At 33.6% G+C, this 72,089-nt stretch overlaps 1 pseudogene; it reads left to right on the forward strand.

Moving 5' to 3' along the window:
* Nucleotides 1–26,209: 26,209 nt before the first annotated feature.
* Nucleotides 26,210–26,921, forward strand: LOC122241967 (annotated as a pseudogene).
* The last annotated feature ends 45,168 nt before the right edge of the window (nt 26,922–72,089 follow it).

Genomic DNA, 72,089 nt, shown 5'->3' on the forward strand with positions numbered 1-72,089 from the left:
CTTCATAGATGAATTTGGAAGTTTTTCTTCCTTTTCTATTATTTGGAATAGTTTGAAAATAATAGGTCTTCACTCTTTTTTTTAATATTTGATAGAATTCACCTGTGAAACCATCTGATCCTGGATTTTTGTTGGTTGGGAGTTGTGTGATTACTGGTTAAATTTCCTTGCTGGTTATCAGTATGTTCAAATATTCTATTTCTTCCTGTTTAATTTTTGGTAGTTTTTATGTTTCTGGGAATTTATCCCTTTCTTCCAGGGATAGGGAATGTCCAATGTGCTAGCATATGGTTTTTCATAATATTCTCTTATAATTTTTTATATTTCTGTAGTGTTGGTTATTTCTCCTCTCTCATTTGTGATTCTATTTCTTTGAGTCCTTTCTCTTCTTGATAAGACTGTCTAGATGTTTATCAGTTTTATTGATTTTTTTTAAACAAGCAATTCCTTGTGTGATTTATCTGTTCTTTTGTATATTAGTTTCTGTATCATTTACTTCTGCTCTAATTCTTATTATTTCTATCCTCCTGCTGGTTTTAGGGGTTTTGTTGTTGTTGTTGTTCTTTTTCTAGCTCCTTTAGGTATACTGTTAGATTTTTTACTTGAGAATTTTCTTGCTTCTTGCAGTTGGCCTCTATTGCTATAAACTTCCACTTACAACTGTTTTTGCTGCATCCCCAAACCATTGTTTTCATTTTCACTTATTTCCAAGTACTTTTTTATTTCTTCTTTTATTTTGTACTTGACCTATCCATTGTTTAGTAGCATGCTATTTAACCTCCAAGCATTTGTGATCTTTCCAGAATTTTTCTTTTGGTTGACTTCTAGTTTCATAATGTTGTGTTCAGAAAAGATGCATAGTAGGGGCGCCTGGGTGGCTCAGTCGGCTAAGCATCTGACTTCGGCTCAGGTCACGATCTCACCACTCATGAGTTGGAGCTCTGCATCAGGTTCTGTGCTGACAGCTTGGAACCTGGAACCTGCTTCGGATTCTGTATCTCCTTCTCTCTCTGCCCTTCCCCTACTTGCATTCTCTCTCTCTCTCTCAAATAAACGTTAAAAAAATTAACGAAATAAAATAAAATAAAATAAAATATGCATAGTATGACTTCAATCTTTTTTAATTTGTTGAGGTTTGTTTTGTGGCCTAATATGTGATCTATTCTGAATAATGTTCCCTATGCACTTGAAAAGAACATGTATTCTGATACTTTAGGATGGAATTTTCTAAATATACATGTGAAATCCATTTGGTCAAGTGCATTATTCAAAGCCATTTTTTTTTGTTGGTTTTCTGTTTATATGATCTGTCCATTGATGTAGTAGGGTGATATAATCCCCTACTATTATTTGTATTATTATCAATTAGTTCCTTAATGTTCCGTATTAATTGTTTTACGTGTTTTGGTATTCTCAGGTTGGGTGCATAAATATTTACAACTGTTGTATCTTATTTTTCAATTGCTCTTTTGTTATTGTTCACCACGTGAACAAAGGCCTTGCAAAACTCCTGGGCCAAGAGACACAGTGTCAGCAAGTGTCAGCAAGGGTTTGGGCAGGTCTTCTGGGAGATGGAGCCCACCAAGTTGGGACTGAGTCAAACATTACTGGGAAGGGCAAATCCACCAGAGCATAGGGGGTGAGGTGTGGTGGGACTTGATGTAAGCAATTTAGGTGGCAAGTGCCCATGCCATGCTGGCTTTAACAGGTGGTTCTGCATTTATGCTGAAGTTAGACAGGGAAAATGGTTCCTTTCTTCCTGGAGGGGTCTGTGATTGACGCCTCTCTGGGACATGCTCTTAGATGAGCAGCTAACCTCCCCATCACCAGATTGCTGTTTCAATGCTATGTCTTCAGTATGTTTGCCCTGCCTTTTCTCCAAGAGCAGCCTCAATACCTTCTGAGCTTTTTCACAGCCAAGCACTCTGATCTTTAAGACTCCAGACTTGGGGCACCTGGGTGTCTCAGTTGGTTAAGCATCTCTTGATTTTGGCTCAGTTCATGATCTCTGGGTTTCTGAGACTAAGCCCTGCATCAGGCTCGATACTGACAGTTCAGAGCCTGCTGGGGATTCTATCTCCCTCTCTCTATGGCCCTACTCTGTTTGCACGTGCACTCTCTCTCTCAAAATAAACAAATATACTTTAAAAAAGAAAAAAAAAACTATAAAACTCCAGACCTTAAGCCCTGCTGGTTTCAAGAATTTGAAATCAGACTGCTCCCAAGCCAATTGCTATGGGGATTCCTCTTCACTGTGTGGGCACCTCTGCGTGTTAGTCTGTCTCTTGTCCTTCTCTGTGACTGTAGCTCCCTCCCCACAGCTGCCGTGATAGGTTCTATCCCAAACCATATCTCTGCATTTCTTACCTTCTTCAATCTGGTCTCTTCCCTACTTTTAGTTGTGGAGTTTGTTCTGCCAGTCTTCAGGTGAATTTCTGGGATATTTAGGATGATTTCAAAGCTATCTAATTGTATTCATATGACAAGATGAGCCTATGGTCCTCTTACTCTGCTGCCACCTTCCCTCCAAACTCCTTACTTTTCACATTTTAAACATGGCTTGCATTTATTTTTCAAGAAATTTACCTTAGAAGAAAAGTCTAAGCCTAATACTTTTATATACTTTTATATAATGTGAGTATAAAAATGCTTATTGTTTATTAGAAACAATATATTTAAAAATTATGATAAATTATTTTATAATTATACATTAAGTCACAAGAAAGTTAAGGGCAAGTTACATAGACATCTAAACTGATGTAACTTTCAGAATTTATATTTTTAATAATTTTATGCTTAGCCTAGAACTATAATTCAAACACAATATAATATTGATTAGGATGATAATGAATAATTGAATTAAATGATGATAAAGAACTGAATAAATGTCCAGATGCTAGATACTGCACTATTAAACTGAAATCTAATTCGCTTGGACTTTGTTGGGACACAAATAATGGGCTAGATATGTAGTAATCCTGTACATTCTAGGCCAAAGAGGTGAGCCTGAAGTTAAATGACAATGTGGTTCAATTAAAAAACTGCCCCGCTTTCAATTCTACCATCCATATGTCCTGGAATCAATTAGGAATAGAGAGAGACACTCCAGCTATGATAATTTAATTTATAGTTGAGCTACCACTGGACACCTAATGTTTGCTAAGTATGGACACTATCTGTTTCTTTTCATATAAGCATACGAACATCTATTTAAGTGGTAAATTGAGGATAGTCCAAAAAATTTAGAAGTATTAAAGCTGGGATATAATATAGTCAGATTGTTTTAATTTACAATAGACAAAATTGGAAACTCCATTTGTGTCAAAATTTCATGAGATATGGCCCATTGTTGATAGATATACAGCTGGAAATCTCCTAAATTATGTTCTCCTATATTTCATAAATCCAAATCCTTTCCTAAAAATGATCTTCATTAGGGTACCATTTAAATTTATTAAAATTCACCAACTTCTTTAGGGTTGACAAATATATACTTCATACTATATGACAAATATAATACTTCTATAACCTTAGAACGTTCTCTAATGTACCCTGACAGTTAATTTGCCATCTACCAACCAGGGGCATCCATTGATCTGCTTATTGTAATAATATTTTTACATTACGTATATTCTACAGTATAAATTCTTTTTGTTTAACTTCTCTCGCTTGTCATAATTAGAGATTTATTCACACTGATATTATTGTATGTACGGATTTATATTTTTGTTATTTTTGGAAAGCATTTAGCCATTATTTATTTTAATTTTTTGCCTCCTCAGTTTACAATACGAGAGCCTGTATGATATTGTCACATAAGTCACTGAAGCTCTTGTGTTTTCAAACTTACTTCTGTGCTCTCTTTTCAAGTTTACTCTTATTTTCATTTGGCGTGTTCTAATATGTTATTCATTTCAACTATTGTGTTTTTTGCAAATATTTTATTTTTCTTCTCCAGAATTTCAATTTGCTTAAATTTTTTTTTAAAAATTAAAAAACTTATTTTAAAAATAAGTTTTTTAATGCTTATTTATGAGAGAGAGAGACAGAGAGAGAGACAGAGCACGAGCAAGGAAGAGCCAGAGAGACAGGGAGACACAGAATCTGAAGCAGGCTCTAGGTTCTGAGCTGTCAGCACAGAGCCCGACGCAGGGCTCAAACCCATGAACGACGAGATCATGACCTGAGCGGGAAGTCGGACACTCAACTGACTGAGCCACCTAGGAGTCCCCCAATTTGATTTTTAATAAATTTTCTTTATCAAAGCCAGTTTTTCTAACTTATATTAAACATATAAGGAATATTTATAATATCTGCTTTAATATCCTTGTCTTTTATTTATATCATTGCTTCATTTTTAGGTTTCTAATGATTTTTCTTTTTTATTTTTTTCTTGATCATGGGTCATATCCTGTTGCTTTGTGTACCTGATAGTTCTATATTGGATGCCAGGAATTGTCAATTTTATATTGTTCAGATGCTAAATTTTGTTTCATTCCTTCAAACAACATCAGACATACAATACAAAGTCATTTGAATGCTTTTTTGCATGCTTGGCTTTTAGGTTTTATTACAGTGAAGTCTTAGAATTCTTAGCTTAAAGTTTTAGCTTAAAGGTATTTTAGTCCCACTACTAAGCTTAGACACATTTGAGGGTATATACCTAACGCCCTTTGTATTACAAACTCTCTCTGTTTGAACTGTGAAAGCACAGCCTCTTAAAAGACCTGTGAAAATCTAGGAATTATTTGGCTTACTACTTTCCTTTGGTTTTATCCCTGGTCTCAGGTAGTTTCCCCTTACACGTGCCCAGATGCATGCATCCACCTTGGCATTTCTGATGCTAATCTTTTTCCTCTTTCATTTATTGTCACTGTCCCTGCGTGTTGCATGGAATCTACAGCTAGATGCTAAGCTTGAGCAGAGAGATCACATTTGTTTTCTTTTTTTAATAGATTATTGCCATGTACTGTGTGTTGTCTAATATGTGACAACATTGATTTATATTTTTCCCTGCTTAAGAAAAAAAATTAAGGCAAGAGTTTAAATCTTATCTCATTTATTCCATTATGGCTGGAAGTAGAAATCAAGTTAATATTAGGAATCTATTTATTTTCTAATTGCATAGTTCAACAATTCAAAAACAATATGTATAATTGTTATGCATCTAGTATCTTATCAATTTATGAAATGTGATATTTTGGGTTACAGCATTCTTAGTGAACTTAATCTGATTTTTAAAAATCAGCATGTTCTTTAAAAAAGGATTTAAATGAGGCTGTTTTAAACTTTTCTCAGATCTTGCTGGATAGTAAACATTATCTTTACTAATTTTTAATTTGATAAATTCACATGATTTTCTCTTTTAAAAGATAGAATTGCAGTTGCTTACTATTGTTTGTATCACTATTATTTTCAGCAAATATCTAAAAATTAATTGGATAGTGTGCCAATTTTATTTATATTTCCATTCATTATCTAGTAGGAATATTTTCTGCAGGGAACTGTATTAAATTCATATTTAATATGAGTATTTAATTCATATGTATGAATATTCAATTCATATGCATTAGCCATATGTTCTATTTAATCTTGTTATCTGATTTGTACTTAATATATTTCATAGTATTACTTGTTTTACCATATATAGGTCAATAATTATTTTTCTAATGTTTATTTATGTTTGAGAGAGAGACACAGAGAAAGTATGAGCAAGGGAGGGGCAGAGACAAAGGGGAACAGAGGATTGGAAATGGGCTCTATGCTGACAGCAGCAGGTCAGATGCAGAGCTCAAACTCAAGAACCTGTGAGATCATGACCTGAGCCAACCTTTTACCAACTGAGCCCCCCAGGTGCCCCATAGATGCTCTATGAGAGCAAACACAGAATCAACACAATCAAGAGCAAGGTGCTCTTGAGAGCAAACACAGAACCAACACAAACAATGCATAATTCCCTATTCTCAATGTTGTATGCTGCTATAATACCTTTTCCTAAAAGAGGTAATTTCTTTTTTAAAAAAATTATTTTTCTATGAACATATACTTTTTAAAATTTTAATTAAAAAGTTTTTTTAAATTTACATCCAAGTTAGTTAGCATATAGTGCAACAATGATTTCAGGGGTAGATTCCTTAATGCCCCTTACCCATTTAGCCCATCCCCCCTCCCACAACTCCTCCAGTAACCCTCTGTTTGTTCTCCATATTTAAGAGTCTCTTATGTTTTGTCCTCCTCACTGTTTTTATATTATTTTTGCTTCCCTTCCCTTGTGTTCATCTGTTCTGTGTCTTAAAGTCCTCATATGAGTGAAGTCATATGATATTTGTCTTTCTCTGACTGATTTCACTTAACATAATATCCTCTAGTTCCATCCACGTAGTTGCAAATGGCAAGATTCCATTCTGATTGTTGAGTAACACTCCACTATATATATATATCACATCTTCTTTATCATTCATCCAATTTTAGACTACAGATGCAGAGGCTTATTTATCTTACTATTAAGGTCACAATATATCACATTCACAGATTCAGGTAAAACCCTTTATGATTTTAATTTTTTTTTTCCATTTCATTGTTTCCCTTTTTCTTTTAAATGTTTACTTTTTTATTTTTGAGAGAGGGACAGAGCACAAGCAGGGGAAGGGTGGAGAGAGAGACACAGACTCTGAAGCAAGTACCAGGTCCTGAGCTGTCAGAGCAGACCCCAATGCAGGGCTCAGACCCACGAACCATGAAATCATGACCTGGGCCAAAGTTGGACGTTCAACCAACTGAGCCACCCAGGCACTTCATTCTGATTTCCTTTTATTTTCACTCTACCCCTCCAGGGCTTCCATAGACACTTACTCTGACATCTCTGACAAAGTTCCTTAAGTATGCATTTGTCTATGCTAAATACATTAATGGTATTTTTGTTTCATAATTTTACTTTTGCATATTTGGTATTGTGTATTACATTTAAAGATATTTCTATGTTTCTCTATGGACATATATGATATTTTACTGGATGCTGATTATTCCTTAGTGATGGTCACTATGTTACCACTTTGCTAACATAAATAACATGGGACACTGCATACGTATACCTTTTTGGACCAGGATTGGCTCATCAGGTTAAAGGGCACATCATAATTAGCTTAATTAAATATTTCAAAATTGTTTTCCAGATTGACTGTTCCAATTTACTAACTTTCTAAGAGTTTGCTGTCTTCCTAAAAATTCTATATTTGTTAAGTGTTCATATCCAAAGCAACATTTTGATAATGTTTACAACTGTCTATATTTTGTTTGATGGAATTATATATACCGATTTAATTTGCCTTCTGTATTACAGTGATTTGGACCATCTCTAAGTTGCTGCAGTTATTTCAGAGTTCATCTTCTGTGGTGTGAATATACTATTGGATTTCCTGAACTATCCAATTAGAATTCTATTCAATTTATTCACTCAGTTTTCATTTCTATGGTCAATATTTTTATTCAGTAATTCTTCAATCCTATTGTTATTACTTCGTTTCCAATTTTATAGCATCATTCTGGGTTTTAAAATATGATTATGCATTTCTGTTCAATTGGTTTCCTCCATTTTTGTTTCATTGGTATATGTTGTTTTATTTATTTTACCACTTTCATTTTATGTCCTCCCTAATTGTCTTCTAAGTTTTACCATGTGAACTCATCTTGATTTGCTTAATATCCTCCTTCCTGTAGCTATAGGTAGAGATAAAAATCTTAGTAAGACCCTAAAATGTGTTCTTCACATTAGTGGAGGAGGGGTGTAAATTTAAGATTTTAATATGAGTCCCACCATTCCAAGTGAACCCTTCCTTGGATTACTTCCAAATCACTGCATCAAAGACCTTGTTCTTAATTTTAAGTGCTGCTATCCTTTTAATAATTCCCCATATCCTGGGTAGGGTAACTGAATTTAGAGACCTACAGTATAGCCATCCTCAAACTCTTGTTTTTTCAGCCTAGTAATAGTCCAGCATCCCCTTAATATTACCTTACCTATTCACTTTATGGGGTTGCTGCCTTCTTGATATGAATGGATCTGGCAAGATTCTAGGATTATGAGATCTGGGCCAGTGGTGCATAATAATGAAATCATTTTTTATTTATATATTGTGCTATCTCTTAGAGGGTTTAGGGTAGCATGAACATCCCCAGTGACTTGAAAGTGTGAGTACAATCTGGGACAGATGTTCAGCTCTAACCTCATAATGACTCTGTCATACCTTTAGCTTTGGGCTATCAGAGTCACAACATTAGACAGAAGGGAAACAATCCAGACTTTTCTTCCCCCGAATATTCCTAACAATCTGATCTCCTAGTCCTCTGCAGTTGTAAGGTTCCATTTCTTCCAACAACTGTTATTCTGTTTCCCATTATTTGGATCTGAATTTCATCAGAGTTCAAATAGTTGTTTTGTTTTGTTTTGTTTTTTCTCATTTCTAGGTTTTTGGTCAGCAATTGGAACGACTAGCTAGTTCCTATTTGCTATTTCTCTTATTGCACTAAACATTTCCATTCTAAATTAACCAATAAATAACTTAAAACTTTGGCCTTTACCAGCCAATGCTAAGAATTAAATAATAGTCTTAAAAACATAAATCAGGTATACCTGATGGGCCACTACATTGGTCATTAATTTTATTTTCTTCCACTCAAACTCAGGAACTGATGGGCCTTGGAGTTATTATATACTGTCAGGTCATGCTTAAATTTTCTCAGAGATAAATTTCTCACATAGTTCTTGTCTTTTGATTAAATGTGTAGGGCTAAACTTTTATCCTTTTCCTTAAATTCTCTTTTATTTCCCTTGAAAATTGTATTTTACTCAGCACAATATTTTTATCTCAAGTCAACTAGAATGATTTTTTATGGAATATGTTTACATTCTCTCTCTTTAAAAAAATGCCTCAGGGGTGCCTGGGTGGCTCAGTTGGTTAAGCGTCCAACTTCAGCTCAGGTCACTATCTCACGGTTCGTGAGTTCGAGCCCCGCGTCGGGCTCTGGGCTGATGGCTCAGAGCCTGGAGCCTGCTTCCGATTCTGTGTCTCCCTCTCTCTCTGCCCCTCCCCTGTTCGTGCTCTGTCTCTCTCTGTCCCCAAAATAAATAAACGTTAAAAAAATTTTTTTTAAATAAAAAAAAAATAAAATAAAATAAAAAATTAAAAAATGCCTCATATCTGTTATACAATTTACATGGTTAAGAAATCATTTTTTTATTTTTTAAATTTCTTTTATTTTTACCTTTTTTATTTATTTTAGAGAGAGAGAGAGAGAGTAAGAGCATGTGTAGGAGGGGGTAGAGGGAGAGGGAGAGAATCTTATTTTTTTTTAAGCTTTATTTATTTTTGAGAGAGAGTGGGCACATGAGCAGGAGAGGAGCAGAGAGAGAGGGAGAGAGAGAATCCCAGGCTGGTTCCAATCTGTCAGAGCAGAGCCTGATGTAGGGCTCAAAGTCACAAACTGTGAGATCATGACCTGACTAAGATCAAGAGTTGGATGCCTAACTGACAGAGCCACCCAGGAACCCCAAGAGAGGGAATCTTAAGCAGGTTCCATGGCCAGAATGGAGCTTGTCATGGGGCTCAATCCCACAACCCTGGGGTCATGACCCGAGATGAAATCAAGAGTTTGACGCTCAACCCACTGAGCCACCCCGGTGCCCCGGTTAAAAAGTCTTTTTAATTTCCTTCAATATCTTTGTCTTATTTTTACTCTAAGTTTGCATTCCCTTCTGGCTTGAGAGAATTTTTTATTTAAAAAAAAAATTATATTCCATTCAGTAGATTCCATTCAATTGATTCAGTAGGTTAAAGTTACACTTGAGCAACTGACCTATTTCATGGATTTCAAGGAGCAAGGACAATGGAGCATAAGTTATATGTTTGATTCATGGTCCTAAAGGAATATGAGCATCTAGAGTAATCAGTTGGATATAATTTGGCTGGAACAAGGAATAGTTATGATTATACTTCAGTCAGTAAAACAACTAAAATAATGTTACAATAAGTATCATGTGATTTAACATTAGCATGTAAAAAATAAACCTTCTGGCTGATAGAAGGTCCATCAGTGCATTGTAATTCCCAAAAATATATGCAATTTTTACTCTTCACTCAATGTGGAGAATAAGGAAGATTATGGTACAGCTTTAGTTTGTTTCTTTCTGTGAAGAGTTGTCTGCCAAGGATAATGTGTCAAAGGTAGTGAAGATCAAAATATATGTCTAAAAGCAGAAAATTCAAAGAAATGAGATTTAGCACAGGAAAGGAAAAAGTCATGCAAATATAATGCCTGTTTTCAAATATATGAAACATTATTTGGTAACAATAACTTATATTTCCTCAGTAAAAACAGTCTAAAATATATTAAAAAAATATAAGAAAATTAGACAGGATCCCAGAAAAGAAGCAACCAAATCAGGAATTCAATCATATAAATGGGATAACAAGGGATGACATGTTTAGAAATCAGGCACAGAAACTTCAATATGGAATGGATAAAGGGTCTGTTGCCCAAATGCTACTTCTGACTAGGGAAAACAACAACAACAACAACAACAACACAGGTATAAATCTAGAGGTCAGTCATGTGGCATTGTTTTCAGCAAGTCAAAATTTGAAAGGTTTAGATCAATTTGTGTCATCACAAAGGAAAAAATAATCTATGACATGTTGGTCACGATTATATGAAAAGAGACATAAGATCAATGTAAAAGAATGCTTTTTTTTTCCTCTCCATTGGAACAGTCAGAAAATTATATGGATGTCTTTGGAGTCTGTGAATTCTTCCTGCCTAACTGAAGGAGGAGAAAAGGAGAACTAGAGTTTCAGTAATACTTTGCTTTGTGTCTACACTGCCTTAAGAACTAGAGGGGAGAGAGCCTGCAGTAGGAACTTCCGTGAATCCACTTCTTTGAAAAAGAGGTAAGGAAAATGACAGGAATTTGAAAACGTGTTGATTTTAAGTAAAATTTAGTAAAAATACATTGTATTTGGTAAATGTATTAGTATTTAGTAAATGTATTTTTTTTTTAAGTTTTTAATGTTTATTTATTTTTGAGACAGAGAGAGACAGAGCATGAATGGGGGAGGGTCAGAGAGATAGGGAGACACAGAATCTGAAGCAGCTCCAGGCTCCGAGCTGTCAGCACAGAGTCCGACACGGGGCTCGAACTCACAGACCATGAGATCATGACCTGAGCCCAAGTTGGAAGCTCAACCGACTGAGCCACCCAGGCGCCCCGGTGTTTAGTAAATTTATTAGTACATATACTAAACACAACGTATTTAGTAAAAAATACATTGATTTAGTAAAAATACATTGCAGAATTTCAGTATCTTTGTATCTGTAGTAATCTGATGACTCTACCACACTCAAGGTTACTTTTCCAAATTAGTTTGGGCTCCTGTGTGACACTTTTATTCCAATTGACTAACCTGCAATCATCCTTCCTGATGTCAAGAGCTGTAGGCAGCCTATTAAACCTGGCCTCACAAATCCTTAAATTAATTCACTGAAGCAATTTTCATTGCAGTCCACTTTAACTTCATATCTCATTGCCATACCAATACATTATCATAATCAGAAATATACAATCTTTGAACACTTAAACTGCAATATGCTAAGTAGTTTAATATTAATCCATTCTCATCTAAGCCCCTTAACTTATTTCCCTTTCTATGCTTACTTCTTCAATGCTTTTAGTGGACTATACCATATATAAAAATATGTATAATGTAAATTAACAATTTAAAGAGTAATAATATGAAAACTCAAGCACACAAGAACAAGTGTGCATGTATGTGAGTAATCAGTATTTTATGCATACATGTATAGCATTTTGTATTTAAAAAGTGTATTTTGTACACTTAATATAGAGTAATATGTAAATAGAAATAAAATATATAATGTGTATATATATATGTATGTGTGTTTGTGTATGTATGTTTATATATATGTATATGTACATGTACATACACACATATGTGTATCTCCAACATTCTGGAAAAAACTTATACTTTACCTAATCACATAACTTTCTCCACTGATAATTGCTAATTTACACAGTACTTTCTATATTCCAAGCTCTATTCTAGACCTAAAAGGAAAGAAAAAATAATCAGTAGAAAAACTGAAGAAATACTTTGCCTTTGTTGATCTTACATTCAAATGTGTACCTTTCAGAGCATGGGAAGCATACAACAGTTACACAAGAACACTGTTTCCTAAATGTCAATAAATACTATGCAGAAAATAAAGCTAACAGTGCCATAAAGATGGCTGACTGGGAAGGACTTGTAATTTTAAATGTATTATTCAGAGACATTTCACTGAATGTGAAATGTACACTTCCACTTTTCATTCATTAGTCAGAGAGAAAAACTTGCCCACTCAGTTAACAAAAAGACTACGAAGAAAAGTATTTGTAATATAAAATGCTAAACACTAAATTAAATACAATAGAATAGATTATTTGCCTATAGGATATAAAAATTGAAATTGAAAGAGAGACAACACAAAATCATTTGCTGTAAATTGGTATTTGACCCAACCAAACATTCCCATGTGCTCTGTTTATACTTATCCTATTTAATTATCTGGTTTTTAGTTTCGCTTAATGGGATGTTACAAAATGATTTTTAGGGACAGAACCTAGTATCATTTCTGAAATGTAGCAAAGAATAAAAAGAAGTTACTAAATCGATAGACAAACAGATGAACAAATTTATATTAGTGATATATGAAACTAGGGTTTTGAGGAATCTTCCTCACATTTCATTGTGAAATCGTGAAATAATGAAAAGTTGTTCCTTTTGAATTCTGTGTATATGTGAAAGAGAAAACATCAAAACTATTTTTTTTATTTTCTCTAGACTTCAATTCTGGAAAAAAAAAAACAAGTCTACCCCTTACATATGTGTCATGTAAATTCTTAAGTGGATTATTAAAGTAGGTTAATAATTTCTATTTAGAATTCAAACTTTCTTTAGCTACAGTCAAACACCTTTGAGTCTTCAGGAGTTTTAGATGAAGATATCTGCCACAATTCACCACCCAAAAAAAAAAAAAAAAGGTAAAGAAAAAGAGGATAACTGACTGGCTTTGACTTGTGAGTGGAAATTGCTCTGACCACTCAGTGACACAGAATGCAATTGCTGAAATATTAACAATAAGAAAGGCAGCTGGGAAAATTACTAGAGTGGACAGTCACAAAATGCTTTTCCAGTCCATTAGACCACAGCATATTCAGCTAGATTTTAACAGATGTTCTGAGATTCCTGTAAAATATTAAAATGTTCTTTAATTCAATCATAGCATTCCAACTGAGGAAACAGCCGGATTTATTGCACCTTTTTAAGCTAATACCAAAGATCCATTGAAGAAGTAGTGAAAGCACAAGGAAGCTCAGGGCAGCTCAGCCCCTTTGGCTCCAGGCCAGAGCCTACTAGCTTGCCACTTGGAGTTATTGCGATGCAAATGCCTGGAAGCCAGGCACTCACTGAATCTGAATTAATACTGAAGGAGAGAGGGGAAGCAACAACAACAACAGCAAACAAAAACATAAGCAGAATCACTGTGTGGAAAAAAAAAATCTTCACATGTGCAATGGCATTTTGAGCCTATAGTAAGAATCTAAATTGATTCATCCGGCAGAACTAAAGAAAAACAGGGCATATCAAATCTACCTGGAGGGATTCTTGAGGTGATGCTGACTTGAAAAATGTCTGAAAGAATAAAAGGAATATTTATTTCTCCTTTACTTCAAATAGCTCATATAACAGACTTTTTAAAACATTAAGAGTGCTAAAAAGTCTATTGGTGGGATATATCTCAAAATACAAGAACTATGCAAATGAAAATGGAAACATATCAATGATTTCAAAGGAAACTTGATTACTGTATTCCAAGTAAATCAAAATATAATTTTTTAAAAATTGTATTGACCTGGTTTAACTTTATATCCCAGGAGAAAATATTTAATTATTTGTGTTTTTAAAATTTGTAAGAATATGTGTTCTAAACATTATGGATGTGATAAAATGAAACTCCTGCAAATTTATAAATCTTATTCCTCACTTTTTGACTAAATACTCAAAATAATATCACAAAATTAAAATATTTGAAAAGCTTTATTAAAAACATTCTCAGTGAAAAAGAATATCTATTGTCAAAAAACGATGCTGAATAAATTCTAGACATTATTTTTTATGTATAGATCTTCATACTTTCCTTTGTGCCATTTGTATATAAACAATGTGTTAGACATTAGTGCCGTTCACCAAAATTTCTGGATCATCACTTCATCGAAACATATGATAGTGTTTCTCTGTCCTTTTAAAGTTAGGAATCGACCTGTGACTTGTTTTGGCCAATGGTATAGTAGTTTAGATGGGAGACAATTCTGGACAGAAGCATCAATAGCCTTAGCAAAGCACTATTTTTTTTTTTTAACATTTATTTATTTTTGAGACAGAGAGAGACAGAGCATGAACGGGGGAGGGGCAGAGAGAGAGGGAGACACAGAATTGGAAGCAGGCTCGAGGCTCTGAACCATCAGTCCAGAGCCTGACGCGGGGCTCGAACTCACGGACCGCGAGATCATGACCTGAGCCGAAGTCGGACGCTTAACCAACTGAGGCCACCCAGGCGCCCCAGCAAAGAACTATTTATCTTGTCCCTTTCTCCTGCCTTGGTGATCTTTGAAGCATCGTCAAGATGAAAATGGGAATTGGTTTATGTCCCCTCATAAGGCTAATATTGAATAAAGCAACTCGTTTTGGAAAAATGGGTGTGAATATGTAATAACTTGTTTTACTAAGTCACTGAAATGTGGAAGCAGTTTGCTAACTCAGTGAAAGTAACCCCATCCTGATATGGAACAGAAATAGGTGGTAACAGAAGGAGATGCTGGTGTTATAGATAAGTACAATGTGGGACATATTCTAAAAGTCCTACAGTGAGCAAAATGGGAGAAATTGTTATTGCAGCATGAAAAAATAGTGATTCAAGCAATACAGTGACAAAGAAACATATAGCTATTATCTTGGGTGCTATCTATAATCAAAAAATAAACATAAATTCAAATAAGTTTTAAGGAAAGTTATACTGATCAGTCTGTATTAATGAAGAGGTTAAGAATTTTTGAGATTTGAAGCTGCCTAGGGCCCCCCATAATCTAGTGGCAGGAAACAGGATCAATATGGCTTTTTCCTTATCAAGATACTAAGGCCAAAACTATAAGTGAAGGATATCACAGTAAGTGGAAACAGTGATTCTGGAGAATAATAGACATGTGAGCTTCTTTCAGAAAGCAGAACTAAGTTTTTATCAAGCGTCCCTCTTCTCTCATGAAGACACAAAGCATCATTCAGAGATTCTGGACTCTGAGTTCAGTCTCAAAACTGAATAGGAAATTTGTCTTACTTGGGAAATTTGTGGGTAAATTGTTTACAGGGAAAGCAGATTAATGAGTGTTCACCAGCCTAGATCTTGGACTGACTACTATGAACAGAGGCTCTTGCTAATATATACACAGCAGTAGTGTGAATAATATGCCCTTAGTTATGTTACATTACTGTAATTTTGGAGTTTCTTTATTTAATCCTAGTAAATTTACAAATCTAGCCTTTAGTATGTGATACAGAACAAATATTTTTTTAGTTTTCTATTTAAGAAATAAAATAATAATAAAGAATTGTGCTCTATACAAATGGTTATTGTATAAATGGGCTAATGACCAAAGCTAAAGCATAAAATATAATATTGGGCACTTTAAATTGACCCTTTAGTTCTACTCATTAATTCTTGTAACAAATTGCATTATACAGTTTTCTCTCTTTCACTATAGATCGGGACAAAACGAGTGCACAATATAGTTAATAATAGAATACATCATAAAAAAATGCAAAGTGCTATTGAGAGTATGAGGGGCTCTGGTTCTAACACCATAACAAAGTAGCTAATCTGAAATTCCTCTTTCAAGAACCTAAAATCTGGGGGTTGAGTAACCAAGCAGTCTTTAAATATCCAGGTTAGTTTGCAAGAAAATAAGTACAAGCTTCAAATGCATAATTTTATGATGTGGCACTTAGGAGAGTTTGCCCATCTTATTAACAAAAAAAGCTTGTATTGAATACCTATGTGTGCCAGGGGTGAGGATGCAAGGCAAGACACAAAGCCTTGGGACAATCTATTATAGGGAATTGTGTAACAAGGGTGGGAATTATAAGAAATAATAACAAAATATATATCCCTCAATTAAGGAGTCATCTAGGGAAAGGAAACTTGCCTGTCTGCCTTGATTCCATGGGAGAAAACAAGAAATCATGACTAAGCAGGCATGCCTATTCAGAACCTTGTAATGGAGCAATTAACATACAAAGTAGTGATACCCTAGTGATACACTAGATGTTGCAAGTGATGAATTTGACAGCAGAAGCTGTCACAAATGCACTTAAGTAAAATGTTAAGCATCTCATGATACAAGAATCCATCTGTCAGCCTGACAAATACATACATACATAGGTGTTGGGTATTAAGGAGGGCACTTGTGATGAGAACCAGATGTTATATGTTAGGGATGAATCACTAAATTCTATACTTAAAACTAATATCACACTGTATGTTAACTAACTTAAATTAAATAAAAACTTGGAAAAAAACTTTACATACATATGTAAAAATAAACAAAATAAAGGAAACAAAGTACACAGGTTTAGACATCCAAGAAATAAAGTATGTATTTCTAAAATATTTAAATTAATTTAAAAACTAGAATATAAACAAAAAAAGTGCCTCAGTAAATAAATAAGTAAATAAATAAATAAATAAATAAGTAAATAAAAATAAATAAATAATATGGATTTGAAAAAGACCAAATCAAAATTAAATGTGCAATAGTGCACTAAATAGCAAATCAGGTATAATTCAATAGAGAATTGGTCAAATGCAGAAACCTCACAGAAACATTATGAAATAGTATAAGAAAATATTATGAGAAATGTAGTATGTAATAGAAGTTCCATCGAAAGAATGAGTAAAACGATCTTTAAACTGAGCTAAGCATATTCTAGATATAATGAAAGCATGTATTTTCAGATTCAGGAAGCACAGTTAAGTATGAGCATCTTAAAAATAAACTAGCACCTAGACATCCTCATAATTAAATTACAGAAACACAAATGGAATAAAAGACCAAATGGTATGCAAGTAAAAAAATAATAATAATACATATTATCTCCAAAGAATGACAGCTTGGCTGACAACTTTCTTGAACAAGCAAAATAAGCAGCTAAAATACAATAAAAAAATCTCTTAAAATTCCTGGAAGATAATCAATGCTATCTCACATTTCTATATAAATATCAACTCTAATTAAGAGGAAATTAATACCAAAATAGAAGGTTTAGCACTGACAGAATCTTATTTTAAGAACTAGCAAGAAGTGTGCAGGCAGAGAAAGAAAAGACAGCATACAGAACTACTAAGTAATAAATGCTCCCTTTACAAGTAACAGTTGAGGGGTGTATGAATAAAAGATCAGATTAGTCAGGTGGAAAGACAATGAGGAATAGAGAAGGCATGAAAAAAATCATATTTCAGATATACGAAAGGTTTATCCTGAGGTTGAGAAATGGGATCATAGGGCAGACCTAGAGGATATATGTAGATTCAGGATCAAGAGCAACATAGCAGCCATATTACAATGTCTTACATGTTGTTCAGGAAGGTGTACTATTATTAACCAGGTGATGGACAGGTAGGAAAAGCTCTTAAATAGAATTCTGACATCCAGGTTGTTAACAAAATATAATATTACAGCAGGTACTGTAGCAATTTTATGGATAGATTGTAAGGGGAAGCAAATACCCATGCAAAGGAAACTTTCAAAAAAAAAAAAAAATCCTGATCAAGAATAATGGAAGTGGGCATGAAAACTTTATAAAGTTGAAAAAGTAAAGTTCTGTGAATCAATTTGTAAAGAAAAAAAAGGAGGAAAATATAATGTCATTCATTTGGCTTGAGTGTCTGAGAGGATATTAATCAAATTTATTGTGGTAGGAATTAACCAAAAGGAAAAACAATGTGGGATGGTTGAATAGGAATGGGGGAAATGCTTTACTGTTTTAAGGGGTGAGCATATAAAAAGAAATGATATGATCCCTGTGTTTTGCGGTAAAAATGACAAGCACCAAATGTATATATCATAGAGCATAAAAGGCTAATTGTTTTATGCAAAAAGCGCAATGACAGCAAGAGTCTGAATAACAGTAATTTGACAAAGTAAAGCCTCATTAGGTTTGTATTCTTATTAAAACCCCTGAGAGCTCAAAGTTTCCTTTTCTGCTATACATACATACAATCTTGGCAAAATCTAAACATAGTAATGATATTTTTTTATGTTTTTATTTTTAACATTTTAATGATGGCATGATATAAGATAGAATATTTCATATAAAGAAAACAATCAAATAATTAAAAATTATTTTCTTCTCTACAGATGTCCTGTGACAAATATAGCTTTAAAATTTTTTATTTAGCATCATTTCAAATAACTCACTCACACAGAAACCACCAAGGAAAATGATTTAGGGTTTTGGAGGCTGTGTATACACCTTGGTTACCACTTCTTTGCAAAGTTTAGCAGTACTAATTCCATGTTCTAGGCAGTGACAACAGAAATGAAACTCTTTGAGTCTCTTATCTTCCTAAAATGTAATCTCTATCTTACATGCACTGAGGGATGCTCAAGTGTAACGGAGGTCTCTCGGGACCTGTTGGGACTTAATTTGGCTGAGCTCACTTTTACTGAGGTATACTGACTGCTAAGCAACAAACAAACAAACAAAATGGTGGGCCATGTCCAAAATAAAAAAAAAAAACTGGGAGAAAAGCATCTCTTTGTAGGGAAATTGACACATATATAAGCTAGTAAGTATCAGCTCTAAAAGGAGATGCTAGTGTGATTTCCCTCCTCCCACTATTAATGTTGCCTAATACATACTTAGGTTTCCTACTTAAGAATGGAGCATGGTCAAATGGGAGCTACCTTACCCAGACCTTCCCTAATGCCTGATTGACAGAGGGATCCCAAAGGGCAGTCCCTTGCCTCAAGGTGGGAAAAATGTTACAATTTGTGTTCCAGAATTTGTATGTTTCTATAGCTAAAAACACATTCTTGTTCAACTTTTTTCTTGTATCCTTTCTTGCTTTTTCAATTCCCCTTCTCCTGAAAGCATTCCCCAAATAATATTTGAACTAGAACCCCTGCCTCAGGATCTACTTCTAGAAAATAACTGACTTAACAAAGTTTTTTTCCCCCCTCTAAAGTGAGCAGTCTTATTTAACATTATCACATTTAAATAAAATCCTTCTAGTCAATTAGGACAGCTTCCTGGGTTAAAGCTCTTTGGGTTTTCTCATTCACTTCCTTACATAAGCAATTATATTTCTCCAGACTGCTGTCATTTCCTTTAGGACTGAATAGACATTGGTGCACATGCTTCAGAGCTATGGCAATGTCTGAATATCTCTGAGAGAGCAAATATTTCAGGGAAGTAACATCTATGCACCAACTCAAGTAACCCCAAATTTATATATACAATTATTCATCTGAAGCTAAGGAAGTCTTTCGGTATATCCCGTGCAGTGAAAGATTGAGTGTTAACTATCGCATTTTTTTGTGTGTTTAGAAGAAACATCTCTTGAGTTAATTTTATGACTGTAATAAAATCCATTATGTTTTAGAAACCTAAGTATTAGTCAATAATGTAAAAATAGCATTTGACAATATCCAACACCTATCCATAAGAAAAAACTGTCAGTAAACTCTTTTCTCAACTTGATAAATAATATTTCTAAAAACCTTCAGCTAATACCAAATGTAATTGTGAAAACTTGAAGCTTTCCCACTAAAATCAGGAAGAAGGCAAAAATGTTCCCTCTTACCCCTGCTTTTCAACATCATATTAGAAGTCCTAGCTAATATAGTAAGAAAGATTTGGGAAGGAAGAAATACAACAGTATTTCTAGATAACATAATGCTCAGTGTGTAAAATCCAAAAGAATCTACAAAAAATCTCCTGGAACTAATTGATTATAACAAGGTTGCAGGATACAAGGCTAATCCAAAAAGTTAATTGCTTTCCTATATATCAGCAGTAAGCTGGTGGAATTTGAAATGAAAAACACAATACCATTTACATTAATAGCCTAAAAAACCAAAGCACTTAGGTATAAATCTAACAACATTTGGGCATAATTTATATGAGAAAAAAGATATAACTTTAATAAAAGTGATCAAAGAAGAACTATATAAATGAAGAGGTATTGCACATTCATGTATAGAAAGATTTAATGCTGTCAATATGTCAGTCCTTTCAGCTTGATGTATTAATTCAATGCAATTCCGATAAAAATCTCAGCAAGTTATTTTGAGGATATAAAAAAAATGATTCTAAAGTTTACATGTAGAGGCAAAAAACCAGAGTATCCAAAACAATACTAAAGAACAAAGTTGGAGGGCTGACAATGCCCAACTTCAGGTTATACTATAAATACACAGTAATCAAGACCAAGTGGTACTGGCAAGAGAATAGACAAAAAGATCAATAGAACATAATAGAGAGCCCAGAAATAGGTCCACATCAATAGGGTCAACTGATCTTTGACAAAGCAACATACAGTGGATCAAAGATCATCTTTTCAACAAAAGTCACTGACACAACTCGACATCTACATGCAAAGAAAAAAAAAAAAAAGAAAGGAAAGGAAAGGAAAGGAAGAAAGAAAGAAACAAACAAACAAACAAACTAGACACAGACTTAACATCCTTCATAAAATTAACTCCAAATCAATCAACAGACCTAAATGAAAAATATCAAACTATAAAAGTCCTAGAAGATAACAAAGGAGAAAACCTGGATGACATTGGGTATATAACATTAAAGACATAATCCATGAAAGAAACAATTGATAAGCTGGAATTTATTAAAATTAAAACCTCTAGTCTACAAAAGAAAATATCAAGAGATTTGGGAGACAAGCTAAAGACTAGAAGAAAATATTTGTAAGAGACAAATCTTATAAAGGACTGTTATTCAAAATATACAGTGAACCCATAAAACACCACAAAAAGAAAACAACCTGATTAAAAATGGACCAAAGACCTTAACAGACACTTACCAAAGAAGATATAGAGATGGTAAATAAGTATATGAAAAGATATTCCACATCATATACTACCAAGAAATATAAATTAAAATAACTATGAAATAACCTATTAGAATGGCCAAAATCCAAAATAATGACAATATCAAATGCTGGCAAGGATGTAGAACAACAGGAACTCTCATTCATTAGTAACAGGAAAACAAAATGGTATAGCCACTTTGGAAAACTGTTTGGAGGTTTCCTACCAAACTAAACATACTCTTACCATAAGATCCATCTATTGATCTCTTGATATTTACCCAAAGAATTAAAAACTTATGCTCACACAAGAACATCAAGATGTCCTTCAGTAGGTGAGTAGATAAGCTGTGGTATATCCAGACAATGGAATATTATCCAGAATTAAAAAGAAATGAGCTATCAAGCCTTGAAGTGATATGTAGAAAACTTAAATGCACATTAGTGATTGGGAGAAGCTTATGTAGAAAGGCTACATACTGTATGATTCCAACTATGTAACACATAGAGACAATAAAAAGATCAGTGATTGCTAGGGACTGGGTGGGGTTTAAGAGGTAAATAGCTGTGGTGCAGAAAAATTTTACAGCAATGAAATTACTCTGTATGATATTGTAATAAAGAATGTTGAAAAAAATATATAGCTCCATATCTATATCCATAGCCTATACCAAACCCAGAGGTAGTCTGAAGTGATAATGATGTATCAATGTAGATTCGTTAATTGTAACAAATGTACTACACTGGTGGGGGGATGTTGATAATGGAGAAGACTATGCGTGTAAGGGCAGGGGATATGTGGGAAAACTCTATAACTTCCTTTTAATTTTATAATGAACCTAAAACTACTTTAAAAATAAAGTTTATTAAAATAAATAGGAAGAGAATATATATAAACAGGAGGCTAATCTTCTTGGTTTATTGTAAAATTTAGATTTGCAGAAGGCATAAAAATATATTAAACTATTTAAAATGATCAGTGTAGTAATATGGCAGCAAAGAGAAAGTGGTTATCACAGAAAACCAATATGTGTTAAATGCAGATAATATATTGAATGAACTGTAGAGTGAAACTTGTTATTAAATTAGCATAGTGGAGATCACTGGGCTTCTTTCTACTGTATGATAAACTCAAGGATCTGGCCTGGATTCAATACATTTCAATAGAAGAAAAAGAAAGACTACATGAGTAGAGCATTCTTTTTGATGATGTACTACAACATAGAATCACAGAAAAGGATACAGTGGTAACTGGAGGAAGATGTTGAGTTAAAAGTGACATTTGTTCATTTGTTTTGTGTGATATATAATACAGTGTTTCCTAATGTTGATATGAATTGCTGTTCAGGAAGAAAGGGAAACTTGAAAATGGGAATTTTTTGTATAGATGCACCAGTGGGATTCAATGCACATGTGGAGAGCCTAACCTTGGATGGAAACATTTATGATTCATCCACTGTAATAGGGAAAAAGATAGAAAAAAGAAGTTTAATGCATTTGGCACTGGGTAGATGTGGGAAAGTTCTTGATTGCTTGAATTAGCTCACTGGTAAAAGAAACAAAATTGTCAACTGATTTATGACTGGGAAGTAGATTTGGAGAATTAGTTTCACAGAAAAGTAGAAAAATGAATTCATAGGACAAGTATAGGAGTGCCCATTTGAGAGTTACATCGGTTAAAAAAAGGGGTGTGTGTGTGTGTGTGTGTGCTCCCAGTTATATCTACATGCTGCTTTACAGAGAATGTTTAATTCAAGTGTAGTTGTAGTCCACATACCCCAGTTTGAAGAGTTTAATCAAGAGAGATAGAGCAAACTGGAGGATATATGCAAGGGTATAATTAAACACGTGGACAATTGGTTCTAGGACCTCTCTGCAGAGAAGTGAGGATGTGAGAGGTTGATGAAAAGTGAAAAAGTCAGTAGTTTGTAGGTCATGGAAAAGTCTATAAAGATTTTAGAGTCAAGGTATTTGAATGATTAAACTATAAAAAGAGAAGGTGACAGGGAGATAACTGAAATCGAGATTCAGCAGGTGGTTCTATTGTTGTTAATTAAAAATCTAGGTATGACAATTAGAATGTCTGAGGTAAGACAGAAGAAAAGTTTGTTAGAAGACAGGAAGTCAAGGGTTGCCTATGTGGCTCAGTCAGTTGAGCATCTGACTTTGGCTCAGGTCATGATCTCATAGCTTATGAGTTTGAGCCCTGCATCAGGCTCTGTGCTGACAGATCAGCCTGGAGCCTGCTTTGGATTCTGTGCCCCCCTATTATTTACCTATTAATATATTTACCTATTTAACATTGAATGATCATAAATGATAAAATATACAATTGGTGAAATACAATGAAATGCACTAAAATCCTCACTGAATGAAGAGAAATATGAAGGAAGTAGATGACTGCAGATAGGGATAGATCACGTTATATTACGTGAAGGCATAGAGATCAACGTGTTGGGTCATTTTAAGTGCCCAGATATTAAGGAATTTGGGGACGTTGAGGTGTTTGTGGGAACTCAGATAACCTAGAATGTAGGGCATAATGAGTCTAACTCTCTTGCTAAATTAGAGACTTAGTCATGTTGATCATGTTCATATGGGTAACACTGCCCTTTATAGTTTCCTTTATGGCAGTGGCTCTTAGGCAGAACATTTAAGTGGAAGTAAAGGAAAGTGTAAGTCTCAGCAGGAACATAAGGAGTTCTCTGGGTCTTAGTTCAACCATGCTATCTTACTATATGAAGGAAGGCAAGAAATGAAGAGGCTTAGAGTAAATGCTAGAACTTGAATGAAAGCAATGACAACTCATGCCACCCCATCAATTATTTAACAGAACAAAGCGTAATGACAAGTCTTTCTTAAGCTAGTATTATATATGACATGGTGTTATGTCATGGCTGCATGTTATTTTTATTAATATTTTTGAATGTAAAAATAACCTTGAATACTCACTGATCCATTATTTCAGAGATATCCCGATGGTATAGACATGTCGTCCTTTGGGGGAACCAAACAACTAAAAATGCAAAACAAAAATTTCAAAATTATTGAACATTCATAAGTGAAGGATTGAACTTATCAAATATCTTTCATTGCCTAGGAAAGTATTTTTTTGCACTAACTTTTTACTCTTCTCAATCACCTGGACAATTTTTAAAACAAGTATGTATTCCTTTTACTTCTTTTTTTTTTTCAGAAACTCAAAATTTTATGATTATTACTTTAGTATAAATAAATCAAAGAAGTTTGTGTTTATCTAGTAAGAATTCAGATTTTTTTTTAAAAAAAGTGGTTGAAAAGTTTCAATATTTAGGAAAAGAGAAATGTGTGGAAGGATATCAAATGGAAAAGCAATAGAAGTTGGACCAAATTTAAAATTTATCTGAAAGCCATTCAAATGAAATGTTTTACAAATAATTGATTTGGAAATACTACAGCAAACTGTTCTTGGTAGAATAAAAACAGTTACTAGCTCGGCCAAGCTAGGAATGTGACAGGTTAATTTATTTTCAAATATTATAGCTTTTCTGTTCCCAGTTCCTCTTGTAAACAAGAGTAGGGATGCGTGAAAATTTTATAGAGCATGAAATAGAAGATAAAGGATATTTTTGAGGATATGAGTCTAAATAAAATTTCAATTTAAGTGAAATAGTATTAAAATAATTATTTATTAAATTAGCATCATAGCTTTTGCCACATAAATAACTTATAAAAGAGAAGGATTTAATATGACTGGTGAAAGTGCAACAAGGGTCAAGTAAGTATGAAACAATATTATAAGAAAAATGAATAGAACCATGTGTTCCTGTTTAAAATATTTTTGATTCTATACCTTTTCATAAATATTGCAGTATTGGGGTATAGGAACCAAGCATACTCACTGTATCTTAATTCAATTTAGGGGGTTCACTTCAGTTATTTTTTTAAATGTTTATTTATTTATTTTGAGAGAGAGAGAGAGAGCGCGTAAGCCCTGGAGGAGCAGAGAGAGAGATGGTGAAAGAGAATCCAAGCAGGCTCCACACTGTCATCATAGAGCCTGACACAGGGCTTGAACACATGAACCATGAGATCAGGGCCTGAGCTGAAATCAAGAGTCGCACCCATAACTGACTGAGCCACCTAAGCACCCTATCAGCTATTCTGAATATAGGAAAGTTGATTGGCCAAGAAAATAAGTTTGTTACCAAACAGTTATTTTTACTCTTTTTTAAATATTACATCATAAAAAGTATGTAAAATACCTTATAGTACATACATAAAGTACATAAAAATACTTTACTGTTACTAGAATAAAAAAAAAAAATCCAGAAACTGAAAAATAAAACCTTTGGTTACTGTGTAGATTAGTTTCATAAAATATAGGGGTAATTTAGTTTCAAAAAAACATTTGAGAGGCTGGCCTTATAGTCTTAAAACTCCATGTACTGGGGAGTTTAGGGGCTTTAGAAACAACACACATGTGCATACACGCACATACTTCTTGGGTAGAATTTTATACTGTACAGCATGTATCACTAATGCATTTATTATTACATGGGCTTTATTAGTACAAACATACCAAATTATAACTCGGGAGACTTGGGTCCTATTTCCCACTCTTGCTAGTTCAGTTATAACCTTGAACTGACCATTACCCTTTGAATATTCTTTTCTATAGCAGAGATAATAACGATGCCCTCATCACATGCATATTGTGATAACTTGAGCTTGGGAATTGTCTACAGTATAAAAATACAAGACAATATTTTAGTAATTATGAAAGGCAATAGAAGTTCCAAAAGAAGGCCTTTGCCTTCTCCTGAATCGCCAGCATTCCTCTGGAAGGCTTTATTAAATGCCAAGACTTTAGGCATTTAAGTTTTATGTAAGCTTTGTGGTAACCACAAAGCAATAACCTATCATCGATACGCACAAGGTCCGTATGGAGTTGTTTTGGGTTCCCGTCCTAACTTAAAGAGAAACATTTACAATATCTGGAGTCCTTAATATCCTGCAAATGGAGGAGGATGTCCTCAAATTCCTTGCAGCAGACACCCACTTACGTAGCACCAACCTTGACTCCGAAAGAGAACAATAATCTACAAAAGTAAACGTAAAGGCGTCTATATTTTAAGTCTGAAGAGAACCTGAGAGCAGCTCACGGTGGCAACTGGTGCCATCGCTGTCGCTGAAAACTGGGCTGATGTTAGTGTCACATTCTCAAGAAATACTTGCCAGCGAGGTGAGCTGGAGTTTGCTGCGACCACTCGAGCCAGTCGTATCATTTGGCCGCTTCACTTCTGGAAACGTCAGTAACCAGTTCCAGGGAGCCTCCTGTGCTGCGACTTCTGATGGTTACATATCTAAGGGCTGACCGCTATCCTCTGAGAGAGGCTTCTTACGTTAATCTGCCTATCACTGTTCTGGGTAACAGGGACTCTCCTCTGCATTATTTGAACAGAGCTCTCCCGCGCAACAAGGGAGCTCCCCAGGCGGGTCTGTTGTGATGGATGCCACCTCGGAAGTTGTGCACATGCGCAACACCGTCTCCCGTGAGCACCCACGGGAGGTCACGCCTTCTCTTTCGTTCGCCAGAAATTCTGAGAGGATTGCAAAAGGAAAAGCAGGACCCAGGTGATGGGGCTGTGACAAAGGAGGAATTTCAGGGTAAGTGGACTGCTTCAGCTCCCGAGTTTACTGCAACTAAATCTGTTACACAGAGTTTTTAAAACAGATATTTGTCTGTTTGTTTTTGTTTATTTTTAAAGTTGGCTTCACGCCCAGCTCCCGGCTTAAACTCACGACCCTGAGATCAAGACCTGAGCTGAGGTAAAGAGTCAGTTAGAGGCTTAAATGACTAAGCCTCCTTTCGCCCCCACAGACTTTAAAGACTTTTTTTCTGGGGGGTGGGGGGGGGGTAATTTTTTTATTTTGAGAGAGAGAGAGAGGTGGGGAGGGCCAGAGAGAGAGAGAGGGAGAGAGAGAAACCTAAGCAGACTCTGTACTGGTAGGTAGCACGGAGCTCAACATGGGGCTCCAGCTCCGGACCGTGAGATCATGACCTGACCCAAGCCAAGAGTCAGATGCCTAAGGGACTGAGTCACCCAGGTGCCACCCCTCACCCGCAGCCAGACTTTTAAACAGAAAGGAGAAAAAAGGTTGCTAGAAAATACTTTCTAAAAAAAAAACCCACAAACAAAACCTGTTTCCTTGATAGGTATAGTGCTGTGCAACTCGTCAAATGCCAGCCATGTTGGCTTTCACAGCGTGGCATTTTGGGGTCTCATCCCTCAAATAAGTCTTACAAATTGGGGCACTAGCTGTGTGGTTCAAACATTTTGCTTCCCAGGAAGAAGCTGGGAGTTGGGACCTCCCTACCGGTTTTATGACACTGTGTCCAGGTGGAGTTTGTGGTAAACCTTTCCTACCTGTTGCCAAGTGGGTATGTTCGCACTTGCCTGATGTGAAGGGCTCATTCATCTAGTTCCTGGATTTCAGATGCTCCCTGTGTAGCTGTACATTCAGTTTATTCTTGGAGTAGAGGGGAAGTTCAAGAGTCTTTGATGTCACCCTCTTGGTCCCTCCCTCTTACTCTTTTTTTAAAAATAGATAATTCATCAATCCTGGATTTTATGTCCAAGATTTTATTTTATTCTTAAAAATATTTTTAAGTGATCTCTAAACCCAACATGGGGCTCAAATTTACAACCCCGAGATAAGAGTTGCATGCTGTATCAACTGAGCCAGCTAGGCGCCCCTCCAAGATTTGAGATGTTGGCTTATTTGTGAAAATATTTTGCTGGCCAAGGGCACCTGGGTGGCTCAGTCAATTGAGCTTCGTCTTTGGCTCAGCTCATGATCTCCCTGTTCATGAGTTAAAGCCCCTGACAGCTCAGAGCCTGGAGCCTGCTTTGCATTCTGTGTCTCCCTCTTTCTCTCTGCCCTTCCCCTGCTCGTGTTCTGTCTCTCTCAAAAATACGTGAAAACATTAAAAAAAATATTATGCTGGCCAATAAACAGACATCTGGCAAACCTGTAATTCTTGGATCCCCTTAGATCTCTTAGAATAAAATCTGCTTGGAAAAGTAATACTAAGTCTAAAGGTTGCAGGAATAATAAACATTTTGTTCAGGGTGTGATCTTCTGTCCTAGGACTACAGTTACTTTTTGGTGTTATATTTTGTCCTTGATAATTAAGATTCCCTAAAAGTTCATAACTTCCTTGCTTAGCAAGCTCTTATCTACAAATCAAATTATTTTAGACCATTCTCCTTTTTCATAATTTCCAAGGATAAAAGATCAAAGATGTGAGCTAAGTAAGCATTTGATGCATAAAAGTAGTTAACTTCTTAGATATAAAGTAGAAACATATTACTTATAAACTAATCAGTCAAGTAGCAAGTCACCTGAAAAGTGATGCTTGAACTCAAATACCTCACTGACCCCCAAGAAATTCAAGTTTTTCATACTTCTTACGGTTTTTAAAAATAATGTCAATCATACTTTATATTAGAAATTGCTGTTTTAAGCTTCCACATGGGTGCAAGGTGATGAAGAAATAAGGAAGACTGCTAATTTGAAATTTTCTCCAAAAAACCTTACATATACTTAAGTGCACTTAAGAGAAAATCCAAGCATCCATCAAATTCTTTATTATCCTGAAAAGGGAAATATAGAACTAGAACTCCTTGAGGAATTAAGTAACCTTCCAAGACTTGGCAAGAGTACCAAAATGTTAAAAAAAAAAAAAAATAGAACTGGGATGGTCTACTGGAAATCAAAACAAAATATACACATACTGACTTTAAAGTTAAGAAAACCTGTGGTAAATATCTACTTTGAAATTAAATAGCTGTATACTTATCTTCATTTTTTTGAAACTTTATTTTTTATTACTGAATTGAGTAAAATAGTAAACAAATCAAATAATTATTCTATTAATTTATATTACATTATTGAAACAATCATCATCCTTTAGGATAACTCATTTGTAAAACTTTATTGTTGAAGAAATCTTGACTGAGATAAATATGCTATTTCAGGTCATTCTATTGACTTTTAAAGCCTGAAGGAAAGCATATTGTAAGAATTTGTGTGTGTGTGTGTGTGTGTGTGTGTGTGCGTGCGCGCATGTATGAAGTTGCTTACTAATATTTCACTTAACTGCAAGTTTTGGAACTTAACATCATTCAGTTAGTATATAAATAGATTGGATTGTTTCATTACATGTATTATTCATGTTCAAAACAATTACATATGTATTGATACCAAGCTAAGTATCATCTTCATTTTACAGAGGAGAAAACAGTGGCTCAGAGATTCAAGCTTAATATCCTGCTTTTCATAAAGTCAAAATAGCACCAAAACAGAACTCAAAGAACACTGGACTGAACTCCAAAAAAAACCATACAACTCTTCCCAGACCATTACCTATTCACACAGCAGACTTGATAAGAAGAAAAAAAATGACACACTATCAAATTTCCATTTATGTAAGTATGAGATTTAACTACTTCAGATGTAAAGAAATTTGAGTAAGAAAATATAGTTCTTTTTTCTTATAAAGCATTTAAAAAAACTTCATTGTTCACAGTGCTTGAATTTAAATTTGATGTGGACTCTTGACTTTTGTTCACTGAAGCATTTCCTATTAGCATTCTAATTACATCAAACACACATACTGGAACTGTTATTCTGTGCTTATTATTTCTATATAGACTTCATTGAAAATTAAGCTCTAACTTACGTTATCTCAGTGGAGTTCCAGAACATGACATTTAGTACTTGAGAAATCAAAGTTGCATTATTTTTTTTTATGTTGTAACCATAGCAGTTATATGTATGCTTCTTGTTTTTCAAGCCTGAAATTAACTACTTGAAATGTGCATTTTAACTATATGATAAGCATTGAGTTCCAAAAAAGAGTTTGCTTCAGTGAAGAATAACTAAGCTATGGGCATTGCTTTCAATCTTTAATAAAATGCAGATTACCCATTAAAAAGCAAAGCCTTCATTTCATAAATTGAATAGAAAGATGATTAACTGGTTAAAGTAGGTCACTTTGAAAAGTCAAATATAAGTATCTCTCTAGAGGGCTTGTAGTGTTTTTATTTAATTTTGAATAGAAAATATTTTCACTTATTTTAAACATTGAGTGTTTTGTTTTCTTCCCTTAAAACTAGAATTGACTGGTATGAATATTTCAACATAAAGTCTTTATTTAAAAATAAATTCTGAATTTTTTATTAATTTTAGATAAACACATCTTCAGTATCCATTGAGATTAAAATTCTTACAGAAGATATTTATTCTTCTACTTTGCTAGCAACTCAACCTTATGATAAATAGTATGGTCTAATAGTCACTCTTGAAATAAGATAAAAGTCTAGTGAAATATGTTAAATGTTAAAAGGAAAAGAAACAAAGGCCAACCTAAAAGTCTGTATCTAGTGAAATTATCATTTAAATAATGAGTAAATATTAAGACAAATAAAAATTGAGGACATTATTTCCCAGTAGACCTGTCTTAAAAGAAATTTTAAAAGAAGTTCTTTATAGAAAAGGAAAATGATACAGTTCAGAAATATGGGTCTATGTAAAGAAAACAGTAGTGTTATAAAGGGAATATTATAGGTAAAATAAAATATTTTATTTTCTCCTTTTTAATTTATCAGCTAAAATTTTATTTAAAATAATGTATTAGGTGGTTATAGTGTGTAGATAAAGTAAATGACAGATATGTTAGACAGGTGGGAAAATTTGGGAATATTCTGTTATAAGGTGTGTGCACTACACATCAAGTGGTACAGTGCAATATGAAGGAAGATTTACATTAATTGTAAATTATATTTCCAACTCTCAAGCAAACACTAACAACAAAAAAGGAAGTATAATTAACATGCTGAGAGAATAGAAAATGAAGTCATGAAAAACTATACTTCCAGCTGTTCAGAATTTGTTGTCTATTGTTTGTTTTGTTTTGTATTATTGCCAGCTCTTTTTTGCGGTGTTCAACAAATGAGGACAGTTTTATTCATTATTTTATATCTTTGTGCATTTTTAAAAAATTTTATTTGACTAGCTAGACCCTTCTAGTACTATGTTGAATAGAGGTTGTTAAGAAGAGGTATCATGGTCTTTTTCCCAATGTGGGGAGGAGAGACACTCACTTATTATTAACTATGACGTTAGCTGTAGGTGTTTTGTAACTGTCTATTACTAGTTTGAGAAAATTCAATTCTGTTGGTAGTTTCCTAAACGCTTATAACAGGAATGGATGTTGCATTTTGTCAAATGCTTTTCCTGCATTTATTGATATTATCATGTGTAAATTTTAGATTTGTTTGCTTGTTTTGTCTTTCCTATCCTAGTATATGTAGAAGTAGGTAATGTTATATTTATGTTCATTGATTTATGGTTTTTAAACTACCAAATTTTCCTTAGATAAACCCCACTTGGTCATGGTGTATAAAGGTTTCTATGTTTACAGATTCAGTTTGTTAATATTAAAAAAAATTGTGTGTATATTCATGAAAGATATTTTTCTGTGGTTTTCTTTTTTTTTTCTTCCTTCCTTCCTTTCTCTCTCTCTTTCTTTCTTTCTTTCTTTCTTTCTTTCTTTCTTTCTTTCTTAGTCTTCATCCTATATCCATGTTGGGGTAATATAAAGAGTTGGAAAGTTAGGGTAGGATTAGGATATCTTTACCTTAGGTGTTTGATAAAGTTAACTCAGTTTCATTTATGGGAAGATTTTTTAATTAGTTCACCTTTACTACATGATCTATTTACAAATTTGATTGATTCTTAATTCAATTTTGGTGATTTTTGTCTTTCTAGGAATTTGTTGATTTCATCTCATTTGTCTTATTCTGTAGCATACAGCTATTCATAATATTTCTTTATAATTATTTTAACATCTTAGGATCTATAGAGGTGCTCTCTTTAATTTCTATAAATTGAATTGTAATGACCATCTACACTGAATATATGTTTCCCTTACACAGCTATTAGAAAAATTCATAATGAGTGCATGATATGAAAAGGAGATGCTTTTAATACCATACAGAGAAGTTCTTTATCTTCATGTAATTCAAGGGAGATTTCTATTTTTAAAATTTTATCTCACTGTTTATATTTCTGAAGGTATACTAATAACCTATTTACTCATTCAGTTACACTTAACCTTTCATTCTGCTTTAAAATAAATTAGGTAAATGATACAGAAAAAAATAGAAAAAACAACTCTGATATTTAAGAGTATCTCACTACAGGGTACCTGGGGGGCTCAGTCATTAAGCATCTGACTTCAGCTCAGGTCATGCTCTCACAGTTCTTGAGTTCAAGTCCCACATCAGGTGTGCTTGGGCCCTGCTTCAGGTGAACATGCTTATCACTTCAGATGAGCCCCAGTTCTCTCTTCCTTTCCCTCTCTTTCTCTCTCCCTCTGCCAATCCTGGGATTCTGTCTCTCTTTCTCTGCCCTCACTCAATTGCACACACTCTCTCTCAAAAAAAAAAAATTTTCTTACTACATAAAGGATTCTTAGAATTTTAGCAGCCATCTTAATTTTAATGGCAATTCACACTTCAACCCTAACATTGTCCTACTATCCCGTATGTTATATGTAATGTATAGCATATGACATATTCTCATATGTGGCATAAGATAATGTTTCTTGGGGTGCCTGGGTGGCTCAGTAGGTTAAGTGTCCAACTCTTGGTTTCGGCTCAGGGCATGTTATTACAGTTCTTGAGTTCAAGCCCCACATCGGGCTCTGTGCTGATAGGATGGAGCCTGCTTGGGATTCTTTCTCTCTGACCCTCCATGCCTTCTCTCTCATAAATAAAAATAAATAAATAAATAAATAAAATAAATGAATAAAACTAAAAAAAAAAAGGTAATGTTTCTCAAACTGCAGATTTTTAAGAACCATGGGGTCTGCACAAATTCTGATTCAGCTCCTATCAGTAATTTCAGGTGATTCTGATGTAGTGGTCTTAAATACTCTTAGTGAACACTGTTCTAAGAGGACCGTATAACACTGATATCTGTGCAGATTAGTATAGTTTCTTTTTATTATTGTTCCAAGTAAAAACTATGTGTTAACCCATACTTTGTACAGTCAAGCAAATGTTTGATAAATACCATTTGGCATAACATCAAAATCTGGTTGAATTTAATTTTTATCTTCCTATTTGTTATGCAGTTTATTGTTTTATAATTCTTGAAAAAATACTGAATTTTATAGAAAAATAAAGAAGTTTCCAATGTAATCTGATCTTTAAAAGTCTGTAGTGGTATAGCACAATTTTCAAGATAAAAAGGCATACCTGGCTTGTTGTATGCATTTTTCTTCATGTGTAAACTTTATTGACTGACATACCCCCCCCCCACAGACCTCAAAGCAGACTTTGTTTCATTCCATCTTTGAACTGTGTTATTACACAAATACGTGTTTCAAACTTAAATTGTCATTTGTGTAAGTTAATATTCAAAATTCTGTTTTTGTTTGGTGTATTTGCAGCTTGATTGTTGATCAAGAAATAGAAAATAAATTTCTAATAACATTTTCACTAAAAATTAATTTCAGAAGTAATGATTAAGACTGTAATGTGATTTCTATAAAAATGATGACTCAACATTTCAAAATTGTGAAATACATGTCAAAACAAAATATTGTTTTAAAAAACAAAACTGCCAAACCACTTGATACCACTGATAGATATGATAGAATCATGTCTCCAAATAAATGTATGTCCTAATTCCTAGGATTTATGAATGTTACTTTACATAGTAGAAGAGACTTTGCAGATTTGATTAATTTAAGGGGATTATGTGGGTGTGTCCTGTGACATCATTAGGATTCATAGAAGTGGAAGAAGACACAGGCAAGTGAGAGAGACAGGGAACTGTGACCACAAAAGAATGGTCAGAGAGATGCAATGGTGTTGATTTTGAAGATAGAGAGGCTGCAAGTGAGGGATCAAGCTGCCTATGGAAGCTGGCAAAAAAAAAAAAAAAAAGAAAAGAAAAAAAGGATTTTATTTTAAAGCCTCCAGGGATAAAGGCAGTCCTGCAAACAGCCTGCTTTTACTGATTTTAAGCCAGAGAGACTTACATCAGATTTCTAGCCTATACAACTACAAGATAATTAATGTGTGTGTATTAAGCAACTACGTTTATGGTAATTTATTACACCAGCAGTGGAGGACTAAATAACATGAGGAAATATTGTAAACATGAACCACTAGTGAGTGACCTATAGACCAAACTTTGCAGAACACTGGAAAGGTCTTAAATTTTGACAGCAATCAGAACCATTAGAGACGGTCATTTTAGCAAGGTCTAATGAAATAGAAGTAGGACAATCATTAAAATTAAAAAATACTTGAGTTCATCCACTCAAGTCGACAAAAACATCATGCTTTTATTTACCGTCATCATTACTGCAGTGTAAGCAAAAGTAAGCCTTACTTACAAGCTGGGTTAATGTATCTATTAAACCTGATTTTAAGTGATTTTTATTAGTGATGCATTCTAATCAGAATATTAAAAGCTTATATGACTTCAGATATAAATATGTGTCAACCAAGAAGTCCACAGCTGATTGTGGGGTTATTATTTTTAAAGCATTATAAAACTTGTGAAATGTTTTTACTGTACAGAAAATCTTATTGCTAGATATTATTTTTTGATGACTAATGTATGCAAGTACTCTTCAGATATTACTTAATTTAATCCTTGCAAAAGTCCTGTGATATAAATTATATTATTCCCTTTTTAAATAGAATCTGAGATAAAATGCTTTACTTAAGTTTCAAAATTCACCTTTGCTAAGCTTCAGAGTTGTAATAAAATCTAGATGAAGCCTACACCTCTGTCCTAAATTAATATACTATATGCAAACCCCAACCCCATTTTCCATGTTGAATCACTTTATTATTTTCTTCCTCCTGCACACTCCTTTTTGACTGTACAGGTGTGGTTAAATATTGTCTTTTGTTTTAATGAATTTAAATATTTAATAACTTTATGTATTGATTTTTAACATCAAATTTTCATTTCCTGAATGGGTATGCTTCTACAAAATAAAACTAGAGTTGGGCCATAGTGAGGATAAGAAGACATAAAACAAGTTTAATTACAACTAAAGAAATTTTAACAGATATTGACGCACACCTTTGTACATCGTGGATATTCTTTTAATAGAAAAATTCTCCAAATGTCATGGGAGTGTTCTTACTTAATGTGGTATAAACATCACTGAAGTACGTTTAAAACAGATAATTTCCCATATCTTCCATTGGGTGGCAGCATAGGGTCACTATTTGAATCTCCATTTGCACTTTTAAGTAGCCAACCTAAATGGTAAAAACACAAGAACATAGAATATTTTAGAAACATTTTCTGGGGGGTGTAAAATATCTTTCTTCATGAGGAGTATTATAACAAAAGCTCATTGTTATTTATGACTGTAAATTATATTTAAGTTTAGGAAAGATAAAATTCAAAATTTGTGGTTAGTTACCCTTCAAATTATAACTTTTCCCAGAATCATCTTCAGCATATAATAATTTTCTTTGAGAGAATATTATTACTGTTTAATAAATTATTACTATTTAATAAATTTTTTAATGTTTATTTATTTATTTTTGAGAGAGACCGAGTGCAAGCGGGGGAGGGGCAGAGAGAGGGAGACACAAATCCTGATATGGGGCTCAAACTCATGAACTGTGAGCTCAGAACCTTACAAGGGGCTCATGTTCGGTGAGGTCATGACCTGAGCTGAAGTCAGACGCTTAACCGACTGAGCCACCCAGATGTCCCTACTGTTTAATAAAAAATAAAATATGCTCTAGAAATCTGTCTTAATTAATTAGTGAGACATAGATTATTTATTGAATATAATTCTAAAAACTATATGAACATTTAAAGAATTTAAAGAATGAAACATGGCATTAGAACTCTCTCTAGAATGTCTATTTCTGTGCAGCATAAGGGCAAAGAAAATATTCCTATCATCCAAACTGGCTGTTCTCTGTTTTCTAACTTAATGTCATCACTGTCCAACTGAGTTTATCAATCCAGTAAAGTCAATTTTTTCAAGCTGGCCATCTCATTTTACCTTATTCCATGCATCAACTCTTATTCTGTCTTACCAATTTACCACTTAAATATTTATGGGATCTGTCCAATCCTCTCAGTTCCTATCATTTCCCTGGTCTGAGCCACCATTCACCTAGATAACCCCACAAGCCTTATAAAATACCTACCAGACTCAAGATCCACGGTTACTAGGTATCAGCGTGAGAAAAATCTCTTAGACACAAATTGCAATATACCATAACTTTTTAATATTCATTTAAAGGTTTCTCCTTCCTCCGATATGTATAATACAACAAATGAAGAGAAACCCGTTAGGTGGTTGAGATTAAGTACTAAATAAAAGAGAAATTATCTTTCAAATATGGAGTTTGAATATTTCAGAGAAAATAAATAGAAAATAAATAACATTAAAATCATGACTTGAGGGGTGTCTGGGTGGCTCAGTCAGTTAAGCATCCTACTTCCACTCAGGTCATGACCTCACCACTCATGAGCCCCGTGTAAGGCTCTGTGCTGACAGCTCAGAGCCTGGAGCCTGCTTCCGATTCTGTGTCTCCCTCTCTCTCTGTTCCTCCCCTGTTTGTGCGCGCTCTCTCTCTCTCTCTCTGTTTCAAAAATAAAGAAACATTAAAAAAATTAAAAAATAAAATCGTGATTTGAAAAAATTGTGTTTTGATAGTGTTAGAAAAATACAGGATATTATGGGAACATAAAATATAAGGATATGACCACAGAAATTTTCCCTCAGAAATGACATTTGTTTTTAGGTAGATGATAAGATCAAGGTGGAAGAGAAGAAAGAATGAGAAAGTAGAGTGTTTGGAGACCATGGAACTGTCTGGGGGTTCTCTGTTATCCCATACACACTGAGGAGATTCTAGACTGTATTTGAACAGAGATAGGAGAATAAAAGATAAACATGGAGGTAAGTGAATAGTGATTTTTAAGGCCTGATTCAATCTCCTTAATCATTACTGGTTGAACCAATTTTCTGTTTCTTCATGATTCAGTCTTAGTAGGTTGTATGTTTCCAGGAATTTGTCGAAATATTTCATCAGGGTTACCAATTTGTTGGCATATAGTTGTTCATGGTAGTCTCCTATGAGCCTTTGTATTTCTGTGACATCAGTTGTAAGATCTCCTCTTGCATTTATGCTTTTTATTTGAGTTCTTTCTAGCATCATATAAAAATATGAAAATTCCTGGTATTTTCTATTTTAATCTCCTTTCCATATACAGCGAGGTCCATGATCTAGACTTCACTGGTCAAGAACACCTACCATAGACTTGAGTTAGTGTCTAATAATATGAGGAATCAAGGACTGCAATAGGACATCAATAGTTATATCTAGGTCCTGTAACTGCAGTTATTAGAGTTGTAGCTGTTTGTAATGACAGCATCAGCGCTCATTGTGGATTCAGTGATGCAATCTGTATTGTCTGTTTCAGTAGAAATGAGAAGGAAAATAATTTAAACACAAGAGAACACCAAAGTGTAGCATGCAGTGGCAATACCTAACCCATACCTCTTGGACCTTTTATATGCTCCAGGTGATTTCCACCAGGTAGTATCTATATCCCTGACACTGAAGGTCCTTTTATCTTGGGTTTTGGAAAGGCTAGCTTTCTACACAGTGCTGGCAGCAGGCTGGACATGCCAAGTGATTATAGCACCCTGGAGCAGCACTCAACCAATGATGCTTATCCCATGAGTAGAATAAATAAGATGGAAATGTGCATTTGCACTCTTTCCCAGAATTTTCCCAGAAGATTAAGCCTGAATAGCATTTTATGGTAGCTGGCTTAATACCACACTCATTATTGATAATTATTCCTTGTCTTATCAATCTCCTACTTCTTGAATAATTTAATTTTACAACTAAAGGATTTCACTTGAAAGACTCTGAGTCTTGTTCTTAGTTAATGCAAATGGAGACACTTGTGATGTTATATCAAAGGGTATACTTTAAGGAAAAACATGGCCATTTTATACAGGTAGGACCAGCAAAGACTCAGATCCCCTAAAAATGAAGATATGGGTTACTTTACAGGGCAGGAACTCTTAACACTTAAGTTGCTTGCTGAAATTACCAGACACATGATATGATTAATGAAGTAGAGGATTTGTCAAAACCAACTGTGATTTGTTGACACGTTAAAAAATGGGTACTCTAGCATCTACCCATGTTCCCTTACTTGCTCTGGCATATGCATATGTGTACAATGTAAATAATTTCCTTTCATTATATATTTCTTTTTTTCTGTTATTGATAAAGGGTGTGTGTAATTGGCAATATCAAAATGAGAATTTTGACAGAATAAAATTTTAATGCATATGATTGATTGTGGTCTTAAATTTGTATGCCATAGTTCATGATAATTTGGTTTAAGCTTTTTGATGGGAATGTTTAAATGTATTTGAGGGGCGCCTGGGTGGCGCAGTCGGTTAAGCGTCCGACTTCAGCCAGGTCACGATCTCGCAGTCCGTGAGTTCGAGCCCCGCGTCAGGCTCTGGGCTGAAGGCTCGGAGCCTGGAGCCTGTTTCCGATTCTGTGTCTCCCTCTCTCTCTGCCCCTCCCCCGTTCATGCTCTGTCTCTCTCTGTCCCAAAAATAAATTTAAAAAGTTGGAAAAAAAAATTAAAAAAAAAATAAATAAATGTATTTGATTGTATAAAATATAATTATATTATGTTGGGAAAATGGATAATTTGGGGGGGTTACTTTAGAAATGAAGATAAGGGAAGAGATAATTATACTGATATTGGACAACCGAAGGTGTTGTTGTTGAAGGTTTTTGTAATTACTTTTTGTTCCTCAGTAAATTAATGGCATATATATGTTTGAAGAATCTTTTATGCTACAAAGAAGTCCCTGCTTTAAACAGCAGAATTTGATATTTTCAGATTCTTGCTTTCCAAATCTGTCTTGTAGGTAGCATGTGCACTTACTTGGAAACCAGACCGATCAATCCCATGCACCTATTCCGGACACTGAAGCAAAACCAAATAAAATAAAGAGCAGTGTCACGTGGGATTTATGGTGAGGGTCATGGAATCAGTAGAATCCATATCCAGTTTACGGGATTAGCAGTGACAACAGGTTCATATGGGGGCATCTTGGGTCAAGAGAATGATGAGGTCAGCATAGTCTACAGTGTCTGTGCCTGGTAGCAGTGGCAGTGAGATTTTCACTAACCAGTCCTTTACTTGACTGAGATTACTCTTCTGGACTATAAGGTATTCAAGCCAACTTCTCTTGTCTTCCTGGAGGTCCTGTGAGCTGTCCAATAAACCCTTAGGTAACACCGTTACTCACTTATATTTAGCAGGCAGAATTATGTTTCATTTAACAAGTAATTTAGGACAATTTTTCATTATCATGAGCTTAATCTGCTACTTCACTCAAAGGATAGTTATATTTTACAGGAAATCCATTGAAGATGTGGTCAAATATAATAACATATCCTGATTTCTAATGAAACTCTAACATTTGCTTACGTGACAGAATTCAGAAATATTTTCACCACAGTTCAATTCCCAGTTTCTTCAAACCACATTACGCAGACAGTAGTCTTCCATGGCTACATATAAATGTTTTTATAGGTACTGAAAAAATGTATATATTATAACTGGTGTATATATATATATATGTATATATATATATATATATAATAACATAACAATAATATAGGTAATATATAGATATTAACAGATACAGATAACCAATTTTTTTCTAATGGTACAGTTTATCAAAAGTATTTGCATTTATTAGTTTTTCAGATGAAAATATAAATTAACAATCCTCCATGTTTATATTCTATTATTTTATATATTACACAAGCCTAAAATAGCTGAAATAATAATAATCTAGGTTTTCAAAAGTAATTCAACAACTGGAATTTTCAATTGCTACGCTATGTGAAAAACTACAGTTCTAGATGTTGCCATTTTTTTTTTTTTTTAGAATGAGTTGACAAGGCCAACTTATCATCTGTCAAATAGCAATAGAAATTTAGGAGGAAGTGAGTAAGGTTTTCATTTTAATAATAATTTATTGTTTTAGGACAACTCTGTTTTTGCCTGACTGTTCACCCCACCAGTACCCTGTCAGAATTATCTATCTGAAGCCAAAACAAGGGGGTTGGGGGGAGATGTGAACCTAACATATAATATACATAACATACAGTTTTTATTAGATAATTTTGAAACAGTTCAAATTATATCTCTCTTAGTAAGCGTGGTTTACCCATATTGAAAATTGATATTGTAGCCATCAGTCTTCCTTCTTCTATCTTTACCTCAAATATTGATATTGATGAAATTAATCTCTACTGAATCTTAAAGATAGCTTCCACAACTTTCTCTGATTTGAAAGTATGTGAAAATGGGCTCAGGATAACCTAGGTGAGAACAGACATTTTTACACAATCCGCATATCCTGGAGTACTTTAGATTCAGGCCGTTCTAGACAAAAATCTATTGGTATTTTGTATCTTTATCTATACCCTTCATAATGGGAAGAATAAAAATGTTTCTATTATAACTTTTTTAAGTCAGTTCCCATAGATCTATCCCATTTACTGATACTTTACAAAAATTATTTTGGTTTTGACTGGAGTACTTATCTTTCCTCAGCAGAGAAGGATCTCTGTACTACTATTCATATTTATGTTTTGCTGTGTTTCATGAGTATCTTTTTTCAAAAACCATAACTTAGAGAAGCAGTTTGTTTATTAGAAATTCATCTTTAGGGGCACCTGGGTGGCTCAGTCAGTTAAGCATCCAACTCTTGATTTTGGCTCAGGTCATGATCTCATGGTTCATGAGATCGAGCCCCGTGAAGGGCTCTTGGCTGACATTGTGGAGCCTGCTTGGGATTCTCTGTCTCCCTCTCTCCCTGCCCCTCCATCGCTCACATTCTCTCTCTCTTTCTCTTTAATAAATAAATAAATTTGAAAAAAATGCATCTTTAAAAATCATATCCACGTCTTAACAATGTATCACATGAAATTTTCAAGCTATTGAAAATGAAACATTTAAATATATAATCAAGTATACTAATTGATGACAGATCCATGGGGTTATGCTTTTAAAAATCATAAATATAAAATAAGCAAATATAAACATGTTAAATAAGATGCTTATTTTCAAAGCACATTATGCTATTCTGTTCTTTCATCAAACCACCTAATGTTTATATGGTATGTTCCTCATTTCATGCCATGCATGGTAATTGAAAAGAGGTTAAGTAACTTGTCCTAAGTCACAGGAGTAATAAAAGGAGTGAGAGCCTAATTACTGAATTTTTTTATTCATATTTGCATTTCTTGGCCATTTTGTCAGTGAGTCCAACATAGTGCATTAAACCTGAGTTTAGATATCAAGCTTCATGTTATTAAAAGTTTAGTGAATCTATTAGAGCCCTAAATAATAAAAACTATTGGGGTTATGTACATGTATATACACATATTATTCATTTCTAAGTAAAATTCCAAACAAAATTAAAAATAATACAGTGGTAAATCTCAAAACCAAAGAAGAAAAAATAGAGAAAAGGTAAGAAAAAGGAAAGAAAAATTCTTACTCAGGGAAAAATTGCCACAGATATACTTAATTAATCAACAAATAGCCAATCATTGGATTAAAAGTCAGTAGAAAACAGTTATTTGTATTTCACTCGTGGATATGTATTTTATAACCATTAGCTTCTGAAATCATTTATAGCATTCTGTGTTTTAAATCTGGTAGGCAAAAAGTGACACGAAACAAAGTACTCTTGCTGCCTCCTAACCAAAGGATTTGCCACCTTTTATGGATGCTGCTGTATAATTAAAGGCTCCTAATATTTTGGTTACTAATATGTACTCACACCAAATGCTGGTGAGGATGTGGAACTGCGGGAACTCTCGTTCATTGCTGGTGGAATGTAAAATGGCATAGACACTTTGCAAGACAGTGGCAGTTTCTTACAAAGCTAAATATATTCTTCATGTTCAATCCAGAAGTTGTGCCCCATGGCAATTACTAAAATGAGTTGAAACATATGTATGCTAAAATGTGCACACCAATATTTATGTCAATTTTATTCATAATTACCAAAATTTGTAACCAATCAAGATGTCCTTCAGGAAGTGAGTGGATAAACAAACTACAGCACACCTATACAAAGGAATGTTCTTCAGTGATAAAAAGAAATGAGCTCCAAAAGCACAGAAACACCTGTAGGAACCTTAAATGCATATCTCTTAGTATAAAAAGCCAGTATGAAAATGCTGTATGTTGTATAATTCTATCTATATGGCATTCTGGAATAGGCAACACTTTGGAGACAGTAAAAACATTGGTGGTTGGGAGGTTCTGTGAGGAAGGTATGATGAATAGATGGGGCAAAGAGGAATTTTAGGACAATGAAACTTTTTCGTATAATACTGTAATGGTGAATATATGTCATTAGTCATTTGCTAAAACACATAGAATGTACAAAACAAAGAGTAAACCAAAGGTAACCTATGGATTTTATTTAATGATAATCAAGTCAGTCATAAAAAAAATGAAATCTTGTTATTTGTGACAAGGATGGACTTTGAGGGCATAATGCTAAAGTGAAGCGAGTCAGGGAAAGGTAAATACTATATGATCTCACTTATACATGGAATCTGTAAACAAAACAAACAGCAAACAAAAATAGAAGTTCATGGATGCAGAGAACAGAGTTGCTAGTTGCCAGCAGTGGGGACTGGATGGCAGGGTAGGAAAAATGGATGAAGGGGAGCAAAAGGTTCAAATTTCCAATTATAAAATAAATAATTCATGGGGATGGAACGTACAGCATGGTAACTATAGTTAGTGATGCTAAGAGAGTTGATTTTAAAAGTTCTTAATCACAATAATTTGTTTTGTTACTATTTACGGTGATGGATGTTAACCATACTTATTGTGGTGATTATTTTACAGTGTGTACAGATATCAAATCATTATGCTGTACACCTGAACCTAATATAAAATTGTATGTCAATTATACTTCGATTTTTAAAAAATGCTAAAATTTAAAAAAATAATGTATCAAAATTGGTTTATTAATCAAAACAAATGTACTACATGAAGGAAAGTTATGATAACAGGGGAAATTCCGAATGGGGAGGAGCATGTATATGGGAACTCATGGTACTCCTCATTGATTTTTTTCTGTAAATTTGTAAGTGACCTAAAACATAACCTCTGTGAAGTAAAAAAATAACATAATATAGTACTCTGTTGAATATAGTACCAAATACATATAATTGAAATTGTAGGCTGGATGCAGTGTCAGTTTCTGGCTGTCTCTAATCTCTGCATAGAGCTAAAAGGCAAGGTTTAATTAAATATTTAAGTTAGTGTGAAATTTTATCAAATTGGTACTTAAACATATTTTAAGACCTCAAATGGCACTAACAGGTATTAGGAAGGGAAAAAAGCATTTGTCTGTCCCAAATCTAGTTGTTCCTGAGACTAATACACCAGAAACAGCAACTCTCCAGTCACTTAGTATTTAACTCTATAATTGTAAATACAATTTTATTTTGCTATTTAAAAAAAATAATGTTTATTTATTTTTGAGAGAGAGAGACAGAGTGTGGGGGGGAAGGGACAGAGAAAGAGAGAGAGAGAGAGAGAGAGAGAGAGAGAGAGAGAGAGAGAGAGTCTGAACCAGGCTCCAGGCTCTGAGCTGTCAGCACAGAGCCCAACGCAGGGCTCAAACTCAATAACTGCGAGATCATGACCTCAACCAAAGTCAGATGCTTAACTGACTGAGCTACTCGGGCACCCCAATCTTGCTATTTTTTTTAATTTAAAAAGTAAGCACTACTTATTTTCATATCATAGAAAATAATGGTTTATCTTTTTAACACTTTTTAGCATTTCAAACAAATAGACACATATGTGCACCTGCACAGATATACACAATGCTCTTTCCCAATCATTTCATGAAATTGTTATTTATTTTCACATTTACAAATACATAATAGTTGGCAGAATTAATTCTTTATAGTTACATCTCCTTTTTTTCTTTTTTTTAAGTTAATTTTAATTTCCAAACTTATGTATTTCTCCACTTGCTTAATTTATTAGGTAACAGATCGTTTTCTTCTAAAATTTCTAAAATAATGTCAATACATATAAATATGTTTAAATATAAAATCATCTAGATGTTTTATTTCTTGGAGTTATCTTTCATAGATAAGGTAACTTAGATTTAGCAAATAAAAATAAAAGATACTCAGTTGAACTTGTATGTCAAATGAGTAGCTATTTTTCAGTATAAATATGTCCAATGAATTATTTGGGACATTTTATACTAAAAAAGTAGTTTATCTGAAATTGAAATCTCACTGGAATCCTCTGTTATTTATCAACTGTACCCCCTGGGTGTTTTTGTTTACCTGCTTTGATATGAACTTTTTGTTACTGGTACTGCTCACTTAAGTGGTATCTTTCAATTTTGTTTTACTGTCTTCTTGGTGATTATCTTTATGTGTCTTTTGTCATGAACTCTCTAACTTCTGCATTCAATATTTTCATTTTTCATGATTTCATTGAAAACATCCTCTGGTAGTTCCATGGCATGGCAAATGGGAGTCATTTCTGAGAGTGCATATTTAATCTGTATTTGATTAATAGTTTGGCCATATACAGAGTTCTAACTGTATATGTTCTCACACACACACACACACACACACACACACACACACACACATCCCCTATAGAATTTTAATGTTTTCAATATAGCTTCCAGTTCTGCTGTTGAAAATTTCTTTACCATTCTGATATTTGATCATTTATTGAACTTTTCCCGAGTTTTTTTTTCTTTTAAATGTTTTAGAAATGTCTCTTAATACCTAATAAATTTTGTATCAATGTTTCTTGATGAGAGTATGCTTTATTCATTGTGTCTGGCCCTCAGTCTGAAAACTAGAGGGAAATAAAATCCACGTTAGTGAATGACCACAATCAAGAGAGAAATTGTATAGTATAAAATCTGATTACATGAAATTAAAAATTGGGATAATTATGGAGAAATAATGGAATTTATTTTAAAATATAGAATGAGGGGCCAAAAAGTGTGTGCAGAATAATTATGGGCCTATTTGTATAAGGGCTGGGAGAAAAAAAAAGAAAGAAACTCTGCCACATAATAAAAATTTAGAGGTATCATTCACTGTCTTTGGGGGAGACTTGGGAATGTTCAGAAATGAGGTTAATGATTTAGGAATTTTTTTGATAATGAATGTTGAATTCTAGATTGCATATTGGAAGAATTTTCAAAGTTAGGGAGCATAATACATGAGGAAATAAAATCTATGCAGAGAAGGAGACAATGATGAGGAATAATTGCAAATGGGAGATGTGTTGAGACCTGGAATTCTGGGACCTGTAGGGGTGATTTACATAAACAGGGATAATGAATATAATGATATCAGGCATGATGTCCTTAAGAATTTTAATAGTGACAACACTATTATTTTCTGTATTTTCTTTTGTCTTATATTTCGTTTATGTCAATAAAAATGTACTATTATAATGGAGAAAAAAAGCAACTTTTACTAAACTATTTTCTGTAATACATAAAAATATATACCTGTTTATTTTTATTTTTAAATTTTTTTTACATTTTTCTTACATATTTTCCCTCAAGATAAAAATTGTACCAGGCACTGTACCCCTGGGTGCCCTTTAGGGAGGCATTGGAATTTTAAAAAGTTAGTAAAATAATCTCAGCCTATTTTCAATGGTCTTAGAATTGTGTAAGGGAGAACTTTAAATAAAACGCAAAACTTGTCAGTAATGAATAATGTGTCTTATTTTATATCGCAGACTGCATGAATTTACTAGAGTCAAAAGTAAAAAAATAAAGCTCAAGGGTATGTTAATATAGAAAGGGTATGTCTCCAAATACATATTGAAGAAATTTTTCTGCATGCCTTTCCTAGAAATAGACTCATAATTCAAAATACTAGTGGTATGGATATCCCAGGTTCCTTCTTTTGTGTTGCAATAAGAGATCACACAAATGAACTTTCTAGGAAAGTATATCTGGATCTACATTCCTAGGTGTGGTGATAGGCTAATGGAAAGGCTATTTTAATATGAGAAACACAACTTTCTCCTTCTTTAGGTCACCTATAAAAACAGAACAAAATATACATTCATAATCCCCAACTGTCTAAATTACCATACAGATAAAAGGATTTTAGTGGCTGGTTTTTGGCACCCTCTCTCATGATGAAAGTGGTAGACAATAGATACCAAAGTCATACTTTCTCTTGACTGTGACAAGACTTCTTTAGTGCCCAATTTTAAAGCTTATGTTTGTCTGCCAAAGGTTAGTGAAAAGTAGAATCAGATATGTAGTTATAAGCCAAATAAAAAGATTGAATATCTCAGCTTGTGAATGGAGACTGTCTAGATATATGGTTTTATTCACATCAATTTTTAGTACAAGGAGGTTGTTTATTTCTACTTCATTATCCCCAAAATAAAATCCCTGACATCACCAGAGGGGACATATTCTGGCAGTACCAGTACATTTCTCTATATTGCATAAATATCTCCCGAGATCTGTTTGTCATGTAAATCATTCCTTGTTCTGCATCATTGCTACCCTTCTTTATTACTTCCTGAGGTCTTGTACCTGACTTCATGTTTCTAACCATGAAAAATAGAGGCACATGATCCTCTCTTAAGTTCCTGAAACATTACAACTATTAGTGTTCCACAGACCAGCGCAAGGACACTCATTCTGCTCTTTCCTCTCTTCGAGGGTCAATCACCATATTGCAGAAAGCAACTAGCCTAACTTCTATTGTGCATGTACTTATAACCACATACCCCTTGTGCAGTCCAGCTTCCATCACACCTAAGGAGATCCTCCTATGCAGCACCCCTGTGCAGTATAAACTGAATGTATTTTAACTTACTGTTTTAGATTTTGCCAAGAACAATAATTAGAAACTTCCCCTATTTATCTATGTTTAAACTATGCACAAAAATGTACCATACCAAAGAGAATGCCCTAAGCAGAAATTGTGATTTCTACCTTAAAATAACAGTTTGATTGCTTCAGAATTTAGTATCCAGAGCTTTTATAGGAATACACTATTCATAAATATTTTGCAAAGAAATGAGGACAGGCTGTGTTACAAAACTCTGTCCGGATGATATTTTAAATGGTGGCCAGTATATAATTTTCTCTTATTCACAAGGATTTAAACATAAATAATGCGATTTATTTATGTGGTCACTGGCCCTTTCTGAGCAGAATCTCCTAATATGAACTTCTTTTGAGCTTCTTTCCATGTTTCTTTGAGCTGTGATTTGGGAAACAGACTTTCTATTCTATTTTGCCTGTCTTATGTCCTATAACAGAATTGTTTGTTTTCTTTTTTCTTTTTACCTCATTTTTACCTTCTATTTTTATTTTAGCCTTCCTAAATGCAGGGAGAATTTTAATTCAAAGATGGGAAGAATTTTTTTTCCTACTAAGTTACTGGCTGTGGATCAGCAAAAGCGTCAATTTAGTATATTTAGTAATTCCTAACCTGGAGCATAACTTAGTGTTGAGCTGCTTATCTTTGCACTGTCAGAATTAAACATTCATAAATTTTATTAGAGAAAATTCCTGAAATGTGCCATGAGAGAAACTGGGCAGGAGGCTGGTATAGCTGGAAGATCCACTATGCTGCCATGCAAATTTGATTCCAGATGATGGAGAGAGACTAGGAATGTGTGTGAAAGACTCCTAGAATGTTTTTCAGTCTTAGAAATGTTGGGCACAGTGACTGGAGAGTTCTGGAGCCAAATTGGGCAATCCAATGAGTCCTATCTTCCAGGAATAGGCCAGCTTTAGGATCCTTGCCATTCTCAGTCATTAGCTGGGAGCAGATAGTGAAAACCTTGGCTTCGATGCAAACACAGTTGATGAATTTCAGTGCACAGAAGCTAGGGCTCTTGGTCAATTGTGCTCCCATTCTCATGCCCACAAGAGTATACCTCTTGTGCTAAACAGATCAGCTTCTCCACATAGGATCAGGGTAGCTCTTTGGTGGTTTTCTGTAGCCTGTTTTTTTTTAAAGGAAAAATTTAGAAAAGTGTTACTGCTATGAATTTTAGCACCCATTGATGCAATTGATCTTGAAATTACAACTGATATCCTCCCCAAACACCATCATCCATTCTAAACCCCTCCCACTCTCAGTTATCTCTTCAGAGTCATGCTGGCTTACTTAGTAGTATGACCCAAAACTTCATTCCAGATGGGCCTGATCCCTTGATAATCTAAACTTCCTTCTCAGCTCAAGGTTTCTGCATTTGTCTATTCACAGTTAAAATGGGGCATGGGAATACAGATGGAACAGAGGTTATCCAAGTAGATCAACTGGGTTCTATACATCTTCCTCCCTATTCTATTGTCTAAGAACAGAATTCTTTCTCCTACTCATCAAGGTCAATTACATCTGACATTATAGTTCTTTGTGCTTGACTTGCAATCCCCAAGTACATGGATTCTGAAGTGACCTGCTGGTGGGCATAACTGATAGTTAAATTTTACCCTTCTGTCCCCTACCCAGTGCTACTCTGTGTGGGATTCCAAGCCTCTGGATTAAGTATTGTTAGTTTCTGTGTTGTTGTCCTGGCCAAAGCTTTGTGTGTAACAAAAGCAAACCAGTATCTGGAGTAAATATCTATCACTCTGAGGAAAAAAAAATCTGGTCTTCCAGGATCCCACTTTGGAATTCTCCTAGAAGTAAAGGCAAATGAAATTAAATGTAATTAAGTGTGCAAGAATTTTATTAGGGGAAATACCCATGAGAAAAGTATGGGGTAAGATCTGGGAGCTGGAACAATCAAGGAGAACCATTGAATTGCAGTGCAGGTCTGATCCCAGTAAAAGAGAGGGGGAAAGAAGGTTGGTGGAAGCTTTACAGACAGTAACAATTTACAGGAAGCTCATCCAGGCTGTGGAGTTCCTAATTCAAAGATGACTGTCATTAGAGTCCCATGTCGCCCAGAACGGGTCTGCCTTTTTATCTATGTCTTACTTAGTCACTGGTTGGGAGGAGACTGTGGAAAAGCATAGCCTTTAAGCACACATGGAAACGCATTTCAGAGCATAGCACCTAGGGCTTCTGGTCAATTATCCTCTCATAGTTGGAAAATCAGACAGTATGTTCTCATCACTGATGTACTTCTTATTCATTAAGTTGATAGTTCATGATAGTTAGTCAATACTTAATAGCTAAATAATACAATTGATTTAGTTAAAATTGTTACAAAGGTCATTTGAATTTATCTCTTTAGAATTGCCTTTAAAGTCCAGTTATGAAATGCAAAAGAAATCTACACTTGATTGCATTATAACTTATCCTTTTTAGTTAAAAAGTATTATTAAGTCCTGATACAACTTTTATTGCCAGAGTGTTTTTAAAACATTGTTGTTATTTCAAAACAATGTATTCACCTGCAAAAAAGGTAAATTAGTCCTACTGTTTTCATAAAATTTCTCTTATTTTGAAAAATGTTTTTCATAACATAAGTAACATAAAAAATGTTACTTAACATGTAATGGGTTTGTTATTGTAATTTTTAAATGAATCATTAAACACTTAAAATTTTAAGAATAATTTATTCACAAAGGATGATACATTCTTATCATTGAAGATCAAATTTATGTGTAAACTATGTGTATAGAAATGTAAATGCTACGCATAGATGAACTCTATGTTAAAATGGCAAGAAATCAACACAAGGAGTAAGATATGATGTTCATGTAATTCTATACATATTATTTTAATAAACTGATATTTCAGTATTTAATATGTAAAACAAGCCAGAGTATATTTTGTGAACAAACACGTTAAATTTATTATGACAACTGGGGCACCTGGGTAGCTTAGTTGGTTAAGCGTCCGACTCTTGATCGCAGCTCAGTCTTATTAGGATCATGAGTTCAAGCCCCACATTTTTTTTTATTTAAAAAATAATAAAAAATGAATTACAATGTAAAAAAATGACAATTTAGTATCAAAAATAAATAAATTTATTACAACAACTTTCATAAACTTTCAGCCTGCATTTTATAAAAAAAAAATACCATCAAATGGTATCATGAAAAGTTATTAGGGACATTCTTTGAAGAAAAGAAAATTGAAGTTGGGATGCCTGGGTGGCTCAGCTGGTTGACTGTCCAACTCTTTTGTTTTTAATGTTTGTTTATTTATTTTGAGAGAGAGAGACAGAAGGCAAGCAGAGGAGAGGCAGAGAGAGAGGGAGACAGAATATCAAGCAAGTTCTGCACTGCCGGCATGGACCCCCACACGGGGCACCAACTGTAAGATCATGACTAGAGTCAATATCAAGAGTCAGATGTTTAACTGACTGAGCTATACAGGTGCCCCCAGCATCCAACTCTTGATCTCAGCTCAGGTCATGATCTCAGGATTGTGGGGTCAAGCCTTGTGTCAGGCTCTGTGCTGACAGCCTGACAGCTAGACCTGCCTGAGGTTCTCTCTCTCCCTCTCTCTCTTTGCCCCTCTCCTGTGTGGGAAGACTTTCTCTCTCCCTTTCTCTCAAAATAAATAAATTAAAAAATTGAAGTACATTTGTGGATACCCTGATTACTCTCCTTTTACAGAGAGGAGTTACAGACTTTTGAATAGTTTTGAGAGACAACACATACTACATGTATCATTTTACTTTCATATATTCTAGTTGACTTATTTTAGGTTGTATTTTCTTAATTTTGAAGGAATACCCACTTAAATAATAAATTCTTGCATAGGATTGCTTGTATGTTTGAGTAGAAGATCATTTTCCTGGTTGTATAAACATTAATATAAAAAAACATACATTTACAAATGTGATATATATAAATGTGTGTGATATAACATTTTATTTATTCTTAAGGAAATTTCTTGGAGAAAATTAAATGTATACCTAGTGCACAAGGACTAATCTCTAATATTTGCAAAGTTGTTTTGCATCATATTAAATATATTACACATTCCCCTCAAATTTCACTAGATGGTGCTATGTATTAAATATAATAAATTTTATGTTCAGTAAAGGATAGTTCATTTTAATGAACTATCTTTTATTATCATTTTATTATATTTATGACTATTAAACAGGAAACTGGCATTAGATGACTCTGTTTTTAATGGCATTTATGGACCTCATTTATGGAGAGACATAATTGGAACAGGTGATGAGAAGGCAAAATGAAAAAGTGCAGAAGTCTTCCCCCTAACATGACTATTGAGGCTGTTTAATGGTGTGTGAGAGCTTATCCAATTTGTCATGGTTCACACTCACCTTCTGTGTTTTCATATCTCTATTTTTGATGGATAATTGAGTTATAATTTATAAATTCCATATAAATCTTCTTTTCTAGAATGTGTAGTAATTATTGATGTACACTAATTGACCATTCAGAGTGGATCTGATGAGCCATAAAAAAATGCAGGCAATTCCTTTTAAATTACATATCACAGGTGTTATCAGGCAAAACTTATTGAGATCTCTGTCAAAGAGGTCAAACGGAACTCTGAAAATGACAGAAACATAATAGTTACCTTGTAAAAATAAGTAAGTACATTTTAAGCCTGTGTCAGTAAACCATTCTTTTCTGATATATCCAAATTAGAAAACTTCTAGGATGCTGGCTAATATGACATTGCATAGCAAAAAATTTAATTACTGTACTCAGTATTTAAACACCATTATTAAATGAGATGCAATATCCCCTAAAAAGAAAAAAAGGCAAATGTTTATAATTGGTATGGAAGAAAATCAGGCCTTTTAGATCAAAGAGGATCTTGTTTTTGTTGTTCTTGTTTTGTTTTGTTTTAATTTTCCTTAGGATTTAGCTGTAGAAGTTATTTTAAAAATAATGTATGAAGGAAAATGGCTTTGTCCTTTATTTTACACTTTTTATGATTCACTGACCATAAACTTTTCCCTCTTTCCTAAGATGGCTCTGTTCTTCCTGGACCTGCCAACCGCCCTGAACTAATGTGCTATCATCTTTCTGTGTTCACACTGAGTCCACTGCACACTGGCCCAATTTTGGAGAGTTCTAGAATCATATCAGTGTCATATGTACTTTTATTCATTTGTACCAGTTGTTCTTTCTGCCCAGGAAACTTTTACTTCAAATAACTCCATAACTTTGCTATTTATTATCTGTCATATCCTACTAGAATTTAAGCTTCAGAAGAGGAAGACCTTTTGTGTCTTGTCCAAATACATGTTTCCTGAACCCAGGATATACAGAGAACTGAATAGTAATTTGTATTTGAAAGAATCAATATATTAGCTGAAACCAAAGGATGTTGGTCCATATGTATTTTAATTATAGCAAGAGAGTTCGAATGAGGAAACACTGTTGAAAGTGCGTTTGTGTCTGCATATAGAGTGTCGTTTTTGTTTTTGTTTTTCCAAGCAGGTTTTGAGAAGAATTTTTTTTTTTCTTTAGAACCAAGATATTGAACTACTCTTTCATACTCATCTGGGTGTCAATAGAAGCCTTACTTTAATAACCTTTTTTTTAGAGATGTGTGTGTGTGTGTGTGTGTGTATGTGCATGTGTGTATGTGTGTGAGAGACATTACAAGTTTTAATTTCATATTTTTAAAAAATTACATAACTTCACAATCTTCTGTGGGTTTTTTAGAGTATGTTTTATTCTTATTACGAGTAACTTTTTTTAAGCACATCTAGTTTAAACTATGGTATCTACAGACAGAGATAATTTTTTTTAATTTAGATTAAGTTGTTTTCGTATGAGTACTGCTATTGATGATAGGGCATAAGATGTCTTTTTAAAAGTATAAATAGACAAAGGATTATGAGAATGCCAGTATCTGAAGGGGAAATACCACATTTCTTGGGTCTACCGATTTAGGTGTGATTATAATCATGAATATAAATGCACTCTAATTCACATCTAACCTGATTAGAGCTGAATAAACTTTCAGAAGCTAATCAATCAAGTGAAGTGTAAAACAACTGTATGTGTAGGTCATTACCCTTAGCAGGTTTTGGATATAATACGTGATTGCACTTCTTTTTTTTTTTTTTTTCCTAAAATGAAATTGTTAATGCATGAGCTGTTGTCAGTCCACTTATCAGTAGTTAGTTCTACTTGAAGTGTCTGCTACATGTCCTTTTGCAAATGACATTGATAAATTTGACCTCTGATTAGAGTAGTTATAATCCTGTTGTATATATACATAACTTGCCAAATAACATCCTGACCTTGGGAAGGTTCTCATTCTTCTCAGTGTTCACCAGTGATAACATATTTTGAAATCACCCTTTGGAATTGTTAAGTAATTACAATTTCTGCCTTGAGTCTTCACTGCTACAATTCATTCTGGCCCTATTGATACTATGGAGAATGTTGCTGACATTGCTGTTACTAACATAGAGAAAGTATTGACATTACAGTTGTTGTTTTTTCTATAGTCTATCTCTATATGAACAGCTATAACATCTCCACCTATACATCTCCAGCTATAGCTATCTCTACATGAATATCTCCAGCTATAGGTATCTCTACATGAACAGCTATAACATCTCCACCTACTATCATTGATATCAAAATAATCATTGAAGCCTCCTTACTTATCAGAATCAGGTCCCCAGAGAAGGAAGGATATTCTTCCTTGTCACTAATATTTCCTTACTGGCCTTTTTTTTTTTGGATGTAGGAAAGTACATTTTTACCATGCGATAATCAGTAACAAAATGGTATACAGTGTATGTAGGTATACATATATATGTGTATATATGAGTATATTATATATATATATATATTTCTCAAATATTTAGAAATTAAACAAAATATTTCTAAATAACTCATAGGTCAAAGAGAAAGTCTCAAGAGAAATAGAAGATATTTTTAGATAAATGAAAATGCAATATATGAAAAATTTCTTCAATGCTTAAACAGAAACTTATAACATTAAATGTGTTTATTACACTGTAAGGCAAATCTGAAATAGATCTAAGGTACATCTTAGGAAAATAGATAAAAAAGAATAAGTTGAGCTCATACCTCACAGAATAAAAGAAAGCAAGAGAAAAGTGGTGAAACAAAATTTGGTTCTTTGAAAAAAGTATTAAACCTTTAGCAAAATTCACCACAGAATAACCCCCAAACACAAATTACTCATATCAGGAATGAAAGAGAGAATATCCCTGCATACTACATAGAAACTAGAGGATAATAAGTAAATGCTCTGAAAAACTCTATGATTGTAAAGTTGGTAATTTAAATGAAAAAGAGAAAGCCCTTGAAATTCTCATACTACCAAAATATACTCAGGAAGAAATATATAACATGATAATATAATATCAACTTGAATTCTCAGCCAAAATCTTCCAATAAAGAAAGATGCCCAGGGGCGCCTGGGTGGCTCAGTGGGTTAAGCGTCCGACTTCGGCTCAGGTCACGATCTCGCGGTATGTGAGTTCGAGCCCCGCGTCGGGCTCTGTGCTGACTGCTCAGAGCCTGGAGCCTGTTTCAGATTCTGTGTCTCCCTCTCTCTCTGACCCTCGTCCGTTCATGCTCTGTCTCTCTCTGTCTCAGAAATGAATAAATGTTAAAAAAAAAATTTAAAAAAAAAAAGATGCCCAGAAAGTTTCACTGTTAAATTTTATAAATATTTAAGGATTAAATAATATCATTTATTAATCTTTAAAAAACGAGGAGAGGAGGAAACATTTTCCAACTCATTTTATGCAATCAGCATTTCTTGATACCTAAACCCAACAAATTGTATGTAAACCACAAAACAATGTTCTTTATGAGTAGAGTTGCACAAGTTCTTTGTAACAATAAAATAACACACACACACACACACACACACACACACACGCAAGGCATCTTAGATAGGTAGAGTATATGTAAGTTATGAAAGAGCAATTCAATATATAAAATTCATTGTAATTCACTGTATTTACAAAAGACAGAATAGTCATGTGATCACTTTAACAGATTTAGAAAAGCCTTTGCCCAACATCTGATCATAAGAAACTCTTAGCACATTAAGAATAGAGGGTAAATTCTTTAACCTGGTAATGCAAATTTGCAAAAACCCTACAGATAACATCATTATAAATAGTGAAAGGCTGAAACAGTTTCCCTGAGAAATCAGGAGCAAGGCAAACATGTCTAGTCTCACCCATCCATAGACCATTATACTGGAAGTCGCAGTCATTGTAGTAAGTAAAGAAAAAAAAAAAAAACACAGATTAGAAAGTGAAAATTTTTCTAATATTTGTTTATGTTAAAATTCCAATGAGAGCAACACAAAATATTCTAGACATAAAGTGATTTCAGCAAGATTTCTGGATACAAGGTCAATGTATAGCTATCAATTGTATTTCTAATTACTGGCAATGAACAATTCTAAAATTTATATGAAAAGGCAAAAGAACTAGAATAGCGAAAGTAATTTTAAAAAGAATAAAACCCTCATGATTGATTTCTGTCTTATACACATTTTATCTCAAAAGTTAATAGAGGATACCAGTTAACTCATGCTTAATAAAAGCTTTTCCGGACCTTTGGTAAATAATTACAAAAATAGTTTAAAATGATTAAATAGTTTGCCTTCATATTTTGTTATTGTTATGATTTATTTTGAGAATCAGTCTGAACTTAAAACATAACAAGTAACAGAGCACACATGGATATATTTATCTATCATGGGAAAATAATCATGAGAAGATTAAAAAATATATACTATTTTAAGATTCTGAAGTTCTCATTTCAGTAAAGATCAAGTAATCCAGGAATAGAAGAGATCTAGTTATCAATGTTGTCCAATAGATATTTACCTTAGCTAAGGATGATAATTATTGATTATATGATGCAAAATGGCAGGTTGTTATAAAAGATTTATAAATCATCCCTAGAAACAAAGAATTTGCAGGGATCTTAATAATTTCTTACAATTCCCTAGCATATTTATTCCAAAGATAAAGCAGTCAAGCCTGAACCATTCCGTCATGAGCCCCACTTTTGCTCATCAACACATACCACAAAATTACATATCACGGAGCCCCAGTGGCTAATGCTATATCTTAGTCTACAACCCAGAAGCCATAAATTAAATTGCAACTTTCAAAAGGGCAAGAAAATAGTCAATGTATATATTACAAATACCATGGATTTAGTACTTCCTGTTTTTTTTTTAATACACTGCTGATCTAATACATTGTTTATAAACCTCTCTGAAAACATCTTGTTCTGTTTTGGAAAAACTGGACAAAACTGAAATTTTCCTAAAATGCTAGATATAAAATGAATAGATTTATAACAGAAGTGCTTTCAGAACTTTCATAAAAGTCCAGGGATATGGTGAAAAATAAAAATTTCTTCATTTAAATATGAATAATAATTGCCTGGGAAGAATATATTAATGACATTATTTGTTAATATGGATGTTAATGCAAAATTCTCAATCTCAAATTCAAATGGCATTGTGGTATAATGATATGCCAGGTGGTGTTCCATAATAAATACCTAGATTTATCATCATTTTTTATCACAAAACAACAAATGTCAATTTACTTTTTTTGTTTCCCTTTTGGTTATCAGTTTCTTGAAACAGGGACTGTGTCTTTACATATTTGGTGCCTAGCTGTTATTATATATCTCGCATAAAATGGATAATAAATAATATGAGAAGAGCCATCATAGGTAGACATTCACAACTTCCGTTGGAAAGTGAATAATTTCAAGAAAATGTAACTGGCACAATGTGCGTAATTTAACTGAGTTTAGTAACTTAGACTTATTGGATTGAAGTTCTTCTAGTTGCTCTTATCTGAGTATCTGATATTTTTGATACTTATTTCCTCATTTGAATTCAAATATTACTGAGCACCAATATGTTAACTATGTAATACTGGACTTACATTATCAGAGTAGAAATGACTGCTCTTAAAAAAGTAAAACTGAACTTGGTAATGCAAGAGGGTTAAGGAGAGTTGTCTATTACTCACAAAAATGTACTTGGCTCACTTTTTTTTTTCCTGAAGTGTTGATTAAATTATAAATTTATGAAGATTGGCATAAAGCCATTTCTGACTTTTTATAAATGGCTGAACTCATATTTTTCTTTCTAGTTCTATCATTGGTATAAAGCAAGATAATTTCCATTACTTTTATTAACTCCTAGTGTCCTGACTCACAGTGACATCCATTTAGCATATATGATGAAGGTTTAAAAATAGTTTAAGGGGCCCCTGGGTGGCTTAGTTGGTTGAGCTTCCGACTCTGGATTTCTGCTTAGGTCATGATCTCCATGATCATGAGATCAAACACTGTGGCCAGCTCCACATTTAAGATTCTATCCCTCTCTCCCTCTACTCCCTCTCCCCCACTTGCACTCTTTGTCTCTCTTTCAAAAAATAATACATATATTTATATTATATATTTTAAAGTAGTTTAATATTCTAGATTATAATCTTAAAATTATAGAAGGCAAGACCATCAAATTTAGTCAGTTGATACTTGCTGTGCCCTCTTGACATTAATTTGTCTTAATGCATAAAACAGTTCTATGTTTATGTTAACTTATAAAATCTACAATGAATGCGTTTGAAACAGTTTTAGTGATTTGTATGTTATTTCGCAGTCTTTTTCTCTATTTTAAAAGTCAGTCACTATTACCAGTTAGGAAGATCATTAAAAAAAGCCGTTTGGCATTAGAGAAATTAACACACACACACACACACACACACACACACACACACACACACAGAGTTTTATTCTATGGTAGCCATCTTTATTAGGAAGTGACATTTCTAACAAAATTAAAACTTTGTACATATGTAAGCAAAAATCATTGATGCTGCATCTGAGTTATTTAATGGATTTAATGCCATGTTGTTAAGGTACATCTACTTGAAAGAATTGTTTCTAATTTCAAAAACTAGAGTTTTCTGCATGAATTGCTTATTCCTCTTTAGATTTTGTTAATTGGGTCTGAGCAAGTGTTGAGAGACTTGACCCATAGGACTAAAATCTTATTCTTCAAATCTTCTCAACTTTGAAAATGGTTGAGATTCATCAGTTATTATTATTTTTCAATCAATGGAGTTACACTGAGATTTATTGTTCATTACCACAGAAAATTGGAATTACAGTGGTCTCTGATAACCTTTATTGTGGTAACAAAAGTATAGAAATAAATTCTAAGAAGAACAAACTGAGAAGTTGAATAATAGTATTAATCAACTACTTGATCCCACCCATTTAGAAGTGAGGGCACACAAATGTCTGATAAACAGCTGAAGAGACACTCAGAAAAGTGCTTTCCCTTGTCAGTGTCGGTTACAAAGCAAACATAAGAACCACTTGTAATTGGTGAATTACAATTTTAAAAAGTTTGATTTTAAAAGCTTCTTGAATATATGGTATGTGAGTCACCACTTGCATGACTTTATGGTTGAAGGTTCTGTATACAGCAGCCTGAAAACATACTCACTCAATGAATCATCAGTGGATGGTAGGGATGGCTTATAAATCTATCCCATTCACATTACAGAAAGATAAATCACACTGAGGTTTATAGGCTTATAAACTATTGTATCACATACTTCTTATTCTAAAAGCTTTTTGTTGACATCACTCCTACAAAATATGCCATGCCAGCTATTCTCTTTTATCAGTTGGAGTGAGCACCATTGCTTTTCTGTGGAATTTACTTTTAATAGAATACCTTACCTCTGATTGCAATAACAGTTATTATTTTTTTTTGGTTAAAGAAACAATTGATTTGTTCTTAAAATCTTGACAAAATAATATACTGCTGCTGATGAGCTGGCAGGTTGCTTTTTAATTATTTACCATTTAAACTACAACTTTCACCTAAATTTGGGTTAGTTTTGTAATACAAGGTAAGTAAAAGAAAGACAAAAAGGTTAGTTGATGGGCAGTAATGCTAGGGTCTAAAATGAGTAACAAAGCTTTTTAGAGATCACCCTGACAGACTTCAAAGATATTGTATTCTTAAGTACTTATTATGTAGATGACTGTAATTTGTGTGGAATTAAGTTTAAAGAAATTGAAAGTTACTGACATTATGTTTATAGAATTTTCTAGGATTTTAGGAAATGTTAGGAAATTACAAATTTCTCTTCTTAATGCTTGCTTAGGTTTGTTTATCAAAAAAAAAAAAAAAAAAAAAAAAACAGAAAGAAGCAAAGAAAGCCATGAGGTCCCTTTATCCGAATATATTCATGCCTTTATTTCATCTGTGTATATTGCATAATTGCCCAACTGAAATTCAAAGTGTCACCCATGTATCCAGTAATTAAAGTAGTCTAACCTGAAAGGAATAACAAGTTTATGTCTTTTTGATATAGATAGTAAAGGAAAAGGAGCAAAGTCCTTGCTCATCCTCCAAAAGTGATTCCAGTTTGTTAAGACACTATTTTAAGATCTCCACAGCCTGGAATGAAAGAGATCCCTGGGAAATTATATTGAAAATAAATAAGTAAATTGTGGTTGAAAGACTTAAGTCAAGATATTTTATAATTAATATTATTAAACTCATGTTTAACTGAGCAATGTAACTGAAAATATTTATTATCAATAAAATTTTTAAAAATTAAAAAATAAGTTCTTGATGAAAATCTATATAATCGTTACCAATTTAATGAAAAATAAAGACAGAATCTCTTAAGGTCTTTAGAATGATAGAAGTACTAAATATATGTATGTTTTTATTTGTTTTCTTGGTCTTTCTTAAAACCATCTCTTTAAAAAATAGCTTTATTAAGATTATTCACATATCATAAAATTCACCCTTTAAAAGTGAACAATTACTTGTTTCTTAGTATATTCGTAGAGTAGGTATCACCACTACTTAGTTGTAGAAAATTTCATCACACCTAAATGAAACTCTATACACATTAGCAGTCACAACCCTTCCTTCCCAGCACTGGCAACCACCAATCTACTTTCTATCTTTATGAATTTGACAACCGGTGCATATCATATAAATGGGATCATAAAATATGTGGTCTTGTATCTGGCTTCTGCCACTGAGCATAAAGTTTTCAATTTTCATACATGTTGTGGTATGTATCAGTACTTTATTATTTTTATTACCAAACCATATCTCATTGTACGAATGAACAACATTTCACTTACCCATTCATTTAATGAAAGATATTTGAATTATTTCCATGTTTCGGCTATTAGGAATAAAGCTGCCATGATCATTTATATACATTTTTCCTGGATATATGTGTTCTTTTTTTAAACTTTTAAAAAAGTTTATTTAGCTATTTAGAGAGAGAGAGACAGAACAAGAGCAAGGGAGAGGCAAAGAGAGGGAGAGAGAGAATCCCAAGCAGGCTCCACACTGGCAGTGCAGAGCCCAATGTTTGAGAACATGACCTGAGCTGAAACCAAGAGTCAGACGCCCAATTGACTGAGCCATCAAGGCACCCCTGGAGATATATATTCTTATTACTCTTGGTTATATAACAAGGAATAGGATTACTGGATCATATGATAATTCTGTTTAGCATTTTGAAGAACTGCCTAACACTATTCCAAAGTAGTTACAGCTATGTAGTAAGCTTTGAAATAGGGCAATGTGATTTTTTTTTCAAGATTTTTTTTGGGGGTGGGCTAATCTGGATCCCTTGCATTTCCATTTAGTTTTAAGAATGTGATTTTCAACTTCTACAAAAGAAAATTGTACAGCTAAGTTTTTCATAAGGATCATATTGAATCGGTAGATCAATTTGTGGAACGTTGCCATCTTAACAATGTTAGTCTTCTGTTCCATGAATACAGGTAGTCTTTGCATTTATTTTTAAATTTTTTTCCAGCAGTGTTTTATAGCTTTCTGTGTAAAAGTCTTGCACTATTGTTAATTTTTGTAACAAGTTTATTATTTTTAGTTACTGTAAATTGAATTATTACTTGATTTCTTTGCTTAGTATATAGAAATAAAATTTATTTTTATGTTGATTTTTTCTTCTGTAACTTGCTGAACAAGTTTGTTAGTTCTTATAGTTTTAGTGGATTCCTAAGATTTTCTGTATACAAGATTACATCATCTTTGAATAGAGCTAGTTTTACTTTTACCTTTCCAGTCTGGGTGCTTTATGTTTATATATATTTATTCTCAAATTGACCCCAGGTACAACCTCTAGTGTAATGTTACATAAAAATGATGATAGGGGAATTCTTGTTTTCTTTCTAATTGCAGCGTATTTCCTTCATCTTAAGTGACCAATGACTAGACAAAATAATATGCAGTTTCAGAATCAAGTGTTGTAACTATTTACCTTTATCAAAAAATAGATTGTTGGGCAAATGATTTGCACACATATACTTTATTAATTTTACTTGTCTACACATTACTTGAGGAAATTAGAAGTATATATTATGTTTAAATTAGTTATTTCTGTGAACGGAACACTCAAAATGTAATAAAATTTGTATGCTATTATTAATAGTGAATGGCAGTGTTTGCCACTAATCCCATTGATTGTTTTGTAAATCAATTTTAATTATCTAGAAAGATACTGGAAAGGTAGAGTACAGCTCTACATTTTCATAGTATTTATATTTTAAGAAAAAAACTGAAAGTATTAAAACTTATATGAGTACACAAAGTTATGAGTTCACAAAATTTACAAAGGTAAAAAATTTGCATAAATAGATAACTCAACAAAGATTAACCAATATTTACTTCCAAACCTTTACACATATATTCTTTTATTTAGTAGCTGATATCCAGTGAAAACAGAATCATTTATTACAGGAAAATTTTTATCATTAACATCTGTTGTTATTTATTTCATTTGGTGAAAATATATTTTATTTTACTTTTTAGATGTCTATTTATTATTGAGAGACAGAGGGAGACAGAGCATGAGCATGGGAGGGACACAGAGAGGGGAGACGCAGAATCTGAAGCAGGCTCCAGGCTCTGAGCTGTCAGCACAGAGCCCGACGTGGGGCTCGAACTCAAAAACTGCGAGATCATGACCTGAGCCGAAGTCAGATGCTTAACTGACTGAGCTACCCAGGCGCCCCTGGTAAAAATATATTTTAGAATCCATTTACATTTACGACTTTTACAATCTGTCTTCGTACTACAGATTATACATTTTGCCCTTGGTTGAAATGAAGAGCAATTGATACAGTTCTGTAATGTATTTATTATAAGTGAGACATGTTCTCAATTCAGGATCTTTGGAAAAATACAAAGTATTCATTCTAACTCCACAGATACTTCATTAGAAGTTCAAGAATATGAGTGAGATCATAGGAGTATTACAATAAGTATCAAGTACACTGATTTAAACCTATATACTCTCTGCCTCATGTTGAGGTTTCCTTGCTTCTTTAGTATCATTTAGAATCATCAGGGGCATACTTTGAATGTATTCAAAATTTCCTTAGGAATAATGTTGTTTGTTCAACCCAGACTGCTCACAGTTCCTTAAATTCTTGCTCTCACCATTGCTCTAAAATTATTTTGTTCATTTTAACTTGCTGACAAGATCTGGTCTTGTTTGTTTGTTTTCCCCATTTGTTTAAAAACCACTGTCTATGTGATCCCTTATGATATAGCTATTATAGGCATTCACAATTCTTTCCACATCAGGTGGTCTCCAACTTTCTTGGTAGCTGTGCCTGGACTCATTCTAAGTACCATACTTTCCATTTGGAACCAGGGTTCCCTCCAAAGTTTAACTCTTCATAATTGTTGGCTCCTAACGAATTACGGATTTACTATCAGAGGCATATTTTTCATTCTACATATAAATTCTGGTCCATATGTTACCCAAAAGTGTACAAGGCATGTTAATACTTCAGAACAATTGTGATGTTATAATTCACATTCTTCTTAGGCCATAGTTGATACTATGGCTATCTGGATAAAGGAGAGATGGAAGTTGCTAATTCCATATAATAGGTGTATGTGCATGGTAGCTGTAGGTCTGGCTGGCATACAAATATCTCAGTTTGACTGTATTAAATTGTGTTTTTAATCATATTGTGACTAATCAGAAGAGGGCTCCTGGGTGTCTCAGTCACTTAAGCGTCTGACTTCGGCTCAGGTCATGATCTCATAGCTAGTGAGTTTGAGCCCCACCATGGGCTCTGTGCTGATAGCTCGGAGCCTGGAGCCTGCTTCCAAAACTTGCCTCCCTCTCTACCTCTCCCCCGTTCTCACTCTCTCTCTCTCAAAAATAAGTAAACATTAAATAATTTATTAAAAAAAACTAATCAGAAGATATTAAAAAGGAAAAAATCATTAACCTTAATGTTCACCTATATTTACTCTGAGAATATACCAGTATTTATTTAATAACTAACTTTTTGAAATTTCCATTGCTTTTAATATTGCTAAAGGAAATAATAAGTTATTCTTGTATAAAAAATTTAGAACATAAATGTACCTAGGATTGATTTCTATTAATGAAATTATTGGGTCCCAATGTATGAGGGACAAATAGATTGTCAGAAAGCTTTAAATACTGGTGTACTTCCAGAAATCCCTCATCACATTCTTGCTAACATTTGATGAGTGAAAATCATATGTGATATTATTATATCATTTTATGGTTACCGTTTACATATGGAGATTTTATTTTTTAATGTATTGACTATTACTGTTTCTTCTATGATCCAGCTTTTCTTCTCGTTGCATGTTGTACTAAATCTCTCTATTCTTTTCTACATTCTACTAGAGTTTCTCAAACCTACAATCACAGATTTTGTTTTCTATATTATATGAATAAAATTATGTTCTGCTGCTCTTCCAGTATAAATTTTAATTTTGGCATTATGTCTAGGGCTTCACAGCAGTTCTTCAAAATTTCATCCCTCTGCTGCTTCTTGTCAGCCTCTTTCCTTAATGTTCTCTGTCCCAATTTCTCAGGAGGCACTGGCCTTTGTGTCCTGCTGAAGATGCCAAATCATTTCATGTCATTTATAAAATGAAATATTGAGAGTGAAGCTTTTGCTGTAATTATTCAATATATTTCTACATTCGCTTTTTTCTAAAGATTTTTTTTGTGATCAATTCAGTTTCTTCAGCTTATTGATTCTATAGCACTTTGGCATATTTGATCATATGAGCATCTTGGTGCATTATCATCACTTTATTATTCTTTTTTTTCACACAAGATATTCTAAGTTACTTTTGTTGACTGTTCTTCCCATATGCACCTCTGAATACTGAAGCTTCCCAGGACCGAGGCTTTACACCCACTGTTTACCTATATCTACATTAATTAGCTTCATAATTATATGCAAGGCTCTGTGTTAAATGTCATTTATACTGATATTTTCTACATTTGTATTTCTAAACCAAATTTTTCTATTTGACTTGTATATTAGGTCTATTAGGATTCCCTAAAAAGAGTTTGAGAATAGAATTTACATGCAAGAAAGTAAGTAAAATGTTAGTTTGTGAACATAATTCATTCTGGAAACATGCCTGTAAACCAAAGCACTTGTATATCAAAGAGAATTTCCTTATGAGAAATAGTGCACTCAGACGAGTCATTACACAAACCAAAATATTCAAGTAAAATGATTACAATGCTGTAATATAATACAAAATAATAAAGAAAATATAAAATATAAAGAAAAATAAATCAACCTGCACTTACCTTTCAAAACTTTCATGGCTAGTGTGAGGGAGACAAGAAAGAGGAGGATATAGGATGACTTTCACTATTACTAATGGAATGATTGCTATCTGTTGGCTCAATGGAATCTTTTTCTGCATGGGGGCCATTGTATACACTTGCACAGATACTGACTACAGTACAGTGTTGATAAACTCTTGTCATATACTGTATTGAATGTAACTGGAAATAAGGAGTAGAAGAAAGGGTCTATATCTGCAGGCAGCCTGACCTGGAATGAAGCAAAGCATTCCTAAGCTTACTCTTGTATGGAAAAGCATAGGACTGTCCATAGGTGCTTTGAAGTGACAAAAATACACTAATGGCTGTTGTGGGCACCTTCCAACCTTCCGAAAAATCACTGATTTCTGCCAAACACTGTGGTCTGAGACTGAGCATCCGAGCATGGGAGACAATCACTCATAATCCTGCAAAGAGACAGACGGGGGGGGGGGGGGGGAGAAGAATCATTGGCTCATTTGTGATCATGTGACATTCAGCATTACATACTACTTGTATTGCAAGACATTACTCATTAATCAAGTGAAAATTTATTAAAAATGTTTTCTCGTCTTGCAGAACAATTGCAGAACAAGTTACAATCCAAGATTTTACTGTATTGTCATGGGTAATGTAAAAGAGCCTAAGGAAACAGAATAGGAAACAGAAGAAGCCCAATGAAGACTTGCTTTCAGATATAAGTCTAGCCCCATGGTGATGATGTACATTGAACCATGAGGACAAGAATATTGCCTTTTGTTCTTCACTTGCTATTGCCCTGGAAGAAACTGTTTAATGTGAGATGTTGACAATGGCCCAAATGCAATGTATGCGCAGGTATAGGCAGCAGCACAGGCAGTGCATGCGGCAGTTGGGTGAGTGATAGCACTAAAGCAGTCAATGGGAACCTAAGACAGTTGGGCGGTGCACCAACAGTGTTTTCCCCAATGTCAAACTGCCTACTTTGTATCTTTGCTTTAGTATCCAGGAGCCATCTAACCTAAACCAATTTTAAAATAAAGGTTTGTTTCTCCTCATACACACTTCTAGACTCATGACTGGCCACTTCTCTAACTATTAAGCGACACAGTCTTTTATTTGGTTACCTAAACCAAAAACCTAGGAGACTTCTTTTATTAGTTTGTTTTGCTCATATCCTGTATTCAGGCTTATTGTAAGACCTGTCAGTGCATATTCAAAAATTTTCCTAATTGTCATAATATTTTATGACCTGATGGAGGTGAGGCGAGGCATTCTAAAAATATGTAATTTTTCTGTCATTCATGCAACTATATTGTCATCTGCCTGTTATATATTACAGAGCAATTAGACAAGGAGCAAAAAAGTGGAAAAAATTCAAAGCAGACTACTAAAATGAGAATAAATGTTTGTTAGGTGGGCTAACTTGATGACTATATCTAAGTATTTTCATGTTCTTGCTTAGAGACACGAAATCTCTTTTGTATATCAAAGAAAATACTAACTTAGTTACTTAAGGGAATGTATTTCTTACCAATTGTGATAAATAATCTCTGTCCAAATTTAAGGTCTCTGTTGCATCTTTCTCCTAGTTGAGTCATCTTAGTGATCTGACAAAGAGTTCTGAGGGGAAAGGTTTCCAATCCAAGTCTGTAGTTTTTGTTGATTTAGTCCTATGTCTGCATCATATTTAATGTTTTCAGTTGCTACGAGTCAAAGGTTACTTGTCAGACTTTAAAATACTTGAATGTATTTTCACAGTTCTGTCTGTATTTAAGTGAAATTGTGCAGGTCCTCCTGACTTGTTTTAATTCTTTATGTGAATCTCATTGCTGGAACACCAAAGGAAGCTGAGACTTATTATGCAGTGAACCAAAATACTACACAATAAAATAAAGGGGTGTGTGCTTACGCATGTGTATAGATATTTGAAAGAATCATAATCACAGCACAAATTAAAGCAATGATAAATTCAGATATATCATTCATAAACTTATTTAATATGGTAATATAATATATTAGCTCTTAAACACATATATTCATTTAGGTCACAAACAGACATTCAGCTGATCTTATCCTTGTCTGTAAGTCTTACTTTCTTTGGAAGTAGGACATCATAACAATTTTTACTTCCCTAGGACTTTTTCTCAGTTGGATGTTTCAAAGTAGCCTATTTATTTTTAATGATTTGATACTCTGTCTTCAATGCCTTTTACAAGGTTAAGTTACTTTTACTTTTATATTACTAAAAATACTGTTCAACCTAAAGTACTAAAGTCTCAAAAGCTACACATATAAGCAGAATTAATGACTGGAAGACTGTGTTCTTCATTTAGTCTATCCAAAATGCAGAGTGCTGCTTAGCTTTTAAACATTGTAACTACTGTGGCTATCATGGGGTCTCTGCACATATTTGCTGCTTGGTAGATCTCAGCAGGATAATAAAATGTATGCTCTTTGTTAGAAACTAAGATTTTTAAAGCCTTTAACACAAAGACCTAATGATGAATACTTTTTCCAGTCTCTGCGGTTGGTGAAATTCTGTTTTAAAGGGAAAATATAAAAAAAAAAGGCCAATATTGCACAAGTAAAAAATCTACTTCCAAGCCACATTTTGTCAAATAAACATACTGAACAATTAGTTATATAAGTTATTATTTCTACTTGAGATACCAAAAATAGCATGAAAGGAATATCTTGGCTTGCCTCATTTTACACAGAGACCCAGTATGGAAATTTAACTAAAAAAATAAACTGTCATTACAATCTACTTTTCTTTATTTTCATAAATGTAAATGTTAAGGTGTGATAAATTATTAAAAGAAACAAATTTCTAAAAAAATATGACAATATATTTTATTTTTGTTACTTTTAGAAACAAAATATTGTAAGTATGACTAAACTTTATGCAAGTTCAAAAGGCATTCAGTGTCTTGTGCCTGACCTTATTCCTTTAATCTAATTTCTTATATTTTTACTTACATACAGGACAAACATCTACCTACCATATAGAACATTGCATATATGTCATTTTATGTGAATTATGAAAAATATATACATTATCTGCTTATTCCTTTTATTTTTCGCTTATAAATACATTTTATGGTCTAATTTAACTTTAATATAAGTTTTAACTGTAAAGTACTCAAATTTGTGAATAGATACCTATTAGCTAGTGACAAATTGCTCTGAAGATCATAATATCAATTTACCCTCTCAGAATCAGTTAAGGGAAATAAATGTATCCTTATTCTTGCCAACATTTGAATCTATCATTCTACTTTATTTTTCCCAACATTGTGGTTTGAAATAATGGCTTTAATTGCTTTAGTTTATAGTTATCTGGTAGCTTGTAAGATTGAGCTCCTTTTCAGTATCTTTAATTGCTATAAATATTTTGGGTTCTGTGACTGCCTAATTTCTGTTCGTGGACTTTGTTCTAAAACTTACAGGTTGTCTTTTCTTTATATATGTTGGATACTACATGTCTTCTATTATGTTGAGTTGTTCTCTCCATCTATTGTTTGAATCTGTTGCTTGGGTAAGAACATTATCAGAACCCTGTGTTCTGGGGCACGAGGGTGGCTCAGGTGGTTAAGCATCTGACTCTTGGTATCAGCTTTGGTCATGATCTCGTGGATCGTGAGTTTGAGCCCCATGTTGGGCTCTCTTGTGACAGTGCAGAGCCTGCTTGAGATTCTCTCTTTCTCCTTTTCTCTGCCCCTCCCCTGCTCTTGTTCTCTCTCTCTCTCTCTTTCTCTCTCTCTCTCTCTCTCCTTCAAATTAAATAAATAAACCTTAAAAAAAAAGAACCCAGTGTTCTAAAATCAATCATGAGAAATGCTTTAATTTTAAATAAATTAATTATAAACACAAAGGGGATGGTAGATTGCACCAGTATAGAGAAAGTATGTGACTTCAGTAGATTACTTCTGTATCTATTACTTCTTAAGGGTCAAATACCTTCTTAGAAAGGATAATGATTTGCATTGATCAGTTTTACACATACCAGGCAAGAATATGTATTGTTTTGGTAAAACAAATAGTAGCAAACTTCCTATAAGATTTTAGATTTTATTTTCACTATTTATTAAAATCCTGTTTTCATGTAAGGTAGAAATGAAAGAAAGAAAACATTGTTAGAAAACAATTATAGGAAAAATACTTCTTATTCTGAGATAGAATTTTCCAGGTTATAATTTTCAAGCAAGGTTAACTTTATTCTGCTACCATCCTGTTTTATTTTCAAAGAGATACATAACCTCTCTCATCAAACAGTAACATTTCCTCCTGTATTTTTGTTATAATTTGATTAGGTAAAATTGCCTACAGTAAAAGTCACCCTTTTTAATGTGCAGTTATGTGAGATTCGAACAACACAGAGTTGTGTAACTGCAACCACAGTCAAGATATAGCATCACTATCCCAAATTCCCTCATACCCACTTGTAAACAAGCATTGTCCTCACTTGATCTCCTGGAAACACATGGTCTGACCTGTCAGTACAACTTTCACCTAATCCACGATGGTCATTGAAATAGGTTCAGACAGGATGTAGACTTTTGGGTCTGTCTTCATTCCCTTAGTATTATGAATGTGAAATTAATCTATGCTGATGCCTGTGTAGGTAGTTTTCTGACTTTTAAATGTGGAGTAGTATTTCATTGTATGGATCTGCCCTTCATTGTTTACCAGTTCACGAAGGAAAGTTTGGGTGGGTTTCAGTTTCTGGCAGGTCTGAATAAAGTTGTTATAAATATTCACACGGGATATTTGATTGAATACAATATTCACATCTTTGGGTAAATACCAAAAGTGTTTGCTGGCAATTGCTGTGTCTTATGGTAAGTGCACATTAGCTTTATTAGAAACAGTGGAATTGTGTTCCATACTAGCTGTTGCCTCTGCAACAGAAATATATGAGAAATATATGAGAGTTTTGCTTTCTGTACTCCCTGATCAACACCTAATAATGGCAAGAGCGGGATCATAGCCATTCTAGGAAGTGTTTAGAGGTATATCACTGTGGTTTTAAATTGGTTTCACTAGGGACTAATGATATTAAGCATCTTTCCATGGTCTAATTTGCCTTTGTTTTCATAATGAAGTTTAAAATCTTTTTAAAATCTTCTGATTTTTTGAGTTGCTTGTATATTTAGTGAGTTTTGAGAGTTTTTTATACATTCTGGATGCAAGTCTTTTATTAGTTATCTATTTTGAAAATATCTTATAATTGCCTTTTGTTTACTGTTTTATTCTTCTTACAGTGTCATTTGGCAAGCAGAAGTTTTCAATTTGATAAGGTCCAATTTATCATATTTATCTTTGGTGAATTGTGTTTTTGGTAAATTTTGCATATCCTAAAGAAATAATTTTCCTATTTAAAAAAATATTTTTGTAAAAATTATAGGTAAATTGTCACATATACTTGTTTGTTTTTATGGTAGAACAATTATATTGAGCTCTAGCTTTTTTCCACCACATGAATGTTCAGTTGTTCCAGCCCATGCTATCTCAGAAGGGATAAAAGTCTCAAATCAGAGATCTGAACACCAGATTTTTACACAACTAATAAATTAATATCAGAGAGATACTTTATATGTGTGTGTGTGTTTATATATATATACACATACATATATATACATATATATGTATGTATATATATATATAATTGGCCGAGTTTGTGCTCATGGGCATATAGGATGTGTCTTTGTGTCTGTGTGTTGTGTGTGTGTGTGTGTGTGTGTGTGTGTGTGTGTGTGTTTTGAAGGTGATGTCAATGATTAATAAACACATATTGAGCTCACTCTAATTAAGCTTTCTTGAAAATATTTGAATTTTGGTGAATTTTTCTTTTAGGTGAAACATTTACTTACAACTATATTTTTAAATGTTTTTAGATTTGCTCTTTCCAATGAGAAAAGAATGGAAAGTATAACATGTACACTATAGAAATTATGTAATCACGTTTAATATGTTGACCAAACATATTTCCGAATCCTTAAGTATGACTTCATACTCTTTATGTATGCTCTCATCTATACTTTTTTCTAATGTCATTATTTTTGACAAATATATCTATATATTACAGTTTATCTATTTTGAGAGAAGAAAAGAGCATGTGAATGGGGAGGTGCAGAGAAAGAAGGAGAGAGAAAAAATTCCAAACAGGCTCTGCCCCATCAGCGCAGAACCTGATGTGGAGCTTGAACCCTCTAACTGTGAGATCACAACCGAGCAGAAATCAAGAGTTAGAGGCTGAATTAACTAAGCCACGCAGGCGCCCCTTGACAAGTATTATTTGTCATTCTTTAGAAGTAATAAGAATAATGGATATAGTACATTATTGATACAGTTCACTTTAATTTTGTTGAAAAACAGTCATAATAAGAATCCATTTATAAAGCAGGTGTAGAGTGAATCCAAAGTAGAATTCTAGTGATCGTCTATTTATTTACTGCCTACATTTTCTTCATAGGCTCATTAAAAATGAGAATTGTAAGTAATATAAAACTATGAGAAGTTGTGGATACATGCTCTTAGAAGTAAGAGAAAAGTTGGCAAGCTTGAATACATAGTTTTTTTTTAAAGTAGGTTCATTACTCAATAGAATGTGAGATAAAAGGAAAAACAAATATTCTTGTGGTAGTATGTTCCAATGTGCCTTCCTAAATACCTATGCTATTAAAAAGTTAAAAGTGTTCTATTTTCTGTTAAATTGAAAGGAAAGTCTCAGTGCTTTTGTCCGTAAGGGCGATAATATTTGGATGTTAAACATTTTACTTCTGTTTCTAACATGACAACAAATATAAAATATTAAGAAATAAAAATGTCCCAATGTTCCATAGCATGATAAAAATAGATTCTGCCTTAGAATATGCCCATAGTGCTGCCCATGTGAATAGCCTAGGTCTCATTTATGTGACATATGGTGACCTAACTCTCTCTTTAATTTTTTTTTTCTAATTTACTGCTAATGAAGAATATTATAGTAAATAGTCATTTTATTAGTTATCTTATATTCAGCAATCTACACCTGTGCCAGTCATTATAAACATGATTAATGTGATAGAAGTAGCTCATTTCATCAC

This window comes from Panthera tigris, chromosome A1 (genome assembly GCF_018350195.1).
Source record: "Panthera tigris isolate Pti1 chromosome A1, P.tigris_Pti1_mat1.1, whole genome shotgun sequence".
Taxonomy (NCBI): domain Eukaryota; kingdom Metazoa; phylum Chordata; class Mammalia; order Carnivora; family Felidae; genus Panthera; species Panthera tigris.